Source organism: Melanostigma gelatinosum (genome assembly GCF_949748355.1).
Source record: "Melanostigma gelatinosum genome assembly, chromosome: 1".
Lineage (NCBI taxonomy): Eukaryota > Metazoa > Chordata > Actinopteri > Perciformes > Zoarcidae > Melanostigma > Melanostigma gelatinosum.
The window spans coordinates 10,296,521-10,349,343 of NC_136634.1; the positions used below are offsets into that span (position 1 = coordinate 10,296,521).

Genomic DNA, 52,823 nt, shown 5'->3' on the forward strand with positions numbered 1-52,823 from the left:
TCGCTCTGATCATTTTCTGCTTGGCGAAGATGAGCACAAGTTCACCTGTGATCGATATAGTATCTGCTCCCTGGCTAACCCTGGATCTAAACGTCAAATGCCACACAAGGACATGAGTGTGATACATGATGGTGTACCGAGATTCGTAAAGGTTGGCATTTTAGACAAAGCACAACAGGTCGGGTTAAGTCTACTGGCGACCTTGTGGTATCAATACACTTGTTAAGATGTCATGAAAATAAATCAGGAAGGAATATTGAAAGTGTCAATCAAAGAGCTAATGATGCAGACCAAACAAAGATAATTATTATGCGAATCCTTTATTATCAATGTGTGAATGGTGTTAGCTTTTTGTCTGGATATTAATAGTATATGAAAACTATACACCGAATCCAGGCTCATCCTAATTTTGCTGTATAATTTCTCAAGTTGGTATTGAAAGATTCTTTATCTTTATATATATTTATATATATAATATATATAAGCCAAAGTGCATTTCCGTTTTTTTCCTCTTGTCCATATACACATTGCACCATACATAAATAATTACATTGTAAAAATGACTCCGTATTTACAAGTATAATATATATTTCATATAATATATAAAAACTTTATATTAAATCTAGGTAGATGATATTTGGGATAGTTTGTGGGGTCCGTCTGTGTTATCTATGGTTGCTGAGGAGGATCTCCAGCCAGCAGGGGCAGGAGGTGATGAACTGTCTTGAGTAGCAGGGGCCCCAGCCCTTAGCAAAGCTGATGCGCACACTGTTGGGGTCATAGGGTCCGTCCAAGAGGTCAGCCTCCGTGGTGTGCCTCAGGAGGCACGAACGCTCATAGTCAAACACCTTGATGGAGTAGCCCGGCATCACCTTCCGCACCACCAGAGTTCTGCTGTTAGGCACGTCCAGGGTTGGGGAGTTGACAAATATGGGGTGCTCACTGCGATTATACGCCCAAACACCATCCGGCTCTTTGCTGAGTAGGATGCCGTAGCCGATTTTGCCTCGTGTGCGCTGAACTGTGCTGCTGCGGTGTTCCAGGTTGAGCTGGCCCAGGCAGAAGCCCGTGCCCTGAGGTAGATCATAGAAGATGCTGACGGAGTGCTCGTACACTGTGTAGAGGCGACCCACGCGTGTGCGGTGCTCCCAGTACGCCACGTTACACCAGTGGCTCTGCTTCGGGGTGTCAGGCGACATACTGGCATCTAGAAGAGACAGGGACAGTCGTTAAACAAAACATAAACAAAAGCAAACAGGCCTAGTAAAAACGAAGGCTGAAGTTTTCGGGGATTAACTATCTCGTTTTATTGTTCAGAGCAGATGGCCACACTATAAATACTGAAGGAGGCACTGCATTGAAATCTAAGCCTTGTATAAATACCACTGCATGCACATCCGTCCAACAGACACACACACGCCAGCACGCACGCAGGCTACTATACATATCCTGGGGGTGGAGAGTGCAGTGAAGTCAGTCCAACTGAATGAAGACCCGCAGTTTCCTCCTCTGCCTCAAGAGGGCACTGTAACAATTAAACACTGACCGTGCAGCACAGGGGCTGTCACGGCTCCTCACACATGCACTTTCAAAACAGATCGTGTTTACGAAAAATGTATTAAGGATTGGACTCAGCGTTTCCACTGAAAATAACCTCCTGCAAGAGTGTGTTGGGGCTGGATAAAAAGTCTACTTTTTTTGAAAAGTCAATGCGCCTGTGCGCATTTAAGACAAAAACACTGTTTTCTTTTTACAGTGGAACAAAGTTGGCACCTCATTCCTAAACATCTCTGTCCAGTAAATCAGCTTGCTAATTCAGTTTTCATGGCTGCAGTCTGTGAACTCTTTCCAGTGACAGCCCTCAGCACTCCAAAGTGAGTTACTGCTCCCTGGTTGGACTTCTATCTTCACTATAGTGAACAGACACACAGCACTGTTGACTACTTTCAGAGGCTGCTTCAGTCCACACTGCTCTAAGCTGTCATACAGTTATACTGCTCGTAAAACCTGTGGTACGAGGAGAGGGGTGGGTGGAAGAGGAAGAAAAAGCACAGAGTCCCATGATCTCACATCCGTCTCTTCACCCTTTACTTCTCCAGAATGAGGGTGCCTCTTTCTCCTCTTTCCTCGTCTTCCTCACATTCCACAAGAGTGGGGGTGACGGGAGAGGGCCAGGCAGGGGGTCCCCCTCCCCCTCCACCCAGCTCTTCCCCCTGCTGTGGGCCCAGGGACGGCATTCAGCTCCCTGACAACTTAGCACAAGCCCGTGACCCGCTGACCCCCCAGCCTTCATGCTATCAGCTCCCATTAACTCACACACAGAGTGATGCCATTATTTTGCTTCAGAGGGTCTATTGGCACAGAGGATTTAAAGCCTGGGCCTGTGGCCTCATTCCTTTCAGTCTCTCTGCTCTCAGGGCTTAATGACCGCCCGTCCCATTAACAAACGCCTTTAAGGTGGAGCATCGCAGATCCACACAGCAACAAATGCCACGCTCACCTCCCACCAAACCTTTCTGCCGAGTGACCCACACTGGTAAAGTTTATACAAAGATTAGCAAAAACGTTGACCAGACTTGCACAGACAAAACGGCTGCTGGTTCAAGGCTCACTGTGTTGTGGAGGGGGAGGAAAAGAGTGAGTGAGTGGGGATGTGTGGGTGGGGGGAAGCTGCAGACAGGCTCTCTGTGTGTTTGCGCACACACTGATGGCTGAAATGACCCCCTCTCTTCAGGGGCCCCAACATGCATGTGCCATTAGTGAATTCCACACTCCGGCTCCTCCACTCTGAGCTCAGCTTTTACTTCAGCGCGGCTCGGCCACACAAAGAACTCAGCCTCAACTTGTTTACGGCCCTCTATTGTCTCAAATCAAATGGAGCCCACACATCAAGGTGAACTCACTTTGAAAATGTGCACGCAAACACAAAAGACCAAATGGCTACCGTCTCCTCCTTTTTAGATGGGGAGAATAAAGCAAAAGCAATTTGGTCAATAGTGTCTAGTTTTCACACGTAGCCTGGAACAAAGGTAGTCAGTAAGACTGCCAGGACCAAAAAGAGGAATGAGCAGGACAAAGGTTAGAAATGTCTCAAATGTTAAGCCTCAGAGAAGACAATGAGCACACCACGAGCCAGGCCTTTTCCTGTTGCTCTGTTGTGTTAAGCGTCTACGTGTGCCTGTGCGCACACGTGTCTGCTTGGACGGGGATGGAAATCAGCCAGCGTGCTCGTGTTTTTGTCCTGAACTTGTGTGTTTTGGCTAAGTGGCAGTGCTGAGGTGAAGGCTCTGAGAGAAGAACTCATTGGGATCTTTTTAACAGAGCAGATCTATCACCATCGGCAGACTGTTTGGACAATATCACCAGGGCAACTATGGCCTCCAGTGCTTGCCCTACATCAAATGCTCAGTCTTTTGACATTTTTAAGGAAGCCTTGTTTCTTCAACTATGTTTGGAAGTGTCTGAATATGTTCACCTACCTTTTCCAAATTGATATAAGAGAGTATGAGGCCAGCTTTAATTATCATTATAAGACCAAACCTAAAAGGCGGTGAAGGAAGGGCGTGTGTCTTCCTCCCCTCTGACCACAGCAAAAGCACCCAACTCTCTGCGACGCCATGTTGGGCTTTCAGAGGGTCTGCTCAGGGCGGAGCCATGACGGGCTGGGAGCAATTACTGGTGCTCTGCATCCATTTAACCCTGCCACCTTTTAACAGCTTCGTTTACCCATTAGAATAGTAGCGTATGTTATTATTGTTATTTTATTCTCAAAAGCCTCTCCTCTTAGTGTCAGTCTCAGAGTCGATGGACGCAGCCACAGTATGGTCGTTGCACTCGCAGGTCCTGTTGATCTGAACGCGAGAAGGAGTTTATCAACGAACCAATCTCAAAGTGCTGGTTTAAAAAAGGTGGAGATACGTGGATCTGTGGAAGCCGTTTGGTCTACATTTTGTGGCCCAACTGGCTTCATGGAATAAAGCAGTTAGCAATGTCATAAGTAAATGATGATAAGTCTCTGTTTGGCTTTCTCTTTAGGGTCATGAAATAAGTAAACAGATTACGACACTCAAAATGTAACAAGCCCTCTCACACTTTCAGTAAATTTAAAGTAACCTTGGTCGCCTGAATCTGTACGTACTACATGTCTTAGTACAGCCACACAGTAAAGAGAGGTTTTTAACGAACACTTCTCCAACCACAGAAAGCATTTGGTGTGCAGAGCTTGATTTCCACAAGGCGGGAGCTCCATGGAAACCATGTGAAAACGTTGATTTTTCCGTTTCTGTGGTCCGTCTGATTGCAGGAATTCGGAGCATCAAAAGCAGGACATCAGGTCTGATAACAAACACAGACTTTTATCAGTTCGCTGGAACTCAGAAATCAAACAGCGACACATGCTGAAGTGTCTGCAAAACAGACAAAATGTAAAATGTCAGCTTTCGGTATCGGTTTATTGTTATGTGAGAAAAAGTGAGAGCACTAGAAGATAGTCAGCGATGGAGGAAGAATTCAGATCCTGTGCAGAAAATCAAGCAACGGAAATGTCACTTCAGTAAACGTATTGAAGTATTTTTGGCAAAATGTATTTAAAGTATAAAAATTAAGTTAATTAGTTTTTGTTGAAAAATGGCCCCTGTGAGTGTTATAATATGATGTTATTCATGTAAAAGTATCTTTTTACTGTTTTAGTTCATGGAGAAGAAGCTAATTTGAATTAGATTTTACATTTTGGGGTTTAATCTATAACAGTGCATCATCTTTTATTAGATCTTCAAATATTGTGTTTGTGAAATCTTAATCTGATAACTAAAGCTGTAAAAGTATGTAGTGGAATAAGAAGTATAAAGTTGTATGAAATTGAAAAACTCAAGTACAGTACAAGTACCTGAAAGTTATACTTTTGCACAGTTATAATAATAATTGTACTTTGTTACATTACACTACTGATAATAATATTAGGCTACTGCGATTGACAAAGGCCAAAGAAATGGCAAATACTGCTCACGATTATTGCTATTAAATAGTTTTTCCTCTGTTATGAGAGAAAACCAACATGCCATTAACACAACCCTGAAATATGCCTGTGTTAAACACAACTTGCCCAGGCCTTTTCCACAGGTTTACATATGGAAAAAAGCAGATTGCCCTGCTATGAGTTCCTTGAGTCTGGATACTTACTACTAAGTACACAAAAATGGGGGCCTGAGAGTTTCAATGGCAATCCTTGATGATCATCCAGTAATGCTCTTAAAGACAGCATGAAAAGGACGGGGGGGAAAGGGCAGAGGGAGAAGCAGAAAAGAGCTGCCCCGGGGTAAACACAGCTCCGCAGCTTTGGAGTGAGATGAATGGGAGGCCGAGTGTCAGGGACAGGCAGACAAACAACAGCTTCCCCTCCGTGCTAACATCTCCCCACCAAGCTCCGGGGCCACCTCCATTATACTTCATCTCTCCTAATCCAGAGCGAGATAGGGACATTGCTGCAAAACTTTGCTGAAGAAAAAAAAAGAAGAAAAAACACTGTTGCGAGTCCCTTTAAGTAGTGCAGTCGAGGGCAGGAGAGCAGTGAGGAGAGAAGGGGGGGGGGGGCAGTCTCTCATCCTGTGCCAAGGATTAGATTCCCCTCCAGCTATTAGACTCTACCAATGAACTGATAGGCTGGGGGGCTGCTGGTGAGGAGGGGGGCATGAGGACTGTGTGTGTGTGTGTGTGTGTGTGTGCGCCTGTGTACACTGTGGTTGTGTGTGTGGAAATTTAGAACAAATTATTTTCTTTGAGCATTCCTGTGCACCCCACTAATTTGTTTGATTTAACTTTCTTTTACAACTAAAATAACACAGTTGAACTAAAGAAAAAGCCTCTTCCTGTTCAGAGTATGGTGTGGCTTTTAATTCTGTAGACAGGGGTTCCTACAGGCCAACTCCAACCTCTGAGCAGGCCACATTTAGGCTGGCGTCTGGGCTATCGCTGCCATCAAACTCGGCTTTATCAGACAGACACGCTAACTGGAGCTGCTCTTATATGTCTATGGATTTTTCTCCCTGAGGTCTGGCCTTTCTCTGCTGAGAGAGAGAGAGAGAGAGAGAGAGAGAGAGAGAGGGAGGAAGAGATATGTGCTGGGAGAAAACACTGTGGGAGCCGGAGAAACTGAATCCAGTCACCAAGCCTGGCTGGTCACAATGGGAATGCTTTACATTGTCATCCACTTCCTCTCCACTTTCCCTCTGTTTCTGGATGACCCCATGAGGGAGGAAAAGTGCTGTACCCTTGATAGCAGATAACGAACAGAATCCATAAATTAAATCAATAAACAACAGAGGGTGTAAAAAGCACAGGAAGCTAAGGAGGCTAATATGGAGGAGCCGTCTGGGCGCGTGAGTAAGAGACCACTGGTTTGAGGCGAGAAGACTTTTTTTTTAAGAGGGAAGAAAATGTGCTGCTTGTTTCCTCAAAGTTTCCTCCAAAGCTCTGCAATGTGTGAGAGACACAGAGAACAAGCGATGGCGGTGATGCAAGTGAGGCCTCGGAGAGTCCTCCAGTGCACGTAAAGGCTCTGTGAAAACTGTGGGGAATGTTTGTAAATGTCATATCTACAGGCGGCGTTAAAGGCCAGCGGAGTCTGAGCGAGCACAGAAAGCAAAACACTCAGCGAACATCCTGCTGGGTGGCTGCGCTCTTTCACCTCCTCATACAACCTATCTGTTTGTGTGTGTGTGTGTGCGGGCGTGTGTTTGTCTGTGAGTGTGTGAGGGAGGGAGTTTCGAGCCAAGAAGGCTGGAGCGTTTTGAGTAGAGGAGACCCTGCACATTCCTAAACACCCCCCCCCCCTCCTCCTCCTCCTCCTCCTCCTCCTCCTCGCTGTGCCTCCTAACTTCCTACTCTGGTTAGGACTGTGGGGGGTGGGGGTGCATCAAGAAGGTTGGTTTATTTCTCCTCTAAGAGTCTCGGTTGGTGAAAAATTCTCACCAAATCACACGTCACATGAGAGGGGAAGTGTTTGCTGTGTAGTCTGACACTTTTACAGACATACTTATTTGATTAATACTTTTCTTCAGAGTCGAAAAAGCAAGATCCTAAACCGAGGGAAGAAACTGACTTTAGCTGGCCTCTATGTCGAAAGCTTGATTTCAAATGAACAATAACAAGGAACTCTATTATTACGAGTTATATTAGTCTGTCTAATTTAAGGCGAAAGGTAGGTATTTGGTGTCCACCGGGCAAGGAGGTGAACCAGCTATAATGGACAGAGTTGCCGTTCAAACAATGGTTCCCTATTGATCGGCCCAGTGGATCAGAGTCTGTGAGGAGAATGTGTTCTGTCAGGATAATGTGGCACCAGAGTTTCTGTTTCAATCACAACACTTGCTGGGCTGTAACTCACACTGCTCCACCGCGGGCATCCAGACACCAGCTCCCCAAACAAAGACAACTGTTTCCCCCCCATCTCCGACAAGGCCGCTCGTTCACAACAAGCAAGACATTCATTAAAAATGCAGGAGTGAACATTTCCAATAATTCACAAAGTCCTTCCCTGTCAACATCTGCAAAAAATCTTGAAGCTAAAGGGAATGGCAGGATTTCATTAAGTAAATGATGTGCTGGCAGTCACAGAGAGGGGAAGAGGGGGAAGCTCCAGCCAGACCTCTAATCTAAACCGTACCCTGAAATGCGACAGCCTGACTGCACAAACTGAGCCACAGAGCAAAGACTTCAGAAAGGCACACAAATAAAAGATAAGTAAAACACACATTACAAAAGTAAATACAATTTTCCCTGGGGAAGAAAATCAATTACAATTTTCAAATAAGCCTGTTTATGACTTGTAGTAAACTACTACTGGCAAAAGACTTTATTCCAGAGTGCAATTTGCCTTGTCAAGGTGTGCTTTGTTTAGAACATGAGGATATAAATACTTGGACATGCTCAGGAAACAATACCTTGGTCAGAACGGGGCACTAAGCCATTGTAAACACTATATTATTAGGGGTGTTTTGCTGGACCATTCACTCAAAATAAAGGTTTTCTGTTCCGATTTAAAGACATCATCTTTTGGGATCAAGATCAAAGGCTCCAAATGATGTCTATCAAACTTGGCCCCACTTTGAGACGAGGGAGTGGACTGAAGATATAGCTCCAGCAGATCAAGTTCAAGATAAGGAAAGAGTAAAAGAAAATCAAGTCCCTGCCTCTCAGTTTGAACGTGTGCAACAAAGAGAGAAATGAACAGGCCTTGATACACTGGGAGTTTACTGCTCAACACATCAACAATGAGCTCCTATCCTTTCCCTGTAAAAGGTTTGTGTGGAGATGTCGGATGACATGGGCCCCTACAGTTAATCCACACACAGCATTCTGGAGGCTCAAAGAATGCGCTGGCTATTCTGAGTTTTAAAAATACTGACAGCCATAGGTTCAGGCACAACTGTCAATGCTCCTCTGGGGAGGTAGGCAAAAAAAAAAAATCTTAAATCTATTTTTGCCAGCAATCAGACCACAGGCCTAAATCATAGCTGGCCACGGCTAGTATCTGGATTTATAATTGTGGGTCAAATTGTCAGAAAATAAAAATGGCGTCCACAACTGGCACCTCCTTCGCCACTGCTTGCCAGGCGTTGCAAGGCTAGCACATTTACAGTGGCCAGCTCAAATAGAGTATTGTTCCCCCTCTCAGCCTTGAGAGGAGGCACACTAAAACACCAAACTAACAGTTGGACATTCCATACATTTTTAATGGCATTGCACGCTCTTTATTTGTTGCTGTAACCCTTTGCCCTGAGCTGAATGAATGGAGCTATTGGTGGAGGCTTGTGCTGCGCTGCGGTGTGAAGGAAGAGAAGATGGGAACAGCCAGCACTCCCTGAGCACACGACAAGATTAGCTCACTCACTTTGTTTGCTAAGGTAGAATATGGGGCACAAATTATAGCCTGAGCACACCTCCTGTTATTTCTACAGACAGCAATTTCTATCTGTGTGGTAAGCCCTCAATCAAACATGGTTCATCTTATCCTGAGCACAGTACACTCTGCAAATTCAAATGACAAGCGCAGCACTGTGAGCTTAGACTCATAGTTGTGTATGAGGCTTTAGATTTATCTTTATCTGTGAGCCCTTCAGAAGTTAGTCAAACACCCAGCATCACTGGCACCACTCTGGCTTGCCAGGCCGAGACAGATAAATATTAAGCCCAGCAGGCAAGTTTCTGTTGACATGTAAGGGGTTTCAGGCCTCTCCCAGGACTGCTTTAGATTAGCATGGCTTTCACTCTGCACATAGAGGTCACATTACCTCACCACGTCTAGGAACTGTGTTGCCAGTTCTGACTGAAAATCCACTCTTAAGAGCAAATTTTGTGTGACGAAACCCCCAACACAACTACAACAGCCACCCTCCATCTATGTGACTATTTAGAATGATAAACCTGTAAAACACAAAGTAAAAGATCCGAATCAAATGGCCAGAAAATCTTGTTGCAATCTGACAGATGGGAAACAAACTACTGCAATCACACAAATACAAACACGCAACACCCTTCTATACACAACAACAAACGTGTTATATTAGTGAGCCAATAGTTCATCTAGAACTTAGAGGAATCTGAGGATCATCAATGTCATAACCTCCGAGAAAACAAGTTGAAATGGATTTCTGACCCACCACGGTCTAACAATGCTGAGAAAGGGAAAATTAAAAATGGCCTTATCGCACTTATCAATGGCTCTTTTTCTATGTGTATGTGTGTTACGTAAGGGGAAACGGAAGCCAGCCTCCCAGGACAGGAACGGATACTTGAGACGAGGACCGAAGGTACAGGCCCTACACTACTACAGAGAGAATAGACCCTTCAGGATGTATAGCTACAACCCTCCACCCCCAGTTTAAAAATGGACTCTGCGAACTGGACATGACGAACGGCTGAGAAGAGCCCCCTCATGTCCCCCCCCCCCCCCGCGAGATGCTGGCCTTCTCTTCAACATTCCTCACTCTCCCCCTGTCAAAGGGGCAATTCACCGCCCTGCATTGCTACAAAACCCAGGCAGCTTTTTAAAACAGGATGTTTGTCTGAGGCCTCCTTCCCCTCAAATAAACAATCCGCAAAACGTGATTTCGGGAGGCAGGGTGGAAGCACTCGAGTCACATTATTTCCACATCCCGTATCCTGGAGCATTGGGGCTCCTGAGGGAGTGTGGGCGGCCAGGCGCTGGGAAGGCTCAGGGCTGCGGTGGAAACCTGAGGCCATGTGCCAGGCGGCAGGGGGAGATGAGCCCGGGCTGCTTCACTCTGGGGTCTGTGGGACTGAGCAGGGGGATCATGCCTCGAGGTGGGGAGGGGGACATCGCTAACATGCTGATGCAGTTGTCACTCCATCAGGCCATACCTCTGTCTGAGCAGTGCAGAGTCAGTGTGCTGCCGCTACATAAAGAGAGAGCTAGATGTCTGCACAGCGGGAAACGAATACTGTATATATAAAACACACTACTTTTTAAAGATAAAGGAGCGCGGCGACATATATTCGCGTTCAATTGAATATGATAATTCCAGAGCTATAAATGAAGCATTTGGCTGTGGATCTGGGTGTGCTGTAAATGATGTCACCTACATTATGTCACCCAGCATCATATAAGCACAGGGGAGAAAAAATAGAGCCCAACTTAAAAGAGCCATCAATAAAATACGAAGAAAACTTCAATGAACAGAATCGATCATCTGATGCGGAAAAACATGAGACGGTAGATGGGACTTGCATTCATACAGCACCTTTCTAGTCGTCCGACCACTCAAAGTGCTTTACACTACATGTCAACATTCACACACACACACATTCATACACTGATGGCAGAGGCAGCCACACAAGATCCTACTTGCTCATCGGGATCTAAACTAATTCACATTCACACAGATGGCACACCTTTCTGGCGCAATTTGGGGTTCAGTATCTTGCCCAAGGACACTTCAACATGCGGACCGGTGATCTCCCGATTAGAGCAGGACCCTCTAAGCCACAAGTCAAATTAGAGGTGCAATTTATCCCAAATGTTTTCAAATGCATACAGTTGATATTCTTTGCATTTGGATCCTAGCAGAAGTGGAATCATATGCCTTCAAAGTCAGATCAACTAGAACAGGTCCGGTCTAATCTACTTTAATCAAGAGAAGCATTGCGTGCCTTGATTTGACTTCGTCTTATTATTCCATGCATTTCCGCCGTCTCTGACACAGACAGAGTGAAGAGTTTGATACTAAGGGCCTCTTCCTGACACAGACGGGCAGGCTGTGATTAGTATTGACTGCACGATTTAATTAGCTTTGCTCGTGCGTGTGAATGTATGTCAGTACGCCTCTGCACTCATATGAGGAAGAAACAAAGACTTAATATGTAAACAGGAGCTTTACAGATGCGTTTTCGCGGTCCCAGCACCTCCGCATTGTACACTGTAATTTCCTTGAGCAATCTGTTGCGTGACTCACGTGAGGCCCTTCCCATCTATCTACTAACTGCCTTGTTCTGCCTGGAAGAATCAGTCAATACCAGAGGGGACCTGACACAGTGCCTGTCTGCAGACGAGACATCCAGGGAGACAGCGCTGGCCTTTCCTGCCGAGACAGGCCGGCAGACGGAGGAGGGCACTGTGTGATTACTGTGTGGGAACCCTGACTACCTGCTGATGCCCTCTTCCCTCCAGTAAGCGCAACAGCAGTCTGTGCTATCCACGTCTAACAACTTTCAATCTTTCCGCTCCTCCGGTCCAACTTTCCTCTCCTCTCAGGAAGGAGAAGAAAAAAAAGAAAGAAGAGGAAAATAAAATAAAAGTACGACGACTCAGGTCACTCTGCGCGTCTTTTGGTCACCTGACCCAGCAAATCTGAGGGAGCCCCTCCATCTACACTGGTGAGCTCAACTTACACCAACAGGAGTGTGTACACAGTGTTATGCTGACAAATTCCACTGGGTTGATTGAGGACACAACCTCTAATGACTGAAGAATGTAGATAAACTGCAGCCGTGATCTTAGAGCGGTCTAAACCTGGAAAAGAGGGAAGGCCTGCGTCATCCATTGTACATTACACTTTGTTAATATGATAATCACTACACACAGTGAAACTTATTGCTCTTCAAATTACCACATCTTCAATGACAGAAATTCTTAAGTAGCAACGCAAAGACATCTTGGCATACCTCCTCACATTGAGAGCAGCATTGCAACGAAGAAGTGACAAACATAAAGAGCCCCTAATGTCAGAGACAATGTGACTGACAGAATAGTTTCAATGTGCAGGGGAGAAACACCCCCTCAGACAGTCATACAGGAAGCAATGAGACCCGCTTCAAAGGGCTTCACTCTGAGGTCCACACGACAAGGCCCAGGCGGTGAGGAAACAGGTGTGAGGGCAGACTGGGAGGGTAGCACCAGCGAAGGCACATTCCCTCACACACACAGTGCGAAGGTATACAAGCTGGGTCCGCTCATGACGTAAAGAGATATCACAGAGCGCCTGCTGGGGCCGTCTCTCCCCCTCACAGCCATGTTTAAATAAGACACTGTGAATGGTTCAAATGTCTATGACCACACAGTAACTGGAGGTGTGACACTAAGAGTAATACAAGACTGTGCACATGGGGAAGCTGGAAAATTGTAAGAACATTTTAGCATTTGAACAACTGCAAGAATCAGCCAGAGAGAAATGTATCTGCAGTTAAATGCAACTCTAACATTAATGTGTACATATAGTGTATCGATTCAAAGACATATCTCATATTCACGTGGCACTAAATAATCTAAAGCGGAGGGAGAATTACTTTTTCGAATTCCACTGAATACATTTATTATGTTGATGGTTATGGAAGAACGAGCTTATCTACCAAAAACAACCAGTTCTGATCCGTTTCTCAGCCTTTGTGAGATGCAGCAGAATGTTCAGAGGGTATTTCTTTAGCCCCGGGTTGTAAAGTGCCGTTGATTATTTGACTACACCCCACACAGCCACCAAGTGCCCCCCAGACTTGCTTTTTAAGAGGTTTACTTGTTCCTGCATGAGGGGTGGAGTCTGGATCCCATACAACTCTGGTTACAAACAGACACTCTCTCTACCCGAGCTGCAGGGGGATTCACAGAGAAATTCATCTCCAGGTCAACACAGGATAACTTGACAATATGCATGACATGCCGTCGTGTAAAAGCAGAACTAAGTGGGCTGTATAAGAAGGCCTTCAGGCTCTTGGTCTTATGATGGAATAAGCTCCATGGTGGAAGATCTGTTTCACTGACAAGATGCTGATGGTTTGTTTCACTCAACAAGGACACTCTTTTGTATCTAAAAATAAAGAACAACCATACGGTCCAAATGCAACACGATCAGAGACAAACTGGCGACACGATTTAGCTCACAGCACCGGCGGAGCACTGGTCATTCTGCTGCCCAAGTCCAAGTTGCGGAGTGTGTCCCAGCCAATGCAGCGTGATCCGGCCTGGCCTTCACAAGCAGCGACACAGTTGGAAGAAACCAAAGCCTAGCATGTCTAGATCCTCCCTGCTCACCACAGTCTCTGAGGAATTGTGGTGCGCGCTCTGACAAGCCCCTCATTTGTTGACTCAGGGAGTGTCGCCGGGCCATGCTGAGGTGGTGACAGCATGTGTACCGGGGAGGAGGGGGGCCCTTGCTGACTGAATACTTCACTGCCAGGTAGCCATGTCAACTGCTCAGTGTCCAGGCCTCTGAGCCATGGCACAACCTTTAACAGGAAATGTTGTTCCCTGCAAATGAGGGCTCTGACTCCCCATCTACATGACACTGTACATGCTGGCTGCGGACCTAGCATGACGGGGGAGGCATGCTTACTCTATGCCATGAGAAAGGAGCGTTTCATTTCAAATCAGAGGACAGGACTGTTTCTACTCGCTTCCTTTGGTGTGGCCCCATTCACAGGAGAAACTCCATTTAAACCCACCCCTCCCTGCAGCCCACTTACAGCCAGGCTTGGTGGAGTTGTATGCGCACACGCATGTGCACAACTATGTGTGCTTTGTGTGTGTTTCTGAGTGAGCTTGGATCTTATTACAGTTTGATCCCACTCAAATATTTCTGAAAGAAAAACAGAGGAGAGGGGAGGCCAGCTCTGTGGCCAACGCACACGCCCCGCTGAACCTCTGCACCACTTACAATGAAACCTTTATCTTTAAAGCTCCGACTGTTTGTAATGGCCCTTAATGAGAAGGAATAAAGTGCAACATCAAAACGAAATTACCTTCACGAGCTTGCATATTCATCCAGTTACACTCAAAAGCTATGCAGAGTAGAGTACTGAACTGTTGCAGTACAATCTGAAAGAATTATACCTCCTTTTACTCATCCCATTTTAGGACAATGCAGCACTGAACAAAGTCATAGTAGCTCTGTGATATAGTCGCGTGATAATATGTTGATTCATAGATTGTATTATTTCGATTTAAAGCAATATGCACAGACATGCAAGACACTTATCTCTTATTTACAAATGAACATCTGTCTTATGAGCTTTATTACTCAATCTATCAACTTGAATCATAGTTCAGGGAAAAGGGAAAGCCCCTAATCCATGCACGAATGATCTTTAGCACGTGGGTGATTTCATCATCAAACACGTCTTTTCATCAAACATGGCGCTGAACTTAATATGTTCACGTGACAAAGTGGAAGCTCTTTTTTGAGTAATGTTTCTTTAGAAAGTCACACTGTATTTAAGCTAGTTACTGAGTCACAATGCTGGCCCTTCTACTTCAAACAGCTGTTCACACATATATCCAAAATCAGGTGAAAACATAATGAAGTTGAGTTGATATTTACTTTCGTGTCTACTACATGTCCATACTCACGTCTACGTACTGTATGTCAAACCACACGTCTGCTGCAAACAGCATTTGACCACTCACAGCTATACAGTATGTCTACTGTGCCAACCAAAAAATAAATGCCCCCTTCTCTCACACAATGTACATCACAACAGAAACACACATCAGCTTCATTTACTAATTACTTCAGTATTCACAGAGTGGCTCCTCTGGGATGACAAACTTCTGGGAGTTATTCATTTCTAAAATAAGGACAAGACATTTCGGACATAAACTCCTTATTTGGAGACCGGTGACAGTTGGAGAAACACACCCACCTGAGAATTCCCCTGGTGTGATATTTGGTGAGCTGGCTGCCTCAGTTTCAGTGTAAGACAATGTGGAGTCTGACAGATCTGCGGGGACACAAAACAGAAATGATTCATCTACGACGAGTCTGATCTGTCACTAACCATCAGCACAAGAGGATCAATTGCTACCTCTTTATTTCAACGGGAAAATGGTTCTTATTTTGCATCAAATTCAAACAATTACCACCATGTGGGGCTAATCCCATAGTGGATAACCTGGCAACTTCACTCACAGGCCTTTACCTGATGACATCGCCCTTCGACCAGAAACCTCAGCTGTAGTTCAGCTTGCAGGCCCTGCTAGCTGCCAGGCTCCAAAGTCCCAGCAGCCCTCAGTACATACTACCCACACCATACAACCCAGCTCTGGCTGGCATGCTGACATCATGCCACATGCTGGCCTAGGTCTCATCTCAAAGCTATGCAGTTTGCCAGTAGCTGTACCCAATTAGACCCATTAACATCTTCCACATTGCTTTATTTCTTTTTCTTTCTGTTAAACCAGAGCATGAACAAATGACTGTCTGTGCCCTTTGCAGGCCCTTAATATCTGTAATTATGAATGAAAAACACAATGAATCAAGTGATTACAGTTTTACAACTACCCAGTTACAAGTCATAACACCGAGGATCGATGTTAACAGCAGAATTCAGACAGAACAATGAGGATGAAACATAAAGCGCCGGGTGTGTCACTCACCCAGTGGCTTGTATTCTTCATTAGGGGAAAGCCTCGAATAAGGAGGTGGGGGTGACTCTGTAACACAAAACAATTCAAGTCAATAAGCTAATAAGAGGAAGAAATGCTGTTCATAAGAAAGCAAGAATGTAAAACTCACGAAACATAACAAAGTCATATTTGAGCATTTCAAAACTTCAATGAACTGTTTGGGGGTCTAAGGGCAGATTTTATGAAGCACTGTTGACATACTTTGACTAATAAACTAAAAATGAATTGTGTGTTGACAAGTTCCTCTGACGTAAAGCGGCTGACAAAGCTGGTTATTGAAATAACTGTAAACACCGTGTAACACATTTACAAGCGTCTTTCACATCGAGATCCTTATCTATTGAATGTTTCATGTTACAACTATTGAAACATTTTCACTTCCATTTGAAAGTATAGACACCAGACTGCAGCTCAACTCTTACAGCTTTGTGTCTGCACTACAGTCATTAAAAAGCTAATAAAGCCAAAAGAATACCATGTGTTTTTCTATCATTTAAGCATGTTTTATTTAACTGAAGCAGTCGTCACAACAACTTTGAATTAGTAGTTTGATGAATCAGAGCACATTTCTGCTTTTTAACTTAACACTGTGTTCCTTGATTTAATCCAATAAAAAGAGGAGAAATGAAGTGACTAACTTGCAGAAGAAAGAAAGAAAGCACAAAGGAAAGAAAACTTTGTGAGCACACTGACCTCGCCTACAGAGAAAAGGGGAAGGAGAAAAGCATAATAGCAGCGGGTCCTTTAAGAGTGGCGGCAGTAATTGCTGGGATCTGAACTCAGTCACTCAGATACACAGCTAGTCAGCCTGGCGCCAGTAGTATGCAAACTGTATATTATCACCACTCCTTCACCTAAATAGCATGAGGGGACCTCCTTAGGACAAAAGGGCTTTTAGTGCGCAACTTGAAACTGATCTCATTTGAAAATTGTAATGCTTTGCAAAATGAAAGGAAAAAGTTTTTGTCCACTTCAATCCAAGCCCTCTGCAACACATTATACATTGTTTTATTCTTTCAAAATTCTTACATAAGACCATAACAGAAGTAGTCTATTTTAAATCACTCCAAAAATCAAACTCTAGTAGATTTAACAGTGTTGTCAAATGCTTGTTTTTAAGCATTGAGTTGTGTTTTACAAATGATTCAAATATGTTTCAACGAAAACACATTTCATGTATTGAATGTTAGTCTCACATAATTCCATATATCTTGCAAACAATGTAAAAACCACTGATTACGGTCTTGGTTCAAAGCCCCCCCCCCCCCCCCCTTCTTGAATAGCATGAAAGAAATACCAGCTCTATCGGCCCACGCATGAGCGCATGTGAGATATGTCTACTATGAGCCTTGGTCCCAATATGGGGTATGTGCCCCTCTCCCTCTCTGGAGTCAGTGGGGTCGAGTGGCCGAGCGTTTAAGGTTTGCCAAATCACAGGCTTGCCCCCCCCTGCCAAACCTGAATCTGTTTAAATATAAATATAGGTCAGGGAAGTTCTGCCATAGATAGCTCATTGATTGTGACGCTTAATCCTCGACCACAACAACAAAACTGATCTCAGCCACCAGGTCCAAACCTCTGATTGAGTCTTTACTGTCATGTCGTACACTGTTGATAGTTTGGCCGATTACCGGTACCTGGCAACAGCCCTGCAAGAAGCAGAGGTAAGAACCAAACACTGCTGTAGTGGCAATTGCACTGAGAGGTATTCAGACACACTGAAGATGTCATGTACTTTATGTTGTCATGGAATTCATTAAAGACTTAATGCTAGAATAGCCATAAGGACAGCAGCAGTACTAACGGTATCCATCGAAAAGCCCAGATGTTGTTGGCTAGTATGAGCGCTGCTCTGGTGTACACCAAGCTGTTTATTTCTGCTGAATATACTAAACTTAATCACGATAACCTCAGAATAGCATAACAATAACATCAAGCTGGCATACAAGTAGACTCTCACGTTTATGTTTCATGAAATGTGCCTCAGCTCTGAAGGATTTTATTGTTGTTCACTTTGTCATTAGGGTGACTTGAGTAATAATTAACTATTTAATCAAACGGCCAGCCTTTCTCTACCTCTCAGTATGAAAATAAGCCTAACAATACCAAACAAATAAAACATGGTGATAGGGAAATATTTTCTGAGCCTATTTCAAGGCCCACACAGTTTTACGATCTTGCAAAGTTCATTTCTGCTTTCAATATGACCTTTTTAGTTCTCTTTATAGTCATTTGGCAAATGGACAAAATAGGCCTCACTGTTATGTCTCTGCAGCATTTACTTGTAGGTTTATAGAACATAGAAATGTCCACAAGTAAAGATGGTAGTCTACAAAACTGTGGTTGAAGACAGGGAAGTCAAAGACAAACTAAGGAGAAACGAACAACATGGACCCAGATGCCTTCATGGACTACCTGGTGACTTTACACCCCCAACAGGCAGCATCTGGCTAGGCCTGTGTGGTGCTACATACAGACAGCTTGTGTGTCAGATGCCCTTACCTGGCCCACAGAGCCGGCTGTAGTGATAGGGGTTGCAGCATACTGCCGGACTGTCCGGAGCCCCAAAGCTCTTACACTCACAGAGCGGTTTGAGCTGGGCAGGGTGCTGGAGGTCGGACCAGCGGTACAGTTTACACACGAGCAGCTGTGGGGATGCCACATGGCCGCCCAACCTCAGCTCTGTCCGGGCAATCATAACACAGTCGCTCGGCATCCCTCCTCTGGACTCCACCGCCTCCAGTAAGGTATCCAGCGCTCTTTCCTTTAGCCGTTTTAAAAGAGAGTATGTGGCCGATTTCAGTTCTTGCTCCAACACCGAGCGTGGCATCGCCTCCTGCGCCTCAGGAGAGCCGCTATCCCGTGGTCCAAGGTTCCGCAACGCGAAGTGACACGACCCTGGATCCGCGGTACCCTGAGCCGTCTCCGGACCCCTGAACTCGGAGTGGTCCCGGTCTTTAAATAAGCAGCACGTCACTGTCCTGCATTCTCTGTCCTGTATGGAGCGGGGGCTCCCCTGCTCCTGGACGCACACTGCACCCCCATCTTGGTCCGACGTGACCCCCAAGCCGCTGCTCTCCACGGGGCTCCGGGTGCACACACCCCCTATGTCCCCTGCAAGAGACCCGCTAGGGGTCATCGGTGCGAGCTCCCTTTTGGGAATCTTCTCTGGGTTGTTTCCGAACAGATCGTCCCGACAGCCCTCACTAGTTTTGCCATTTCCATCTTCCCCTTCGTTATCTGGGATCAAACGGCTTCTCCAGAGTCGCCGCACAAGACCTGAGCGTTTCGTCCTGAACATACGACAACTTGAAAATCTATATGAGGGGTTTTATTCTTGTACGGATATCCGAATATCACAGATACTTCTACGGTCGTTGCAACACATTAATGTCTGTGAAGTGCCGTGCAACGCATGCACAGCCAATTGACGAGCATTTGTGGCAAAACCGCAACATTAGAGGGAAGGCTATTTTGTTGCATTTACAACAGCAGAATCGCGCAATAAATGCACTGCAGCATTCCGATCAAAATGCATTCATTTAGCCGAATGTGCTGCAAATGACCAAGCGGGTGAAATTGTGATTTATTATCCAGGATCGCTGCGGAATTGATTGTTTATGTGTTTGTTACGAACGAATGAAAAATGTAGAATACATAATAACATAACATAATATACTTGGAAGCATAATCCAAAGACAGAAGCCTTCAACGAAAGACGGGAACTCGCAGCCTGAAACAGTTTCGGACTTTTAACGAGCTCAGATCTACTTTCTACACCGGCACGAAGAGCATGAGGTACTTCGCGGCGATTTAATCCCAAGAAAAATGCACTATAAATCAGGATCCTTGTCGTCTTCTTGTCAGGGGACTTCTTAATTTTTTTGTTTTGTTTTTTGTTACAATCCCAACAAAATATCCTCGCGAGTAGAAATTACATGAAGAGTAACAATCCGGGGCTGAATCGCGCTGCTGCTCTACTCGGATCTAAACCAAACTGCAGCCCAGGTCTCTTTCTTTCTCCCTGTTTCTCTCTCTTTTTCTTTTTTTCCCCCCGCTTCCTCACACACACACACAGACACACACGCACACACACACACACGCACGCACACACACACGCACACGGGGCCCCCGAGGAGAGCGATGGAGCCATTGGCTGACTACCATCATGTGCTAGTCTAGACACTTTGGCGGCTGTGAGCTGCACTGATTGTTGCGCAAACAAGGTTTCAAGTTTCTTAACTCTTAAAGGCGAAACAGCCACCTCTCGTTTTTAAGTTAAAGTTACGAAAACTTCTTTAGATCTGCGCTGCCGGCAGGATGTGATTGTTATGAGCAGGGAAAAAAAAGTAACGAAGGAACTTTCATGAACTGAGTGGTGTTTTTTTATTTGTTAAAAAAATCACAGTTCATTTTGTATTTTTTAATGGGGATACAGGAACATGGGCATCGATGGTAAATTGCATGATATGGACATGCATCAAAATTGATTTTTGATTTTTTTTAAATGAGGATTACGAATGGTAAAGACAAAGCGAGAACAAAACAAGACGTTGAGTGGCCCATAAGGACATCCAGTCATCAGCCCCCCTCCTTTAAAACAAAAACTAAAATTTTAAGATGCACTGAATTCATTGACAGGGGTCTCAAACTGAAACTATAAAGTAAAACACTGTGGTGACGCCTATACAACACCAGGAAGACAATGAAAATATCAATAACATGTAAAGTAAATTCCAAATAAGGAATCAGATTAATAAAGTGATTTTAATTTGTGCGAGTGCCAACATTTACGTTATACAAAGGGAATAAACTCATGTAAAAAAAAACAAGAGAATCGTGTCAAGATATTAGTTTGTAAACATTTGCGATGCAGTTGCGTTAATTGAGTTTCAAATATCTGATCGACATTTTTGAAAATACAACAAAGAAATGTACTAAATGGGACATTTTACTGTAAAAATACACCTGTCAGTTCTCTTTGTTGGACAAAGTAATGAAGACACTACCTCCCAATTATCTCAAACATATATTTGGCACTCATCTTAACATCGGTCCGATTGATTTATCAGTTGGGGCACAACTGAGAACCTCCAAAGTGTCCCGAGGAAGCTGATTGCAATCAGAGACGATCCCAGCTGACTTTGGGCAAGAGGCAGGGTCCACCCTGGACAATCACAGGGCTGACACATACAGACAACCACAACAATACGTTCATGAACGGGCGAAAGAGCTGACTACTGTACCACCTATTGTTACATCCTCCCCAGGTACTGCTGACAAGGACTGTAGTGTGGAGGGAACTTCAAATTGGGAGAAAATATGGTTACCTTCTCCAAAATTGTACAATTAATATTTATAGTAGGTAGAGCAGCTATACTGAATAAATGGGCTGCCATATTTGGATCCCTCGTCATTGTTTAATAAACCATGAAGTAAAGAAATAACCAGGATAGATTGTCACTTAACTACAGTGAAAAATAAAACAGAAAATGTCGCAGATACAGCTCCAGCTAACATACAGGTTAGCCTGATAACTCATTTTGTTTTTAATCACCAACTTTTGTTCTGCATGGCTGTTCAGTGACATGGAGAACGACGACAGCAGAAAGGAGAAAAAGTTTAAAAAAAAACAAAAAAAAAACGTGTGAGTAAGCTTGTCAGAACTATAAGTGTGTGTTCAAGGAGGAGAAGAACATGACGAGGCCTTTGCTGAGTTCATGGTAATGCTGTGACAGGATGGGAACAGCACAGTACCAAACAGCAGACAGGTTTTCACAGTTTAAAAAGCTAGTCCGGGCTTTTTGAATCGTTCCTACAATTACAATTCTGACCTTCCACACTTTCAGAGCCGGCGGTCTTCATGTTGTCTGGAGACACAACAGATGAATTCTTCTTCACTGACGTCTCTACAAGTCTGTCTCCACAAGTCTGTCTCCACCTTATCTCCTGTATCTGGTCCCATCAGGGTAAACGGCAAACAACAGACTCTACTTATAGGCACACATGCTCTCAAAGCTATTCGTATTTTTAATGATTTTTGCTGCAGAAAAACAGAAAACGTTTTTATATTAGTGTCATCATTACCTATCTGATGTCATGTCTGATGTCATGTCCACATACAGGACAATAGTGATTACAGCTTAATTTAATTTTGCCCTGTAAGAGTTCAAATATCCTGGATTTGAAATCAGTGAGGCAAAGCCACACCCCAATATGTATTAACATGGTCCAAGAAGTAATATGTTCAACAGTACGCACTGCCGATTGGCTAAAAACAACCTCGAAGCTTTGCCCGCCGCTACAAAAACAAAAAAAATCACAGCCAATATTGTCATGAATGAAATACAATTATTTAATTGTTGGTGATGTGCCAAAAATATTGTTCCACACAAGACTCTTCACACGACATATTACACATATGACATTACTATTTCATAGATGTAATTCCTTAAATTCTTTTCAGTTCTTTTAAAATGACACAACACCCGTTGAAACTCTAAATATTGAACTTTAACTACTACAATAATTGTCATCGAATGTGTTACCCACAGAGTTAAATCATGAGCCATGGAAATATAAAAAACATCAAAAAGCAGTGTATTGTTTGTTTCAGGATTTGAAATATTACCAACAAGCTTTATACTATGAAATGTGAATCGTAAGGGATGTTCTGAAACACACACACACACCCCCCCCCACACCCCCACCACACACACACACACACACACACACACACAAACACACAAACACGAGGACATCTCTGAAGCTTTCAGGGTTGCACACCAGTGGAGACTCTGCAGCAGCAGAGTGTGCCAGTGTCTGACATGGAATCAGGTTTCCCTGGCAGCCTTACGGCTTTGGGGCAGAGGGAGGTTACTGAGGGTGGACATGGAGGCCCTCATGCCTGCACTGTGTTAGAGGCACCTGTTGCAAATACATTCCCCTTTGTAACTCAATCACATGTCAGACAAGGAAAAGAAAACTGTTATTACAGAACACCGCTTCATTTAAATCATTGTCATGCAATTTTCAATTAAGTCAAAGGAAAACCCAGCCGGCCCATAAGTCACAGAGGCCGCTCTGCTCTGCTATTCCTGCTGCTGGAACTGATTCACGTGAGACAAATGTCTGAAAGCATCAGGAGCATGCAGACATATTAGATGCTTTGAATCTGGTACAGCATAAGTTACATACGGATGATCCAGTGACCCTGTCAGAGGGTCTTGACTCGGTCACTGTTACAGGGAGTTAACTATAGAACCTGTGCGAACATCTACCACAAGTTGACAAATAGTCAAAGTTACTCTTAAAAGCAAAATTGTTGAAACAGATTATATAAGACCCTCTGCAAAACTTTCCTCACACACCTTCCACACTTTCTAAAATGTATTCCTTTATCAACACAAATCAACCTTCCAACACTTATCGCTTTAGGAACAGTAGCATAAACCAGGTACGTTTGTTAAAATCACAAGGAAATTCAGACTTTCATCTTGACATCTTGATGTATCCTGCTTGAGCCCATATTTATGGGGTTCCCCACCGGATGAGATTATCTATAGGTGTCAATCAAAACGATATCATTCAGAAACAGGAGGAGTTTGTATGGTTACAGATCTGGTTTTATTTGTTGGAATATTTATTTAAGTGAAGGGATATCTGATCCGGTAACAAATAAAGACCCATTTACTGCTTTTAAAGAATTCAAGAAAAAAAGTTTGAAAAAAAATACAAGAAAGGATACACTTAATACATTTGGAGGCATTTAGGCTTCTTGCAAAAGATTATATGATGACATGCACATCAGAAAACAACTCTTTTTCAATTTGTTGTAATTAAAATCTGTCTGTGACAGTGTATGTAGGGTCCTGCACAAATGGCTGCTTTATAATGTTAGTGATCTAACAAAGTTTTGCTCCTGTGTATTGTGAAAGAGTGGATGACGTGTAATGGAAAATACCATCTAGCAGGTTTTTGGTCGCTCATCACTTTCAACAGACACCACTTAATTGCTGATAATGCTGAATCATCAAATACACAGAACTATTACAGCATCAAGATGGGCTGTGAGGAATCCCTACACAGAAACATTTTATGGTCTTCAGACAGAGCATGCCAACGTAACCACAACATCCCGAATCCCGAGCTCGAGTCTGTTCTTGGGAGCCCTCTCTCTCGAACCCCATTCCTACACTGTCCCTCTTTCAAATAAAGGTGAAAACAATATCCAAAAAACCCCAACTGTCAGGCCAACCATTGCTGAAAATAGGATTGAGGCTATCTCTGTGAAATGTTGCTGTGGCGGCACAGAATGAAGGTACAATCTTTTGCACCACATGATGACCATGTGCTCCAGTGTTACAGCGCAATGAAAACCACTGTGGCTTATACACAGAACAATTTGTGGTTCTACAAAGAAGTTTATGGGTTTAAGTTGGACGATTACTCGCTATATGGATTCACAATTTGTTCCTTTTGCAGCGAAGAGCCACATTCTATGAAGCTCATTTCTAAAAGTGCAATTGAAAAAAGCCACCAAAACCCATCTGTCTGTTTTTTAGATTGAGAAATCAAAGTTTTGGCATTTGGAATTTTCATCCTAGAGTCCTATCCGAGCTCTACTCTACTAATGTGTGCTGTGTGAAAGTGTGTAAGGAAAGACTTCTTCAAAGAGTAAGAGGTAACCGAGTATGCAGATCTAAAACAGGGCACAGCTGTTCACACAGGCCTGTCCCTCAGCCTGTGAAGGTCCAGGCCCATGCACCCCTGGAGACCCCTGGGTAATAATGCGGTGGTCACGCCAGCCCAGCTCCCAGCTGACGCTTCAGACCAAGTGGGCGTGCAACTCACATCAAACATGTCAGAGAAATAAAATAAACAAACTGTTGTACTTACAAATCCAGTAGAAATATATATATATTTTATTTGTCTATTATAGGTCCTATTCCAGTGTAAATCCCACGTCAGACGGATACAACATCAAGAACAAACTAGCTCCGTGTAGCAGTTGATTATTAGAGCTTGAACCTCATTAGTATTGTTACTTAATGTCTGATACAAAAGTATGTAAACCAAGCTTCTGATCCAAAAATAACTCTGATAATTGAAACATATCATACCATCTAATGTGATGCTGCATTTACAATAAAAGAACGTGGTGTCAAATAGTCAACAGTGTCATTACAAGCATTACCAAAGTATCGTCTCCATTTGAGAAGAGTGACCCCTTGACTGACGCGGCTGTTAGGCATTGCAAAGATTGAAACCTGGTTAAAATTTCCAAATTGCTCAGCGAGGCAGTTTTAGGAGTAAAGGGCACATAAGAGCGGTGCGGTTTCATTTAAAATTTGCCTTCCAGCTACATTATGTATTTTACATCTTAATGCTTAAAACCAAACTACTTCAAGACCATAAGCTTATATATCTGGTCATTGCATTTCTCCAACACGCATTCATTTATTTTATAGCTCATATAATTATCCAAGTTGTATCACCATTTCTTTGCACAACAAATGTGATATAACAGTTGCATACCACATGTGGACTCCAATAATACTTGTAAACATTACAAAGCTTACCTATTTTTAGTTTTTTGCTGCAGAGTGGTAAGTGTTGCGTATCATGAAACTTGAGGGAGAGAAAATGCAAGAGCCGTGGGGAAAGAAGCATAGTTAAATCTTTAATTGGAGGCAATTTGATTCATTTAGCTGTGTTGGAGACAAGGAGTCCGGCGAGACAGCGCCTGAGGCAATGTTTTTGTCATCTTCTTTTTGTATCAGTCAGAGTAATTCGTGTCCCCAGGGGCCGGCTGTCAGTAGCAAGGCTCCATGAACACATTCCTTCTGATCCAGGCCATTATCGGCCCATTCAGCAGCACTGGAGCCTGCTTACGTGGGCCTCTCTCCGGGCTGACCTCCTGGGCCATCGCCTGGGCCTGACTCAACACTCCCACTAATCCACACCTCAAAGACGACAAACACAAACTTAGATTAAAGTCTGGGGATGGAGTCACTCCAGCCACATGAGCATAACATGATCAGCACACAATCCTGTCCATAGTCCGCAGCCCGCCCGCCCGCCCCAGCCGACTTGGCCTCCTTAAAAAGAGAAAGTCAGCAGAGCTTTGGAGCTGAGAAGTATTTTTGACAATAATACCATATCCCCTTTCAATCAAATTTCAGTCAAATATTTGATGTTGTATAGTCAGACTGCATTTTATACACTTATAACACATTTAATTGCATTGTCTCCACAGTGTGATTTCATCTTAATCACCATCAAATTCTTCTGAGCTGCAAATTAGGCGTGCCTAAGAGCAAAGGTAACAAGCCCTGTGGTGGGAGCCACACCCCGTCTCGACCCAATACCACCCCCACACTCCTTATTATTGTTTTGGAAAATCTCCATTTGTTTGGATGCTTTTATGTCAATATCCAACATAATCACTGGCTGTCACATCCATGTGGTGCCACAGGTTCTCATGTTTGGGCATCATCTTGCCCCAGGGGTCCGACTTATCCAAAGGGGACTTTCCTGTTGCAAGCAGCCTCCATCAAGCCAACACTTAACGGCACACACATTGAAATGTATTAAACCGTAGCTGATGTTATGTATTTTTAAAATGCTGCTATTGCAATTTGCCTACAGTGAAGAAGAGCTGACTGCAATTATAAAATCATAACTACCACAGAATTATAATTCGCTGCATACTTGCACTCAGTTGGTTTGAGCCTAATGCATTCATGAATTTCATGTTGGACTGCCCGTGGCTCTTTACACAAGCAGAGTAAAAGTGAAAATACTGTTCCAAGAGAGGAACACTCGAGCCAAAGCAAACTGGCAGCGAGCACATTTTCACACCTCGGGAAGATATCACACGCCCACATTGGCACAATATGCACATGCAAATGCTCGAGAAATTTCATATTCATACACTCAATTTTTCCATGCATGTTTAAGCTTGACAAAGGGGTGTTTTGAGAACAACAAACTTCAATCCCCTTCAAACTTCAACAGTGGCGGTATATTGCAAGAAGTCAGGAGGGGGCCGGGGAAACACCACAGAGAGCACAGGCACTTAGTGCGAAGAGCTGTTCTTTTTAAGGTTTCCCGAATGCTAGTAAATCGAAACCTCCTAAAAGTCCACAGTGAAATACTATGCCAAGTATGACATCACCCCTGCACAGACATGTTTTATGATTTTTCACTTCATTTACAGAGACCAGGGTTGGGCAGGCCACAGAGTCCAGTTTAAAACTCAGTCGCCACACTGAACGGCAGAGACTAGCTTTGCGAGTTGAGTCATTCACTCCAGATCTGACTGTTGAGAAGAGTTGGGGAGAGTTCAGTTGCTGTTTTCGGTTAAGTTCAGTTGTTGAAGAGTTTTACTATTTTTCCTACTGAGTCAGACAAACTCATGGGTGCCTTTCTTTGTATCAGTTTGAAGGTTATTTTGAACACTGTTGTCGGCCTCGCTTTGCTCCATTGACAGATGTCTATCAGATCAAGCAGTGGCTTGATCACACCTTCTCCAATGCTGACGGTTTAATACTCTGGGACCTTTAGCCTAGCACAACAGCTTTTCCATTGAACTTTAATTTAAATAAAATTTTGTGAATTTCTTTCTGAAGTAAACGGAAAATTGTTATAGTTTGAGATTATGTCCCTCAACTAGCATTTGTATTTATCCGCTGTGGCAGTGGACGTGTGTAAACAAAGCTGAAACTCAGGATTATTTCTGAAGATTCTTTTGAAAAAACACATTATGGATTGTGTAATCCTAAGGAAAGAAATATTACTTGTATTTAATATTAAGGACAAATGTTGTATGTAAGTGTAATCTTTCTTCTACACATCTGCAAATAAAAGCTGTCTCCTTCAATTGGCTTTTTTGAATCCCAAAGGCCAGTGTACATCTCTGAACTTGAGAAACGAATTACCGGTAGATGGAGCATTTTGCTCAGTATTTCCTGTTGTGTTAGGACCACGGATAATAGTGTTATTATTGTGCCCTGTGAGTCCCCCCTCCACTTCCCTGTTCAAGGATGCTCATTAGAAGACCAACCGGCTAATCTGGTGTTGGGGTCCTGATAACAGCCTTGCTTGGCGTCACTCTAGTAAATTGCCGTGACTCCCTGTTAAAAGCCGGCAGTTGATAGCAGTATCAGGAGACAGGCTGCGTTGGGGAGACAGAGTGTCCGGCTCCAAATGACCTCCCAAAATAGACAAGGGCCTGAAGACCAGGGGCCACAGGCACCTCTAGCCGAAGCAAAGGAGCTCATGCAAGGCCAGTTCAGGAAGAACATGTCATCAGAGACATTGCTGTTAATGGCATGCAGATATTCAAGGGAGGCGGCAGACACTGAGTGACCCCAACCCTCAGCCTTTAGTTCTCCCGCTGAGCAGAGCCTTGCCACACCATAGACAGGTCAGACATGGAGCCGCCTGTACAGAGTGGGAGCCACTCAGTACCACAGAGCTGATAATGATTATGGCCAATTCACCATCAATAACAGTGTAAGTCGTGCTCCGTCTCTCTGGCTGTGGCCAGAGGAGACACACACTCTGTAGCTCCCGGACCTGACTGGTGACCTAAGACACAGAGAACGTCTGCAGCCTTACGGGGCAAGAACCTACAGACAGTTCCATATATGCACACCATTTTCCACATGTAGCTCAAACATTTCGGTGAGCTGGTTAAAAGCAGATTATGCAAAGTTGAGACAGCAGCCTGTTTTCATTACGTAGCCTGCACTGTCTGTCTTCACCCAGGGATGCCGTGATTTAAGCCCTGCTGGTGCGGTGGGGTCAGCTCTGTGGCCTCGTCTTTCCCCAATGATGATTTACTTGTGCCCAGAGGGCACAGTTTCCCCTCTGCCCAGGCACTACCCAGGCTGTGGTTCTTCACTGAAGAGTCACTTGTAAGAGTCACTTGTTTGGTCCTACACAGGAAAAGTAATTACCTTCCCTGATGCTACACTTCCACAGCCGGGCCCCATGGAGTAAATCAATAGGAGAGGAGACCGGGAGGCATTGAATCATGGACTGAAAACAAGGCAGCTCCAGTGCATCCGAGCTGGACCTGTGCAAAGCTCAGAGTGAGGCAGTGTCAGAGGATGCCAGCAAATGATCCTGGTGGTTCCTTTGAGCTTGAGAATGAATACATTGTTGAGAATGCAAACAGTTTTCGGTTTGAAAATTCCTGCCGTACCTGCAGGACAGTTACACATTACAGGAAAGTGAAATTTTACGTCCCATGACAAATGAATAACGATTATCGTACGGACAGATTGCAAAAAGCATAGCAAACGCTGTAACAGAACATATGGAGTTTATTCCTCTGAATGAAGTGCTCTCGTGAGATAAACGATTTACACCCAAACTCATTTGGTGAAAAACACAGCAATGTACATTAACCCCGTCTTTACAGCCTGTTAAAAGCATGCACCCATCACTGACAGTGCTTTATTGTGATATGCTCAAATATCCAGGGTTGAGAATTGAGAGATTGGATTCATTTCACCACAACTTTGATACGAGTGTAGTGTCTTGCCAGTGTCATGTTTGATTTTCTGTGTCGACTTATTAGACAATCTGAGCATGATCCCGTTATTTGAGCTGGTCAGACGTAAATCTGCACAGAGATGATTGCAAACCGCAAATGCCCGACATTAAACGTGTGATTTCTTTTCAAGAAGGCGTCTGAAGGTGTTCTAGTTTGTTTCATGTAGGTTTCATCTATGGATACGGCTAATGCTATACAATGTGGTCACAATCAAGCAGTTTCCTAGTGACCCAGCAGCAGCAGCGCTGACCGATCAGCTAGTTGTCATTGCAATCGTGTCATTACTAGTGCTTTGGGAGATGAATCTCCATGTGTCTATTCCAACAGGCTCCCCTGACACTGCCAACGAATTAAAATCAATTGGTTTGTCTCTTGTCTTTAAAGCCCTCGGCAGCCTGTGAAAAATGGATCCTCTTAAGAGGTAACACAGTATCCATGTGGGGCACAAGTCCACAGCATGACTAATGGAGCTCCAGTCTATATGCTAATGCTACATAACACAACACTAATACTGGCTGCATTAAGTTAGCCATGATACCAGGATGATATCATGTTTGCTGAAAGGAGAGCCAGTCGATGAAAAACAGATGATAGCACAAAATACCATCTTCATAATGCTCCACACCAGACATAGCTGTGCGCTGTGGGGAAAGGAGCAGTGCTCATTAGGCCTCTTAAAGGGCAACAACTCCTAACTTACTTGATCTCCTATCTGGGAGGAAACTGGGGATCGCCTGCCAGTCTGGCGCTCACAGACTCCCTGCGTGACCTAAGCTAGTAAGCCTGCTCAGCGCTCACAATAGGTGGCCCACGTCCCTGGTGCTTCAGGGTCTGGAGAAGGGAAGGACATCCTGGTAGAGAGCATAGCCGGAAAGAGTGTGGCCATTTCAGTTCGCAGGTCTATGCTTAGAGGTCAAACAGGGCTTTTTTCCCCCAAGGGGCCTCCACACTATTTCCCTCTCCCTCCTCCTCAAAGACATTCCTTTCTCTAAACCTTGCGTCCAAAACAGTTCAGATCCCTCAACATCTCAATACTTTCCCTATGTATGGCCTTTCACTTAGTTATTCAGAGTTATCACATAACTTGGGCCGGCATGACAGCCAAGGTTATTGCCAAAAGTGAGACAAACATAAAGGGAGAATAGCTGAACTGTTATTATGAGGTTTCAGAGGGATTTCCTCCAATATAATCTAATTTCAAGGAGCAAGAAGCATGCAAATAAATGTGCTAATGGTGAAAATGCATGACCCCAAACATAGTCAGACAGACACATGTTTGGTGGAAGCCAAACATGAACAGCCAACCTGTGCCTAGTGTAACCAGAGCAGGGTCTCTGGAGAGATCTTAAGAGAGCTGGGAAAAAAAATCGGGGACACTATAAAACACATGTTTTAATGAGATGCTGCAGCAAACTTCTCATGGCAATGTTCTCCTTGAGGGCAACACTGGAGCCACAAACCAAGGGTTTTCCCAATGTGTCACCCACTCGAGGAGTATTAGTGTTTGTAGTACAGTGTCTCTCTGTCCTATAAACAATATGTCTCTTGTGACAGTGAATCAGACACGGCCTGTCGGCTAGCCTCTCCGGCATCAGGCCTGCTTGCCAGAGATTGGCTGGGGGACTGCCGCAGAGCCATGCCATTTGTCATGCTGTATATTTACAGGCTGTGTCAGAACAGGGCGGGTGGAGCGAGACGTCTCCGCTCTGCGCCTGACTCCATAGACGCCAGGCGCAGAACCTCCCCTCATTCATCTGTTTACTTTCTAAATATGCCTCTGTTTGGACTTACATCAGTGGGGAGAGAATATCTAAGAAAACTAGGAAGGAAATCTGTTGAAAACAAAGGAAAGGGAAAGAAACTCTCCATGATAGCGACTGCCCCTCGCTGTTCCTGATTACGGCAGAGTTGCAGAGTGCTTGGCGCCATCAAAATCGGCCATCCAGGCAGCTGGGCAGGCCAGACAGGGGAGAGGAAGACTGGTGGTGACGCTTGCAAATACCAAGTAGGGGACTGTTAGGCAGCTCTTTCAGTGTTTATGTATTTTAGATGGCTGTTTTTGATTTTGGAAAGCAGGAGAAGAAAGATCGACGCCTCCCACAGTTACTACACTTGTTTTCAACGCCAATTATGCAACACAACCTGTTTTGATTTTCTACATACTGAACACATGTTACATCTTTTCTTACGTATATAATCTAGAAGAACTTTTTTGAATCACATAAAGCCATATATCTTTAAACATTAGAAGTGAACAGAGGAATCCAACGGCAAGAGCGATGATGCAGTGTAGACTGTATAAGCTACTTGAAACAACTACCTGCTCAATAGTCATCCCGTTTCACTGCTAACTAATCAAATACCGACACACAGAGTACCCCCTCTTGTATGCGGCGCATCAGGCTTTCAACTCACTTCAATCTTAACCCACCCGTGTCAATATTAGACACCAACTGACGTGGTATAATGTGTGCAATATCCTCAAAAGGCAGGCGGGATGGGTCAAACAAACACAGGACTTTAACCCAGGAGACCACTGTTTGTGCCCTGAGTGAAAATAAAGGCCACCGTTGACTTATTTCATCATGTCAGTGGTTAGAAATGTGACTTGGTAGTAAAGTGAGACAATTTAATGTCAAAATCTTCTTCTAACCTGAAGTAGTTTTGTTGCCTAAACCTAACTTTCTGTGAAGACAAAAGTTTATTTTGAAAAGACACTATGCATGTAACAAGCTTATATTGACATGCCATCCCTAACACGTCCACAACTGACGCTAGAGGGGTACCTAGACCGTCATAGTGTGAAGCTCAGGGCAACTCACTCAGTCTCGGTAATTGACAAGTTGGGAGTAAAAATTCAATCGTTTGTTCGACTGAATATCTTGCAGAGCTACTTCCTTGTTGAACTTTGATCTGCTGTAGATATTGTAGTTGTGCAGGTACACAGTTTTACAATGTAATTTAAAAACTGTAACACGTGTTTCATGTTCATTCACCTTAATTTTCACTTCGAAAGATAACAGAGTCAAACTAGACTTAAAAAAATCCCTCAGATGTGTGAAGGACCTCAGAAAAGCGTTGTGTTAACTAAAACTAAGAAAAGGGAGATCCAGTTTATCAAATGCTGCTTTCATTTCAAATGAACGAGGTATTTCATGCATGGTATGTCTCACTAAACTGTAAAAAACGCTTCAAATATCATTTCATGTTACGATTTTTATGTATTTTTAGCATCTTACAGCATGTTAAGAATTAAAGCAGCAAACCGCTGTGTTGTAACCTGTTTTGTAGTGGGCATCTCTTTTTCCACTGTTGAGTCTCAAATCTGAAACAGATAACAGAATGGATGGTGCATGCTTTTTATGCCATTAATCGTAATTACTACATTGTTTAAAAGCATTAAAAGAGGTTAATAGTTCGTTGCTTATCACATTTACGTATATTCAAACCAGCAATGCTTCTGTCTCTTCTGTCGCCACAGCAGCTCTATCTAATCTCCATTGAAAAGAACAAGAACACCAAAAACAACAGGACTGGCTGGGACTGAGGCAAAAGTGAAGAGAAAATCAGCAGTAAAGATTTGAAACAGGAAGAGTGTGGCGTCAGTACAGGCGGGAGATAAGAGCACTGCGCTCCATACACAAACACAGGGTTTCTGTGGCTGAGTGGCTCCCAGCTCTCCAGGCGCCCTCACTGTAGCTGTCCTCTCCCCCTGGCTGGCTCCGGACCACAGCCCGTCACCCAGCCCTGCACACAGCAGATCCAGAGGCCTGATACACCCTCAGTGACTCCGGGGGTTTTAAGGGGATTTGTGCAAGTCCAGAGGACTGATGGGCCCTTCAAAAACAGGCAACCCTGGGAAAAAGAAATCAGGGGACTTCTTTCCCATGCTGCATTTCAAATATCATTACAGCTCAACTCCAAGGTAAATAATTAACAACAAAGCCTTCCTATTGCTTTTGTTTGGGTTTCTACTGCGTCCAGCTGAGAGAAATATTATTGAAAATTTATATTACAAATTAAAGAAACAAAGCCCTGGCTCTCTAATACAACCCCGAATACTTGTGACAGAGTAAAGATGACCACTGCTCCTCCAGAAAACACAGTCTACTCTTCTAGGCATAAAAGTAGAACCAGAAGCATTTGGTTGCCGCAAACGGCTGCTGTATTTACATACAGAAGCAGGATCACATACTCCTTTCCTTCACCACAAAACCACTATCCGTTGCAAGCATGCTTCAAATCCTATTATCGGAAAATCCTGAGTCAAATATCCTCCCCAGTGAATCTCACAGGGCCGTCATTCAACAGGCCTGTTATGACAGAGAGGTCGGGAGAGAAAAGACAAACAGCAGAGCAGTCAGATGAGCTTCTGCATGAGACAGAAACAGACAAAAGTGTAATTGCACTAAACCGTATCTTGTGCAACAGTCCCAATCCGAAATTAACTTTCCTTGTGAAAAGAGCTTTGCTAATTTTCTCACAGCCGGCAGACAGAGAAGAGTCTCCATCACCGTCAGAGTCACAACTAAACTGCTCTCAGTTCCATGCTGAACATGACAACGTTTTCCAGACACACAGTGTGTGTCTGGATGAGAAGCAAGGAAGTCTTTCGGCACAGGTTTGAAGGCTGGAAATCCTAGCTGGGTGAATAAAAGTAGCCCGTGGGGCACTGTTTTTCCAGGCGCTCTCTGTGATGTTTGAATGTGAACTCAAACAAGCCTTCATTATGTGGCCACGGCCCTGGAGCCCCTGGTGCTGGGAGAGAGGCCCTGCCACTGACAGCCATTGCCTGCTGGCGGGCACAGACGCCTTCCCCTCTGCTATGTCTCTTTCTCCCTTTTCACTCCCCCCGCCTCTGATCCCTTTCTCCACACTGCTCTTAGCCTATAATCCTGCATTCCCCCTCTCTTTCCTCTCTAGGGAAATCCTTGCGCCACAATCCCTTTACCTCTCTCTCCCCTGCTCTTATTCCTCCTCTACTACTGCCTCTCTGATTTCTTCTTCCACGCATTTCTTCCAATGATTCTCCATGAAGCTTCTAAACAAGCCCTAGAACCTGGAAGCCACTAATCCACCATCTTTGTCTGTGGGGTTAGTTTGGTATGAATGTAACTTTTTTACCACACAATGACAGCTGCCAGACATATGTGGTTATATGGCCCTGGAGGTACTTCATCATGTTCGATGGTCCACACAATGCTGACCCTGCATAACAGCAAATAACAGCAGATTCTTTTTTTTACAACATACACTCGTCTCTCATAGTTAAGAGCAGTACATCATGATCTCAAATGGACACTTGTGAAAACAGCAATAATGGCCTAAACACAACATTATCATTGGCCTGGTGTGCTGCTGCAGATGTTGTTTCATGAGTAACTTGGAGCAGAGTGCTGCACAGAACCCTCTATCCTCTTACATCTATTTCTCTCTTTAAAATGGTGAAGTTTTGTGTCTAAACTCGAAATAAGTCACACAACAACTGACAAAAGGAAAGCTTCGGCTTTTTGAGAGGGAGATGTAAATACAGAAAGAACGCGAAATAGGCAGAATGAGAGTTGAAGAACGAGAGAGACAGCGAGAAAGAGAAAGGAGAGATCTGTAATTAGAACCATCTTTTTCTCCCAGTGATTGCAGCACAGTGTTTCCCAAACCAGTGGTAAAAATAAGCCCTCCTCCTCTCTCTAGCCTGGTCCAGAGACACCCACTGTGTCACCCGGGCCACATCCGGACAGAAATTATTAAAAGCACTGTCAATAAATTCTGGGAAGTCAAAAAATGCAGAGATAGGAAAGGGCAAGATTTGGAGAACACAGCGCATCACAGCGCTGAAGAAATATTACAAGAGTGCAGAATTCACTTTGAATGTAAGAAACTGAACATGTTTTTTATTGTTTGACTGATTGTAAGTGAATACATATCTTACTAAATATTTTAGGATATTGTCTTGGCCTTGAACCATCGAAGACAGAATTTAGGAAACGGTCGCGCTTTGCCTAATGATTTGATAATCCACATGCATTTAAATGGCGGTGTCATGAGAGCATTGATTTGGCTTGATACATTGAGTGATATCAGCCTGATACAAAGTAAGAAGATCAACCTTGATGAAGTTATTTGAGGTTTTAGGATGGCCATGTAGTGCATGTCCGTGCATGTGAGCGTGCCACACTAGCTAGCTCATGGCCACAATCTGCACTGCTTTCATGTGGAGGTTACAGCTGATTGTGCCATACTGACGGCAGTGTTGCGTAGCACCCACCCTCCGGTTCTTCTCAGGTAAACACTGTTAGCTCTGTCAGCACTGGTGCTGTTGTTTGCACTGTTACCTGCTATCCGCCGGCTCAGGCGATGCCATGTTGAAAGCCGTTGAGAGGCAATAGATATGCTCTTAATTTCGTGTCAAACACCTTTAAAAATCAACCAACATGCATTATGTGATTATTGCTAACATGGTACTTCTAATTTATAGGATCTTTATTGCAATATTTTGAAACGCGTCTGGAAGCAGGTATGGTTAGTCCAGTATAATTCACGACAGTGTTTTTTGTTTTTCTTCCAGTTAATATCGAACTTGTGTGCAAACATTGTCAGCATGATGCTGTTATTTGATCTACTAAAGACAAGATGATTGATGAAAACATTTTCCCAATGGTATCAGCCAGGCAACATAATATAGGGCATCTTGTCCAGTTCTCAGACAGCTCAGCCATCCTGTCACCAGGCCTGTGGCGTCCTGTTCGGCCTGTGGCGTCCTGTTCCCTACACTGGAGTCTGATTGAAGCTTGAGTGTGAGGGTCCTCTGTAACATCTAGCCAGAGGCAGGGAACAGGCCCAGGCCTAATACTACACGTAGCACCACAACGACAAAATTATTCATCACCATAGAAACCACTAATGTGAGTCATCTTTTGAGTAATCATCAATTATTCATGCAAGACTCTTAAACAGTTTTGTCCACTTTGTAAACAATAACTAACTAAAACTGCTTTCCAAAATTGAATCAAGTGGTTGGTTCTCATCCTCTCATATGTTTACTGACAGAGTTTGACTAAGGGCTGAATAAAAATATATGATCATGTGCTTTTTGTACATATTTACTTTACAGACCCGAAGCCTTTTTTGGTATTCGTAAATAAATACACAACCCGTAAAACGAGTGGACAGAATGTCTCCTTCCTCCAGCATAGCCACAAGGATGAACCACGGTGTTTAATTCATTAATAGCAATGCTGGAGCTGTGAGATCTGCGACACCTCCTGCAGTGACGAGGCTGACTGACATGGAAACACCAACCACTCCTCCAGGAATCCAAAACACGTGTTTCATCAAGTGGTGTTGATAAGTCAGCATATTCGGGCCACTGAGGATCCTGGGGGGTATCAGTGTCGAAGAACTCCCGCTGTGTTGGGTCTCGCAGCGGGCTATTGCGAGGAATCTTGCTGATCTTTCCTGTGGTGCACGCTTGGGACAGGTCAGCGAAAATGGAGGGTGAGAACCACGTCAGAGTCTGGGCAATGTTAAGTCAACACCACAGTTTGCCCTGTTGAAAGGTCAGCCATCCTCACTTCCCTATGACCTCTGACTCCTGACTTCTTTCCTCCAGCAATGTGCTGTCTGCTCTGCTTACCGGTCAGTCTACCCGTCTCACTCTTGAACAGCACCACGACTTAAACACTGTGACTGAAATGCCTTTCCCTGCTATGAACAATCATTTTAAAAGGCTAACACAGCTCATCTCGTGAAAAGTCTAAATGAAATGCAAACTGCTTGTATCATGCTTCACAGATAAATGACCTGCGAGGCCAAGACGGCATAAGCCACAATAAAGACATTGTCCTAAACATGCTCAGAGAAATTAGAAGGATTTTGTTCAAATACTTAAAGCCAAAAGTGTTTTGTTTTTGTATTTTCAACAAGGGCTTGTGTGCGACTGGTCTCAAGCTTAAATAGCCTTTCAAAATATGTTTTTCTCGTTTTTCCTAGCTCAGGGCCAGGATGTCTGAAACAGATTTCATTTCTTCATGAGGAGTGGGTGATTTCCTTGTGTATATAGAGACACGGCCCAGTTAGATAGCACTGTCTGCACAGGCTGGAGTCAGGGCTCCTCGGCCCGCAGATAAGAGTGGGACGGTTTTGTGTGTTTGTGTGTGAGAGGAGACTGTCAGAGAGTGCTTACAGATGCAGCATATCTGAGCAGCCCACTGGGCAGGCCCTGGACTCAGTGTACTGTGAGACTAATGGTTCCTGAAAAATCAGGATTAGAACTTCAGCATGTCTGCAGAGTACACCAGTTCACCTGATGTTATACCGGGTGCTGGGCCAGCTACAGGCCAGCACCTCTGCTACTGGTAGAGACACATTTCTACCATCACAGAATGGCAAATAATGTTCATGCCAGAGGTACTTGTTAGGGCAGAGCATCTGAAAAATAAATTGTTTAACTGAATTACGAATTTCCTTAAATCTAGGTTATTTATGCTTTAACAAATTCTGAAATTAATTGGTAGCCAGCGCAGCACATTAGCAATCAGGAATTATGCATTTAAAATGGTTTTAATTACCAAGTGAGGTCTGAAAAAAATCATCTCAGGCCATGTTACACTATTTTCAAAGAAAACTATCTTGGTGGACTATGGTACACCATTCAAATGACAGGTTGACTTCAATTCATTTTGATTAAAGGTTGAAACATTATCTGCTCAGCTTCGGGTCAATGTGCCATGCAATTTGACATTTTGCTGAATCAGTAGCAATGAATCGGCCACGTTAATTTGAATTGAGGGTAAACTCAGCTCATTCTTAAGCAATGCACCACCAGATAGAAGTGGCGCAACATGTCTGCTTCAGAGAGACATATGCCACTGAATATATGACACATATGACACTGAATGTGGATAAGAGATGGTTTGGGGGAGGTCTGGGGGAGAGAGGTGGGGCTGTTGGTTCTGCAGCGTCGGACAGAGCTGGGACGTGTCGCCTATTGATCTGCACCCCTGGCACCTCGATGCAGACTGTTGTTGAAAGTAGGTCTGCCAGCCTTTTCTTTGCAGAGCCGGGCAGATTTGAGTGGTGCCGCAGCCCAGCAGCTGGGATGTGCAGTGAACACAGTCTGCACGGATAAACAGTGCCTTGTTTAGCCGTTTCTTTGCCGCTGCTGAGCCAGCTGATAACAGCGGCGGGAGGGCAGGCGGCCCTTGGCGGCAGTGGACAAGGCCTGGGGAGGCAGACACTCTGGCAGCAGCAAGCCCCCTTCCCTTCCCACAGCCCTCACTCCCCCCAGCCTGGCTAATCTCACCACTTTTCTTTTCTGCCTCTTTTCACAGAGGAGGACTGTGTCAGTTAATTGCCAAGCGAGAGTGAAAACTATCAGTTGGCATAGTGAGCAGAAAGAACAGAGAAGGAGAGAGATGATATCTAGGAGACAATCACTGTAGCAGTAAATACATACTGACGCATTCGTGTGCACATGCCCACTTCACACGAAGCAAAGACATGCACGACATATTTCTCGCTGTCGCTCAACAAAAAAACGTAGCAATGTTTTATTGGGTTATGTTTTGAAACCAACTGATCTGAATACCAGATGGAATTTTGGACACAGCAGGCTGCCGTGTAGAGGTCTGAGAAACTGTGTGGATTGGTCTCCTGCAAGCCCACAGCACACAGAGGAGTGATGGGAGTTGAGTAATTGCAGCAGTGTGGCATTTTGGGGAATACTTTGCATTCCTACTTTCACAAGGAAGTTTTTCTTCTTTCTCTGCCTCACACTGCAACCTGCCACAGATAAAAACACGTCTCGAACAGTGTTGTTTCCACTGTTGCTCAGAGACAATGAGAGTATGTGTCGGGGGGCAGAAGAGCAACAAAGTATCCTTCTCCAATAATGTATTCAATTCTACAGTGTAGTGAAAAGTGAAGGCCTCCATGAGAGTGTGTGTGTGCGTGTGGCTTTGGAGTGGCAAAGGTGGGATTAATAGTCACTAGCAATTCATTCAAAAAAATACATAAAATGATGGGGTGTGGGATACACTGTTGGTGTTTGGATAGCCTGTTAGCCATGGAGCTAGAAGTGGCAATCCACACGATTTCAGTTCTGGGTGATTTAGAATTTTTAAAACATAATTGTGCTTAGAGTTTAGAAGTCTCAAGTCTTTTTGTTAATGCATGAGCTTCAAGTTTTCAGAATTGTGTGCATAGTTTAATTTGTTGTGTGTATGCAATGGAAAAAACTGTAACACATATTTATTTTTCGGGAATGTCCCACAAACACCATACTGCAAATATATAACTGTTGTTTCATCACTAACTTGTAACTTGTGTTACCTCTTTTGGCGAGAGCGACTTAACAGACATTTATTGAAATGAAAATCTTGCCATAAGCCACGTTAATATCCAAAGCTATGAAAAAGTAGGAAGTTGAAAACAAGAAGGATGAACTCTTAACTTCCTTATCTTGTTAAGTATGACTTGAACACAATGGCGTTTTTTACTTCTCACCATTTCAATTCATCATCTTAGCCCTTGGAACCCTGCTGATAGCCCAAACATACCAGAGGATCAGCAATCAATAATGTGGGAATGTTTTGCCCAGAACGCATGCCCCCTCCCCTCCCCATACAAGACCACTCCCTCCCCATATTCTCGACTTAGGAGGCCACATCTGTTTTTAATATCCTTGCCTCCGTGCTGCAGAGTTACACAATCATGATCAAGTGTGCTTTCTGAGAGGCAGAAACACTCACAAATACAGACATGGTCTCATGCCAATACCAACAAAAACATACACCCTTTTATGGCCCACCAAAGGAATGAAGAACAAGATGTCACTGTGATCACTCGGCTTCGTGGATATGTTTAATAACATGTAGCTGGGATGCATGCATATGCCCGGAGGATATTGTGAAATCAATGATGAAGTTGAGAGAAAATGTGATTTTGTGTGCAGACATGTTTCAAATGTTATAGCACTTGTGAATCACATCAACCCCTGTTTTTACCCTGGATGTTCAGATTTGGACTTTTCTGTATCATATGGTTGTAACGAGAACCAGACAAAATATTACAATATGGTCTGCCATATGCTTGTATTATAAACGATATAATTCAAAAGCCTATGTGCCTTAGAATAACATGTAAGTGGGCAACAGTGAGCTGAATGTTTAAGATCTCACTGTTATGATGTGGGGTGTTTCACGAACCCAAATGCAGACTCAGACAGCAAAGTTCTATTTCAAAACCAAGGTTTGTTTATTTCTCTCAGTCAAGGGAAAAAACAGGAAATGGACAAAGTCAATAGGAGGCGTCTCCACGCCTCCGCCCGGTTCCAAGCCGGAGAGGGACTAATCCTGTGGAGCGGCAGACGAAGCCGACAGGCAAACTGTCAAACGTCACTACGCTCGAATCCTTAGCCGGGAAGAGCCCGGTCCGCGTCCGCGGCTGGCAGGCAGGCTGGATCGTCTGTGTGACACCCGAGGCTCGACACAGGAACGCCAAGACTAAACAGTTGATCTCCGAGGAACGAACTGGAAGGCTTCTACGTACAGGTGAAAACCCGAGGCTCGACACTGTACGGCAGGCAGGTTGAAGAAATGAGAGACAACGTTAGTAACGGGTCTTCAGAGAGTGAACAGCGGGACTACTCACGGGTCGGAATACCAGGTAGGTAAACGGACGGACTGACAACTGGGATGAGAGTGACAGGAGTATTTATGTCAGCTAGACGCGATCACCGGAGATGAGGCACAGCTGTGCCTACGGAGAGAGGCGCGGCAGTGGGCGGGACTCCTAGGAGGACACTACTGAGGGAAATACAGCAGAGTTAGCCACAAATCCTCACAGTACCCAAACGGGAGCCTCCCGGCGAACCGCCAGGCTTATCGGGGTGCAGGCGATGGTATGTGCGGATTAGCTCTGGAACCATAATCCGGGAGCGAGGAACCCAGCATCGTTCCTCCACACCATACCCCACCCAATCCACGAGGTATTGGTAACCCCTACCCCGTCGGCGGACATCCAGGAGACGGTTGACCGTGTAAACCGGACCGCCTTCGATGAGTCGGGGGGGTGGAGGGGGTTCGGCCGGCGGTTCAGAGGACTGGAGTGAACGGGTTTGAGCAGAGACACATGGAAAACAGGGTGGATCCTCATGGATTGCGGGAGCTTGAGCATGACCGTGACCAGGTTGATAACGGAGACAATGGGGAACGGGCCAATGAATCTGGGAGAGAGCTTCCTGGATTCAGTGCGTAGGGATATGTCCTTGGTGGAAAGCCAGACCTGTTGGCCGGGAAGATAGGTGGGGGCGGGTGTGCGGCGGCGATGAGCCAGACGCTTGTTCTGTTTGGAAGAACGAAGTAGGGCGTCACAAGTCTCTCTCCAGACTCTTCTGCATCGGCGCTGGTTGATCTGGACAGACGGGACGGAGATCTCGACCTCTTGGCTGCGTAGAAGGGGAGGTTGGTAGCCAATGGAGGCCTCGAAGGGGGAGAGACCTGTTGCCGTGGAGGTATGGCTGTTGTGTGCATACTCTATCCAGGCCAAGTGACGACTCCAGGACGATGGATTTGCCGCCGCTACACATCGGAGCATGGCTTCTAGCTCCTGGTTAAGCCTCTCGGTCTGCCTATTGGTCTGGGGGTGAAAGCCGGAGGAGAGGCTAGCAGTGGCACCGAGGCTGCGGCAGAACGCCTTCTAAACTTGGGAGGAACTGAGGACCCCGATCAGAAACAATATCCATAGGGATGCCGTGGAGTCTAAAGACATGTTGAACTAACAAGTCTGCGGTCTCGCGGGCCGACGGGAGCTTGGGAAGGGGAATAAAGTGAGCCGCCTTGGAAAACCGGTCCACGATGGTCAGGATGACCGTGTTGCTCTCGGAGGGGGGAAATCCGGTGACAAAGTCCAATGCCATATGCGGCCAAGGCCTGTGGGGAACCGGCAGAGGTCACTACTGAGGGAAATACAGCAGAGTTAGACACAAATCCTCACACTCACAGATCACTTCTCAATGAAACTTATTATTCCCAAATGCTTATGATGCTGTTCTATCATTGTCAAACTGGCCTAACATTTGTTTAATTGTTTAACAATCTGTACTTCTCGGATCTCTAGTCCTAATGCGACAAGAATGACTCAGTGATGTGATTTTTGCAAAAAAAATATAAGGGAACGATGACTTGTTTGGGAAGGAAAGAGTTCAGCTGCAGCCATTGAAACAGAAGCATCCTGTCGACCTTTGCTCCATGTATTATTGTCGCCACTTTATCTTTGTTGTTTGCAACAGTGACCACATTTTGAGCTAAATTGGAATGAATCTCCGACTGAGAATTGCCCAATGTTACAAAACTGGAAGGATACCATTGGCTGGTCGGTCCCAGCTCTAAGCTGCTCATGCAGAGTATGACAGCCGCTATGACTCCAGATCACCTTACACTGCACTTCCCAAGTGGCTCTGGGATTCCTGCAGTTACACTTAGATGTCAAGTTATGAGCTCTGTGGAGTGACATTGGAATTTTTCAAGAACTTGCATAACTCACTAGGGGTTGATGGTATGCTTTAGATCACAACTGTAAAACTGTGAATGAAGATAGTTACAGTGTTTTATGGAAGCTCTGGATGTCTTTCTGACCATATCAATTGCCTCCACACAGCTCTAAACATGGTTATGGCTGAGCCAGCGCCTCGCAGCTAACGATGCTAACAGCACCAACAGAGTGGAACCAATGGCGACAATGCTGACAGAGCTAACAGTGTTTACCTGAAAGGGGAACCGGATGGTGAAGCTTGGCTTCCGAGACGACGCCGTTGGTCGGGATGGCGTTACCAGCCGTAACTGTCGAGCGCTAACATGAACTAACAGGCACTAAAAGGCAGGCGTGATCACGTAAACAAAGCACAAAGATGCTCAGATTGCAACACACAGAGATGAAGAGTGACTTCATTCTCGGCTCAGGTAGACATTACTCCACTACACCAAATTACTGCTCTGAAAATCATATAGACGACCTTTAACTAAAGGTATACACCGAAACAAGCATACAGAGTAGCCATACACTGAAAGTGGTCACATTAGAAGTCCAAATATAATGTCCACATATACAACATCTAAATGTACGACCCCCCAAAAAAAACAACCAAAACATTAATTGAAATCAATTTCTGGCAGCATTTGCCACCTCTCTTGACAAAGATGACCACAATTTTGGGAGTTTTCCTTTCTTCCATTGTGATGCCATGCTGGCATTCCTTCGGCTCTGCCAAGCACAAACAGGGCGGTGTTGGTTTATGGCATTCTCTGATTCTCCATGATAATTATCAGTGCAATTAGCTGATTCACACCATTTTAACACTGTGCCTGAACATACTCAGACATCTCATCAGTCACAGTTAGACGTCTGTCTCAGTGGGGAAGCTATTCCGCATACTTTGAAAGTGTCTCTTCTGTCCTTCTGTGGCTAAGACAATGTCACAATCTAGAAACTGACTGGTGGAATGCATCACACCTTTCCATATTTCACCTGTCTAATTTCAGTGTGTATGTTGCACCCACAGTAGCTTGCTTTGGTGAGAGACTAATGGAGGAAGAGATTAGCAAAATGTTTGGCTTAAAAGATTGAAAGGCAAAGTTATTTTTGTCATTGGGCTACTTCAGTCTAAGAGAACATTTAATATTACTGACAATTAAATATGACTGACTAATATAATAAGCATTGACAGAGGCTCAATAAAATACATGGCATGTGGACAAAAAAAAGAATTAGAGCACCTCATAAACAACTTCCTCATAAATATACCTTTGCCCGCGGGCTAAAGCTAGAAGCCATAAGCTTCATGCTCCACCCAAACCTGCTTGTCCACTACCAACAAGTAGTGGCACTGGCCATGATTCAGCCCAGACAACGCAAAACAATAACCTAACCTTGATGATGGAGACAGAGTTATAGCATGTCACCGGGGGCCGGGTGACAACATCGGTGACCTATGCCTGTGGCCAGCTCTGTGCCTGGCTGGCTCTTTGCTGGTGCCATTCTGTCTTCTGCACATCAGCTGATAGAATATTTCTTGTCTGTTTCTTACAGCAGATTGCGAACTGTCTAGCCATACTTGAATACCCCCACCCCCTCCTCCCCCTCCCCTCAACTCCACCCATATTGCCACGCTCGACTGCACATAGCTCAGTGAGAGCTATCTGCGTCATCAAACCCCGATGATAGCGTGGAGACTGGCGTCTGAGCTGGCCGATAGCCGTCAGGCGATCTCTGTTCAGAAATAGAGATGTGCAAGAATGGATAAATATGAAGGAAGCAGCCTTCTTTCCTTTCCATCTTTAATGATGGCGATGTTGCATCATCAGAGCTGTGTTAAACCATACACCTCCATCCCGGTTTGACTCACTTTTTTATAAGGGTACAAAATGTATTTTCAGCCGGCTTGCCTTTATATTATTGAGTTCAATAAAAAACATAGTGTGCACAGGGGAACGTGCCTCACTACATTTCTCGCTCTTTTTCTTCTCTTTGGCTAAAAGGTGGGGTGAATGCAGTTCAGAGGTTGAGTACTGGTCTGCTGTGCATGTGCGCTGCTACTTCCTGTGGACTGCAAGTCTACTGGTAGTCTGGCGATGGGGTCACCACACAGGACTTTGTATTCAAAGAGGAGAACAAACAACGGAGACCTTGAACCGCCAGACCCTCCCCCCACTCCCCAATCTCCTTCCAAATATCAGCGTCTAAAGAGCAAAGCTCATGTTCACATCAACGATGTGTGTGAGCAGTGACTGGGGAGAGATTTTCACTTCAGTTAAGGTTAAAGATCAAATATTCAGAGAATTATCCCTCATTTCAATTGTTTCATCAGCTCATGATAAAGAGAACAGGAGTTTGTTTTGAAATAAATCCACAGCAGCACTGCAGTGCAGTGAATACTTAGCTTTTCCAGCTGACTGGCTGCTCTGATTGTAGCCATGCTAAGCGGGGTCAATGGAGACTCACAGTAAATGGCGATGTCGCCAGTGCTCTCGGCTGCCGAGTTGACTGACGAAATAATGAACCGCACAGGCCTGTTTGGTTTCCTCTGGAGACAGCTGAGCGGGAGTCTGATCCACACACAGCCCTGGCTCCCACTAACCCAATCTGCTTCACCCCGCTCTTTCTCCCTGTCTCTAACCGAGAGACGGCATCTATACGCAGGCCTTTTTAGGGTACATCTATTCACTGTGATTTATAGTAAATTAAAAAGCTGGGAGCTCAGTTGCACAGCTAAAATGCCCTCTCTGACTGCCTGGCCATTCTCTGTCTGAGCTGGATCCCATTTCCTCTCATGTCCACTTCGTTGCTATTGTAGCAGACCAATAACTCACGTGAAATTGTGCGTTTCCAAGGAAAGTCTCATTCAGCCATGCAGTTTGTGGTGCATACTGATCGTGCTAAAATTAGACAGCTGGCATATATGAATGTTTCATGTAACACAATATTATGTCGCTGTATATATAGACTCTGCTGTCAGGTATAAAACAGTGAAAATAGGGGTTTTGCATGGCCTGCACGCCACTATTGCAGTAATATAATTATGGTTCCATGATATTGCAGTGCAAAGTCAGAAACATAAAGGCACATTCATAGAGGAGCACACCAAATTCAGTATTTTTCTGGGAAACAAGGAGGTTGGCTGCATGCAGGCAGCCAGTGGTGATGTGTCTTGGCAGGCACACATAGGGGCACTGTAGTCATGGACCCAGTCATCATCATCTGGCCGCACATTCCTATCCCTATCTGTGCAGTAAACTGGATCTCCTTCTCCCTCTTATCAGCTGTCAGGAATTTTCTATCAGAGGCCCTCTTTCTCCCTCTCTCCCTCACTATCTCTTTTGCTCTCTTATTCTGACTCCCTTGCTCTTTTTTTCTCTCTTCCTGTCCCTTCCTTTAAGCTGCTGAGCTGACACAGAGCAGAAACGGTTAATGGTCATTAAGATAAGGAAGCACGGAGACATCAGGCGGCTCCTAGGACGGGCTGGAATCCAAACAGCTCTGGTGCCCAATGCGTCAGCACAGCTGGAGGCCCTCTGCCCCCTGGAAGCCCCACTCACTTACAGACACATGAAACAAACACATTTAATAATGACACATTTAATAGACTATAAATACCCAAGCAAACTGTTTTGGCCCATTTCTTTAAATTTGACAATTTTTGCTTATTGGATGTTTTATGACCTTGTTTTTTTGTTCATACTTCTACATAGCATTTAGCCAACAATCAGTCAGTTGTTACTATGTCTATGCTACTATTACACACAGTTATTAGCTTTAGCAGTAGATACACAGGTTTCTGAGCTCAAGTAAGTTTAAGTTTGACATTTAATTGATTTAAGTGGTTTCCAGTAACCACTGTAACAACCAGAGTACTTTCTGAATAGAAACACAGTATAGGAGGTGTATTGCTTAGTTTGGACTCACTGCTGAGATAAGGATTATGCAGAGTGCCACTTCACTGCTTTCCTGTCCTTAACATCTGGTCTCCGCATTCTGCAAGAAATAATACGATTACAATCCATGCCACTGTGCCCATGTTCCTGCAGTATCAAACCCCAGGCAGAGGGGTCTCTCGTTCCTCTCTCTCTCCCTCCCATTCACTCCCGTGTGATGACAGACCCCTGAGAGGGGCCCTTTGTTGGTAATTGAGCTTACCTCATTTTCAAAATACCAGGAGCCCTGCTGGATAATAAAAATGTGACTATACTGAGGTACATATTTCTGGCAGAAGCCAAACAGCGCTATGCACAGAAAACAGAGCTGTACTTGTTGAATTAGACCAGAAAGAAGGAAAAGGTTGTTTTTTTAATTCCCCAACTCTTCTTTGGTTAAGATTTTTTTTCCTTGCTGCCTTAACTACAGTGGGAGAGTGGCCTTGCGTGGAGTCTGGATCGCTGGGACCTTAGTAATATCCACCAGGGAGCCTGTAATTACTCAGACAGCACTGCTGCCGTCAGGCCAAGCCTGCAGAGTGCTTGGCGGCCTGTAAACGTGTCAGTGGCAGGACTTACACACAAGAGGAAGGTCAAATGCGCTCTCTCTAGCAATACAAATAACAGGAGCAACCTTCAATGTCTACTTATTTGCTTTGGATGATGGTAAATGACATGATGACTTTCTTGGCCCCTTAAACTGCAAAAACACAGTTATGTATCTTAGTATGAATTATCTCTGTAATAATGTTGGGTTTGTAGCTACAGGGTTAGATGAAAATGGGCGTGTAAACACATCTTTTGATAAATCAGGAAATAATTTTAATCGAGAGGTTCATATAGTCCCCTCCAACAATGCAAATCACAAGAAATGGTATATTTTCCTCCTATCAGAAGAGACGAAGCAGGAATGGTCAAGATTAACTGAGATAACAAGTACAATGTGTACAATATCGTCCATATTATAGAGTTGCACAGGACCATAGACAGGCCAACAGGAATGATTTTCTCCTCCTAACTTGTGCTCTAACTATTGGCTATCTTACCATTAGTGTGGAGGCTGGCAGACACGAGTCTTTGAAATGTGATCCTTGTCCCGGCCAAGTCCTGCCTCCCTCACCCTAATTGGATGATTACATCCAGAACAACATTATTTTAACTTGGAGCGAGACGGGGGAGTCCTTTAATGCGAAGTAAATTCCTCCTGACTTGCTATTTGTACCCGTGGCAAAGAGTTACCAACTTGAATCTGTCAGGACTGGGAACAAAGCAGGACTCAGCCTCGTCAGCTCTTTAGCTATTTCAGTGGTCATCCGTGTATCAAAAAAGCCTAAAAACAGACAAAGCCTCTTGAATATTTGCTTAAACTTTCAATGCCCCATAATCATGCCAGTAATGATAGTGTGTTTGCTTTGTCCAAACACCAGGGGCTCTGTTTTAAACACAGAAACACACACACTCAGAGGCATATACGGTACATGCACAGAGCACTGGGATGATGATGGATGTCAATAAATTACAGGCCAAAGGTACTGAGTGTACTTCTAGTCATTTAAATACACAAAGTACATAAACATAGCAGAACTACACTAAAATCATACAATGAAACAAACTATTAATAAAATCATAATGTTCACAACAACCCAGTTGTTGGCAGCGGTGACACTCAAAGTCAACCAGACTCACAATATTTTCATCTTTATTAGCGCTGGATATTACTTAGCTTATGTTTTCCTAAAAGTCATCAAATGACTTTATGCAAGTGTTTCGCATTCTTAGTAATGAGAAACACCCTAATTTTAAATGGTCCAGAGATGGAAATGTATTCCTGAGTGATTTTGTTGGGAGACATTAAAAGCTTGAATAAAAATAAGTCAGAATATCAAAGGCTTTGGTTAAAAAAAAAACATCTCCCGGAGGGGAAAATTGTACAATTACCTACAATGTGCCAGGCCACTTGCCAGTTGAAAACCAGGTAATGGAAAATGCACATATCCAGCTCCAGAGAAAAGGCTAAACCACACAGTTACATAAGGAGTGGGTCCAATAGCATTGTCATTCTTCATTTGCAAACATTATCTTCGTTTTTTAATTTTTTTTTCTGCAGGCAGTCAGTGCGTGATTTTTTTGCGTTTGTAAAGTCAGTTTCAATTCATGCACGGTCATTTCCTCTCTGTTGACTGAAGTGAGTCAGAATAAATTACATTAACACCAACCAATACTAAATCAAATCCTGATGTATGCATCACCTCTGGCCTCTACACAGTATTAAAAGTCTAAAGTGTGCCGTGGCATAACAGCAGTCTAAATCCATGCTATTACATGGGTTTCTAAATAGAGAGCATGTCGCGACACAGAGTGCATGTAAGTGAGAAAATGGGAACTGGTTTCCTGAATGCTCCGCTGAGGGAATAAGCATTAGCCTTGTCACAAGGTCAGGGTTCACATCAGGGGTATGGTGGCAGGAGAGAAATCACATGACCACCTCACTGGAAACTGATGGTGGAGGTTATTGGCTGCCAGGACTTCAGCAGGTGAACAAATACACTCTATATTCTGAACAACATGCATCAGTGAATTCTGGGAAGCAGATGCTGTCATCACCCTGGCACAAAGCTGGAGGTAATACTGCTTTGAAATTTGATGTTCTCTCACATCCAAAACTGTCTTAGACGGTCTGTGTCCAATTAGGATTTCTATCCATGAGCCCCCTAAACCATCTTCAAAAGAAAACTCTACAATATGTTAGCAAGATCCCATTTAAGTGTGAATATTAGCTCCTGTTTTTGCCTCTCGTATGTTATCATGACATTTGGGTTTGAGTCGAGCATCCATTTTTCTGAAAAAGAAATACCAGCCAATCTTTTAAAAACCCATACGTTTGTTTAACAACACTCACCGCTGTTCTGATGGCATTTCCAGAATCCCAAAATAAATAAAATATTCTGCCTGCTGCATTGAAAGAAACAAAGCTGCGATAATTTCCTATTTCAAACAAAGAAGGTCGCCAGGAACGACATATGTCCGTGCTCAGTTTGCACAATATGATCTCCTTTCTCTGCAGCATAAAACAAACACACTTTCTACTTGTTGGTTTTGTAAGAATTGTATGAATGATACAAAATGACTCAGAGCCATGTTTGCCAGAGCTGGGTGGCATTTCCTCTGAATGCAGGAGACAAAAGCTAACCCAAGAAACACATGATGCAGGACAAAAAATAAATCATGAGTGAGGGCGTAGACTGAAGAAAGTGTCCGTCATCCAGGGCCTGGTCTGCTTGTATTCTTTCCCAGGCTCCCTGGATTCATTAACACGTAGCCCTTGGCAGCACCCATTGGCACAGGGTTGAGCTGGAGGACGACCACGGCTGTGCAGCCTCCGCACACCAGGAAATGAGGACATGTATTCTCCACCCATCCAAACTCAACCGTACCCCACCCTGCACAGCACCCTCCTCTGACACATATGTCTTCCCTCCACCCTCGCTCTAGTGTCATCTAAAGTTTGAGAGAAGTATGCAGATTTTAGATTGCAGAAACAATGAGCACAGTGGGTGCTCGGGGAGTGAATGGGTGGGAGTAGACAGCCATTTAAGACCAAGGAGGCCCCTCAGCTGGCCAGGTACACCCCCTCCCCTCCTCCTGACCCTCACTCTCGCCCACATTGCACCTGGAGCAAGGCCAGGGCTGCTGTTAATTTGGCCTCATTATTAAGTTAAATGCAGCGCGGGCGGCGGTGCTAGAGCTAATGAGCAGTGCAGAGCTGGCTGAGCTGCTCCCAGCCTCATGTCCCAGCCATTAGAAAAATTAGAGAGTGGAAAATGAGTCAAGGGTTGTGGAGGCCTTAATTGAAGTCTTAAATGATACTGTCTCTGATCTGAGTAAACCCCCCGTTGGGGCCAAAATTTGTATCAACAAAAGCAATATGGTGCAGGACAAGGTGTTTCAGGTAGGAACCGATGCGTGATCATCAAAATGCCTGGTAAATGTCGACCAAGACATTAGCTTACAATATCTCTCAGCCGATGTATGTGCGTATGTATTTATATGTATGTATATGTGTGTGAGAGAGACCCCTTTGGTTGTGTTTATGCACATGATGGTATCGGAGCTGTGTGGGTGGCAGGGTCTCTGCTCAGGAGGAGCTGTGGCTTTAGAGGAGGGACACTACAAAAATACACATGTACGAGAAAACAGGGCACTCAGCGTATCAAGAGACAACGTTACACTGAAGGCTTTTAAAGAGTGGGGGAAAAAAACACTGATTTGTATGGCATAAACTGTTCAAAGTTGTCCACTAGTCTGGAATAGTATCCGTCTTAAGTAGTCGCAGGGACGGTCTATCATAGCCACTCAGTCAAGACCATGAGAGACTGGGAGGTTTAGGAGTCTCGATGTTTAGATGACTTTGAGGGTTTTTCGTCTGAGGCCTTGCTAAATTGTCCAAACACAACCACGCTGGCATTCATTGCACTTCATCCCAACACAGCTTATCCTGACCACACATTGACAATGTTTTTCTGGGAGATACTGCGGAGACAGCCGGCCAAATCTTTGAAACCAAATCAGCAGCTTACAGAGATCAGCAAGAGGCTCCATTTCGATATTAAAAGAGAGAGAAAGATCAGTTCTATGTTTAGGTTCGGCTGAACTCTGCTCGGAGGAGATACTAGCCTGAGGTTGAAGGAACATGGGAGGCAGATGAAGATGTGTGTGCGTGTGTGTGTGTGTGTGTGTGTGTGCATTGTTTGTGGGTGTTTCCTAAAATCTGACAGATATCTCTGCTTAGATTTGTCTCAAGGGTCAGAGGTTGCAGTAACTGAGCTGTGTTCAAGTGCCTCATCCAGGCTCTCGTCTCCCTCTCCTTTTTGCTCCAGTGTGTCTGGCTGGAGACAGTGAACAGCAAATTCCTGTCACAGTATTGTCCTCCTGCAAGCCCGCTTCTGATGGAGAGCAGTTAGCCATGTTTATAGCTGTACAGGTTCAAAGAGAGGCCAGCAGCACAATGGAGCAGGACAAGTTGGCTGCAGCACCGCTGTGTGGGAAACACCATCACACACCACGGAATCAAAACAAAGGCACAGAAGGGGAAAAAGTCCGCACGGATTGAGGAAATTGACATTTGTTTTCTCCCGTTCTATTCGGCCATGTTGAATTTGACTGAAAACATTTCCTCAACAGCGAAATTAGCCAAAAGGGCTCCAGGCACAACAGTGAACTTTTAAGAAAACTGACAAGAGACATTAAGGTCATTAGTGCATCAGTCAAAAACATTTTGGATTCAGTCAAAAATATTTTGCACGCATTGAAAAGCCTCACTTTTACAAACGCTGGCCTCTGATTGGAGAATGCCTCTTTCTCAGTGAGCCATTGGCTGCGTGAATGGGTGGGGGCTTTAAGGCCATCTGTAGGGCAGTGTTGTCAAAATGATTACATCAACGTGCATGACAGTGCTGACTGGTTGTAACAGCTCTCACTTTACGATGACTTCCCGTCATGGGAACAGAAATCTATGCATGCTTGGCGTCAGCGTGGGTGAAGGGCAGACCCAAACGCCACATTAAAGGGATAAAACTGGAGTTTGGGTTTTGAGTAAATGTTTGGCTAACTCAGCTACATCACATGTCCAGCATTTAACTAAATAGCGCGCTGACATTGACTATCACATACAATGAAGGCAGCCAGTCTTCTCGTGGTGGCCTTCTCACCCCAACCAGCCCCAGTGACCTGTCCTTCAGCCCCCCACCCCACCCCCCACCCACCCAATGCTTTAATCCAGCTAACCTTGTCAAAACCACCAGACCTCATTCAGAACAAGCAGATGACTTTCTGCACGCCAGTGGCCTCTATAAATAGAAATTTCATTGAGGAGCAGCAGGCTGAA

General features: G+C 44.4%; 1 protein-coding gene across 1 annotated transcript; it reads right to left on the bottom strand.

Annotated features, from left to right (window-relative positions):
* Positions 1-350: 350 nt before the first annotated feature.
* smad6b (SMAD family member 6b) lies at positions 351-19,880 on the bottom strand. The gene is made up of 4 exons (XM_079278543.1): positions 18,410-19,880; positions 15,878-15,934; positions 15,145-15,222; positions 351-1,207 (listed from the first exon to the last, which is right to left on the bottom strand). The coding sequence occupies exons 1-4, from the start codon at positions 19,206-19,208 to the stop codon at positions 666-668; spliced, it is 1,476 nt and encodes a 491-aa protein (XP_079134669.1). The 5' UTR covers positions 19,209-19,880; the 3' UTR covers positions 351-665.
* Positions 19,881-52,823: the final 32,943 nt, after the last annotated feature.

Bases quoted from the DNA above. Each gene is read 5' to 3' on its own strand.
- smad6b (XM_079278543.1), bottom strand. From the start codon at position 19,208: ATGTTCAGGACGAAACGCTCAGGTCTTGTGCGGCGACTCTGGAGAAGC. The intron at 15,223-15,877 runs GTGAGTGACACA...GTGTCCCCGCAG, and splicing joins TGAAGAATACAAGCCACTGG to ATCTGTCAGACTCCACATTG. The intron at 1,208-15,144 runs GTGGGTGTGTTT...TGTCTCTTCTAG, and splicing joins CACACCAGGGGAATTCTCAG to ATGCCAGTATGTCGCCTGAC.